Raw genomic sequence first — 72,089 nt, 5'->3', positions numbered from 1 at the left:
ATTTGAATGATGTTACATGGTAAAAAAAACCACAACCTTTGTGCTGACAGCCCAAAGTTCCCGTTGCACAAAGGAGTCCAAAAGGGCTCCCATAAGGGACCTTGTGGTTCCTTCCTGTGCCTGGAGAGAGTCCCCAAGTCCCACTCCTGGGGCTACCACTGCCCCTCAGCAGTGACTGACCTCCAGAAAGGCCTTGTGTCTTTGGCTTTGTGAAGTCCTGCTCTGAGTCATATTTTTAAGCAAGAGAGGTTTCTTGCTTAAGGCCTTCATGGTTTGGAGAGTTAAAAAAAAAGAAAAAAAAAAGAAAAAAAAAAAGAAAAACAAAGAAGAATTTCAATGTATGTCCCTCTGGTAAAGAATATTTACAGGCAAGAAATGCAATAGGACCTATAAGCTCCTGCCGTTCCTGTGGGAGATCAGAGAGCAGCGAAATATTGCGATGTTACGTGCAGACGGAGCCCCTCCCCTTCTACCGTTAAGCCGTTAACCCTTACTATAAATTACCCTGTTCTACCGTTATTAAACGCCTTTTACCGTCGACCACATTGGTGTTGCGAGTGATTGGCCCGAGAGGGCAAAGAGTGTTTGCCACCGTGCTGTTCCTGACCCGGGACGCCACGCCTCAAGCGGAGGTAACAAGTTCCATAGGTGACTCTGGGCCTCAAGAAACTACAAAGCTAGAATAAGTTCTCTGCTAGTTAGGAAAGACAATTTCAAGCCATTGGAGCTCTCACTACATATTTCTCCATCCCAAACAGAATCCTGAGGTAAAGCAGCAGCAGGCTCAGAGGGACTTGAGTGGCTCTCTTGGTCAGAACACAGCTGTTGCTGGACTTGTTTTGCTGAGGAACTACTTGAATAACACACAACAGCACAGCTTCCTTTCTGTTTTATTTTGCTTGTGAAAACTGTGGATACAATTGCCTTTTTTTTTTTTTTTTAAACCTGAACAGTGTTGTTCCAGCCGATACCAGCATTCAAATGTCTTGCTGTGGAGGTTTTTTTGTAAATCCTGTTTTCCTCTTCTTTCTGAACAGACTATAGGGGGTTTGCTTAGGCCTCTGGTGGGTGCTAGTCCATGTCAAAAAACACTGCTCATAAATCATCACAAGCAGTACCTTCTCCCTGCCTCCCTCTCAGGTGCACTGCACAATATGTTCTGTACAAAGAATAGCAGATGATGTTCTGGATTCTAGATAGTGATAAATGACATACTTATTTTCCCAAACTTTGCAAGCAACTTAATGTCAGATCACACTTAAATGTAAATATCAACAATCTTAAGGATCAGCCTTATCAATTCAGGCTAAATACAAATTCAATTCTTGTGGCTCTTTCATCCTGTTGATGTCTTTGGACACAGAATTTAATGAACAGCATTAGAAAATATGCTTTACTGGAATGTCTTATAATAGCTGCTCTTTAACTGCTTTGTAGAGAGGAACTGCAGTGTTTGTATCATCATTAGGTAATTTGAGTGCATCATCAAATTCTCAACTTTGGAGTCATGCATATATACAAAATAATAAATTGTGTGTTTATTTTCCATTGGTCAGCCTGACTATTCTTTTCCTCTCTTTGCTCTTTATTCACAAGCAAGTTTACCACTGAGTAGGACTGAGTAGACTGCAGGGAATTATTTGGGTAAGGAGGTATTCTGAAAAAAATGATGTAGAGATGGGCTGCATATTGAAGATATAAAATAAAAATAAAATTAGAGCCTTTGAAAGTAGCATCCTGCACAGTGTCACCTACACCTGGGCTCTTATAAAGGGACTCCTGGGACTCCAACTTATGAGCAACAAGTAATTAAACACTCTATCTTCCTCTGGTGATCTTTCTCTTCAGCACACACTGTGAACATCACAAGTTCTAAGATTTTAATGAATTAATCTGTTCTGTCAGATCAGATCATGTGACAGAAATTGCCATTTGGAAAAGACCTAGACTAGTTTGGCAAACATTTGAATGGGGAAAACTACTGCTCCCATGAAGCAATGTGGCACAGCAGGATAAATATAATTGAAATAAACTACATCTATTATGTAAATCAAAATACTTCAATTTGGTTCTAAAATATGTGACAGCACTAGCCTGTTCAAATTTTCACCGGGAAAGCCATTAAGAACCTCTGAAAATTGGAGTCCTGATACAATGAACCTACTGATTACTAATAAAACAGATAAATAAAATCAGCACCAACTTTCAGTTTACTGCAGTAAAGCCTCTGATGGTAGAAAGGGATTTTATGTTTATTCATACTGGGTAGGTGTAATGCAATGGACAGAGACAATACGAATTCTTAGCATAACCTTAGAAACAATTTGCCATTTAATTAAATATCATATGGACTAGTATCTGTTCATATAATTTTAAAATCCTACCACATCAAATGTTTCTATTGCATAAAAATGGAAATGCATGCTGTTCCTAGGAGCACTAGGCTTTCTGCTTTTACAGAGTAGTCATTACATTATGTAGTCTTTCTATTTCTCTTACACGTGTTAAGAAATTAACCTTTAGTTAATAAGTGCTTTCCTAAGAAAACACTGAAACAAAATCCATTAGAACAAAACCCTCTGGTTCACAAAGATGCAAATGGAGAAACTCATTTGCTTCTCAGTGACAAATGTGCCATACTCTTGGACCATACACGTGCTGGAATAATCCACTGCTATTGATTGCCTTCCTTTCCACATGAAAGGCACCCAGGCAGTTTTTCTTCATACCTCAAGAAATTGCAGATTGATAGACAATGCTTGGTGAAGGCAGCTGCACAAATACCACAAATGGAATAAAAAAAATCCAGCTAGCACTGCATACATGCTATCTGAAGTTTAAGGAAAACTTAAAGAAGTTTATAAATGGGAGCAAGTTTGGATTCTTGATGCTGTACCCTGCTTTCTGACCTGGGGAGCAGAGGACCTGAGTTACAAGAATTCCCACAGGGGAAAATCTGTGTCTGGCCAAAGGGAGGATTCCTGCCACACATTCCTGAGCCATACAGCTCCACCCTCCATGTCCTCACTCTGTATGAAAGCTCCTCTTTGGCAGAGCCTGCCCACTGCTCCCAACCCCTGATCTCACTCTGGTTTTGATGTGAGTGAAGACCAGAGAACTTCATTCCCCTCTGCAAAGAGTAGGTATTCCTGTATCTCTCAGGACAGAGGGGGAGAGTTTCTTGCACTCCTAAGTAACTCCTGATCAAGGGTTGGCTTCACATTGGCTTTTCCTCTTTAACAGAAAATGACCTGGTCAGACTGGAGGTATTGTAGGAGGAAGCAGAGCCTCATGTCCCCATCTGTGTTTGAAGTAGGTGCAGTCATGGGCATCATAAATTGTGATTCTCCCAAAACAACTTCCTTCCCAAGAACAATTAGTCATTAAATTATTTTGGTTTGTTGAATATTTTTGTCAAGAGGAGATGCTTTCCAATACTGGAAAGTCTGAACAGAAGCAAGGCTGAAATGATTTATCTTCTTGCAGCAGCCATGTGGGCCCCATTTCTCCAGTCCATCTTCATTCTACTTTAGTTGTAATTTCCATGGTTGCACAGCACAGGGTCCTGCCAGGAAAACTTCTGAGAGGTTTAGGGCTCCTGTGTCTGAAGCCAAATACTTGAGGTCAGCAAGCAGGATATTAATCCTCTTTACTTACATAATTGTGAATTTCCTGAACAATCTGCACAACCCACCCTCCTTGTGCTGCATGCCCACCAATGCTGCAACTTCTTCTTGTTGTGGTTTTTTTTTTTTTATTTTGTTTTAGTTGGTTTTTTCTTTATTTTTTTTTGTTTGTTTTGTGTTTGGTTTTGTTGTTGATGTTCAGGGGATTTTTTTGTTTTGTTTTGTTTTTTGTCTGTTCTTTTGATTTTCTTTTTATATTTTTCAAGTGTTCTGAGAGGCTTTGGAGTTATGGCATTTCAAAAAGTGGAGGAAAATGAAGGAAAATTTCACCTTGTTCCATTCAATCTCTGGGAATACAGAACACTGTCTACAATGCTCTTTGTGCTTTTAACAGTTTCTGGAGGTCTCAAAGCAAGGGCTGAAAGCAGGGTTTGAGTGACAATAGAAATATCAAGTATGACAGCTGCTGGTTACAGGAACAGAGACAAATATTCATGATGCAATATTTATGATACAAAATGTCCAAGGCGAGAGGTGGCAGGCTGGTGTCTGTACCAGCACAGGTCTCTGCAGAGCTGGGTGTGCCACCACTCACCCTGTCCCCCCAGAGCTGAGGCTGCCACTCACCCCAAGCTGCATGGTGGCTTTTTAATGGGGACACCTGTCCACAGGGGACCAGAGTAACTTTGCAAAACCCATTTGCCCTTGTGACTCAGAGCTAGAAATTTAGTCCAAGTCTGGGGAAGAAGAAGAGGGTGTGTTAACCCTTGCACTAATTAGCCCATCACCAGCTCTAAAGAATATCATTGCAGCTACAGGCTTTGATTTTTATTGATGCAATTATTTGCAAATGCTGTTATAAACTCCTGGATAGTAAAACATTGATGGATTTTTAGGAAGTGCTTAGTACAGTGTTTGCTTTCAGTCTTTAGCCATCTAAATGACATCCATCCCTTTAAAAATGTGTCATAAATGGAGACATGAAAATTATTTATAAAACAGTCCAAAATGGATGGCATTAAGCATTAAGTATTGCATGATCACATATCCAGCAAGTTTCCTGTATAGTTATAGTGTGCACTCTCAATGGATTTTAAATCCATACTTAAAGGAAGTCATATGAATCATCTGAGGTGAGAATAGTGAGGCAAAAAAAAACCACTTTAAAACACTGTAATGGTAATTTAGGATCATTGATCTACAAACACAAGAAATGGGAATGAAAACAATTCTCCATACTGAATTAGAGCAAAGATCTACCACCCCAGCATCCTGCACCTGCACCATTGAATAGCATGAGAGGCAAATATCTAGGTATGAGCGTCACAGTCCCTGAAAGCAACCCAAGTTTTATGATGAAAATTTTGACAGACTTTAACTACAGCAATGCAAATAATAAAAAGCAAGGTCGTATATCTGTCCTTTGTAAACAGTTAGTCTGTCTGTTCTAACAGGATATACATATAAAATAGGACCAGAAATAAGCTTCATTAGCACTGGGATGCCAAAGGAAAAAGAAAAAAAAAAATAGGTCTTCTGATGGAAGTTCAGCAATGTGCTTTTTAAAGAAAGCATGCATTTATATGAGAATTTAAAAGATGTAAATTTATTGGTATAAGAAGAAGCTCAGTGATTTTATCCAGTTGAGTGGTTTGCATCCAGCTTGTTATCATTTATTTTCTCCATGTCTCAGTATAATCAAAGATAACTAAATCTCAAGTTTGGAGAGAACTGTTAAGGATTTTTTTTTTAATGCATTAGATTTTGGATAGCAAGTAGGCTAAATGATACTTTACATAAATTGTTGTCCTAGAACATTTTGTAGTGGGAGATGCTAAAGTTCAACTGATAAATAATGAGCTCATTTAAGAAGCATAAAAAAAAACCAGAGGAGAATAATAAAAGGCAGGGGGAAAAGAGGCAAAATTGTTCCTGTTCTAGGTCATCATTTAAAGATGAAATGAAGGTTTTTTTTTTCAAGACTGAGATGGCAGGCAGCAGTTCCTTTGTGTCAAAGGCAGGTAATAGGATGACAAAGGGTGTTTGGTCCTGTATCTTTTCTATTTCATTTCAGCCAGTCTCTGAAATGAATACCTGTCCTGGTGAGTGTGAGGACAAAGCTAATTCAATAGGAGCAGCAATAACTTTTCAATGTCCTGCTCATTTTTCCCCCCTTATACTGCAATAAGGAATTCTTCTAAAAGCCATTTCCATCTTCAGTGTTTAGGTCAGTATTGTGTGGAAGAAGTAGCTGAGAAGCAGAAAATGATTGCTTTTCAGGTTAGGACCTGACCTTTTCAGGGGTATGTACATGGAAAGCTGGATGGTGGGAAGAAGGAACCTCAGAGATGGGCTACTGGCATCTACCCAGTGACAATGCAATAGCCTAAAACCAGGTTCCAAAGAAGGCTGAGCTGAAAGAGGAGGATTTTGCTGTTCCTCCTCAAAACAAATGCCCTCAACACTCCTGTTGTCCTGCTCCCACAGCCAAGCTGTCTCATCCCAACCCTCCTCCCCATCCCAAAGGTGTCCTGCAACCTCCAGTACCTCCCTGCCTGGAGACAACTCCAGGCCTTGATCTCCAGCACCCAGGACAGGCAAGAGGCAGCCTGAGCCCTGCTAACATGTAAATTCACCTTTCACCTCTGTCTTCACACATAAAATGAGGGAGTCTGGAACCTGCCAGATCTCTAACATAAGAGATCATTAAATATTATGAAATTACTTTGAGGCGTGATCATAAAAGATAACAAAGTCAACAAAATAAGAGACTGCAGGAGACGTGTGGGAGAACTGGCTGAGAACAGCCACTTTCCTCCATCCTTGAGAAAGATTCTTCCGCTGTAACTTTAGGAACGGCATTACTAACAAGAACTAGCTAAGAGCAGCAGTTTGCCATTCTGAATAAAATGAATCATTCCTAATATGATTAGCACATGTTACATATTAGAATGAATATGAAATTTAAGTTTGAAAAGAGCATTTGTCGAAAAGGCAGAAGAAAAAGGTTGACATGACATTTTCTTCATAAATGAAGACTTACAACAAAAAAAATCCCTCAGCTTTCTATGTTCATTGTAGAGGTATTTCTATTAAAAAGCTATTAGTTACTCAAATGTCACTTTTATGAATAAAAACTTGTCTTGGTGCCATAGGAGATGTTGCAGATGAGCTCTTGTTCATGTAAAGAACTGAAAACTCATAGGTTTTCACTAAGAAAGAAAAAAATGCTGAGCTACTAGCTCACCCTTTCACTAAGTGAGATCATGACAAGCTCCAATAGATTATTTAAAATTACAAAGGCAAATTGTTAAATAAGTTAGGAATGAAATAATCTTTGATGTGATTTTTTTACAGTTTTATTTATCAATTGCTCATAAATGAATAATTCATAGAGTGGACACACTGGGTTTGACAGAATTAATTTTCTGTGGCTTAGACAGTGGTATGAAAAGCAGAGATTTCCAGGAGACAGGATTTCTGATAAAAAAGATTTGCCATTTTATTTTATTGATTTTTTTCCCCTGTCTGCTAGTTTATTTAATTTGAATAGATCAGCACCTTAGAGCTGTTAGACCAGGATAGTCACAAAAGCAAGGCTGGCCTGCTAAACAAGATTGTGGGATCTCTCCCAGGACTTGCAGAATTTGTATTCAAGTGATGCAGCAAGAAGTTTGGACCTTGACCACCTATTTTCCCAGAGTTTTAAAATTCTTTTAAGGAAAGTAAATTACTTGGGTCTAGGCATCCCAAGGTGTTCCTGCTAGCAAGCTTCATGTCAATGATCTTGGAAAATCTTATTTGTCTTTCTGCCTGGAATCACAGTCCTTGAAAGTTCAGTTTGAGCTTCTCAAAGCTGTAGCTTGTAGATTGCCTTCTTGTTGACCACCTCAAGACCCAGGATGCACCAAGACCACGGGCACAGTGGTCATGTTGGACAGGAAGGCATCTTCCAAAGTGACGTTTGTAGCCCACAGGAAATTCTGACTTCCAGTTCTATTGGTCAGGCAGGAAACATCCCTCACAACTATCAGTATTCCAGACCAGGGCTTTGTAATCTTGGTGATCTTTACTGATTTGCCACGAATCTAAGATGTCTGATTTACCAAAATGCTGGGAAGTCCATTTTTTTCTGTCTGAGACTATCTTTTCCCAAAAATTACTGACCTTGACATTTAGGTATAGTTTCAGCTCTACTACATGTGTTCTGTAGGACTTTGGGATACTTTCTGTCACTTTCTGTTACAATTTACCTGCCACCAAGGCTCGGAGAAATTTGTTGTCTAATCCTCTGCTTAGTTTAATTCAACTACAAGGGCAGCACGTCGATGAGATTCCACAACACAGACCCTCAGGATCAGCTGAATGAATAGGCCTGAGTATGTCCCACAGTAAACCAATACTCAGAAAATAATAGCAAAATCCTGAAAGCAATACAGCTGTAAAATGCTGTATTGGATCATCTGCACTGCTTCTGTACCAGAGCTTATTTATTCTGGACCCCATTGGTGCTACAAGTGTAGCATGCATTGCTTGCTGTAGGTCTATGAACACTGTTTCTTCTGTGCAAATTGGATTTAAATTGCAATGGAACCTCCTTCTGGTGGAGGCCAGTAAATGTCACTGTGATAACAAGCACTGCTAGTTACATTTGTGATTGCTCATTTTTTCCTTCACTATTTCTTCATCTGTTCCTCAAAGAGGTCATTTGTTTTTGGCAGGCTACTTGAAGAAGTGTGAAGAAAGGAGAATATTTATTAATGCATTTACATAAAGGGTGTCAAGTTAAATTCGGCATAATCTGTAGGGCAATATTACTTTCAACTTATTAGGAAAATTATAAATAAAATCAGAATGGCTAGGCACTGGAAAGGGCTCTAAACAAATTGGTAGTGAAACCTTAGCAAAGCACCCTTGTTATCACTCTTGTCTAGGCTACACTTCTGCAATGAGGAAACTGCTTAACACTCTGTAAGCTCTGAGATGACTCATATGCTTCAAATTAAGCATTTACATAACCGTTTATAGGCTGGGGGCATTGCATCATAACCTCCATGGGGGAAGAGAATAATCTCTCCCATGTTCATTACACACCAAAAATTTAATTCTTTTTCTAGAAGTCTTCCTGCTTCTAGTAGGAATATCTTTGCAGTTTAAGTAATAGTATCCTAGCTGTCTCTTAAATTTTTTTTTTTTCACTATTGACTTGCAGTAAACATAGTGCTTTTGGGATACTTTTGTACCAGAAAGGCAGAGGTAAAATGAAAAAAAATGCAAAGTAGTAAAGATGAAAATCGGGGAAAACATTTTGCAAGGTAATTCATTGTATTAGGGAAGGAAATATATGTGGAATAAAAATGGGTGCTGGTCATTACTCTGTCTTATATTGATATTACATGTCATTAACCTACAATTTAGATGAAAAATATGATATAGAAATAGGTATATGTTCTTACATGGATGTTCATGTGCTGCTTAATGCCTCAGGTATTATTTGAATACATCTTTTAAAATACAACCTGTAAGCATAATTCATCTTGTGGGTGGAATTGTAATAGTGATAAATTTGGACCCTAACACTATAATCTGATGGGGTTTTATTGGTTAGAGAGAATATTTGCTAGAAGATGATGATGTGAAGGACTGGAAACATTAATCTCAAAGTTAGGACAAACACTTGTCCTGTTCACCTCTATTTAAAATCATTCTGACTTCCATGCTGCAAAGCTGGTGTGTCTCCCATATTTTATTAATTCATAGAATCATAGGACATTTTTTATTGGAAGGGCCCTCCCAAAACCATCAAGTCCAACCTCCCTAAAATGCTGAAGCGGAGTCCTATTTTTTTTCCTGTTTTTCCTATTTCTGCAGTCCACTGGGAAAACTTGGGTGCCCAAATTATATAAAAATGTATATATTTATGTTTACACAATGATTAGTTTTACATCTTATATGGATAGCATTTTGTATTTCCACTGCCTTTATATAGACCACCTAAATTATTCTGCAGTGTTGTTAAATAGTACAACAAATTTTCTGATACAAATGGCTGGGACTGTATTTTCTGTTCAGTTGAACACAATTAATACATTTCTATGGTGACTAATATTGTGAGAAACCAACTGCAGAAGAACTATCTGGGCTGCCAGCAGAACTCCCATCCTGGTCTGGGATTTCATCCACTGTCCTCCCAGTACCACAGCATTTTGCACAGTAATGCTCCATCTGTTTGTGGCTGGCAAAATAACCCTCATGATTAGCACTGCCCAGCTCAGCAGCTGTAATAGTGTAATGAAATATAAAACCATTTAAAGCTCCTATTGCTGTGAGATAAATGCAGGAGTTCAATCCATGTAACTTGTTCTATGCTAAGGTGCATCACTTTGGAGTCTTTTACAACGGGTGAATACTAGAGAAATGGAATTTGGGTGTTTTTGGGGACAAAGAATAAGGGAGTTTAGTCAATAACTCCTCCATGGGTCTCTGAATAATTTTCACTGCTCACAACAATTACTGATGTGCTTCTTGTATTCCTGGCTCATGCTACCGAGAAGAGTCCTGGCCAGTGCTGCCTGTCTTCCCCACCAAATGCCATTGTGATGACCACAGAGAAAAGAAGAGCATGGTGAACTGGGAAAAGAAATATGACATTAGCTCCTTTGGGAGTCAAGATGGATGATTAAGTCTTAGCCTATTATGAAGAGAGAGAAACAAAATCAAGTCATACCTTGCAAGAGAGGATTTTATTTCTGGTGTTAGAAGATGAACATTTCCTGCTAATTTGAAAGGAAGTCATAGAAACATGGTGGCTGCAGCAAAGACTTTTCAGATCACCGAGTCCACATCCTTCATGCAGGATATAGTTTTCATACTTCTAACATACTCAGTATATTTTACTGGAACCTTGCCAAAAGACCAGCAAGAAAGTTGTATAATTTGGAAAGAAGCCAAGACAAATGCTTTTTGATTAAATACTACATAATTAATTTTAATTCACTTTAACATTCTTTAGAATTTATCCCCTTTATTGGTAGATTGAAATATACTCCCTTTGAGAGAGTTTTAATAGGAATATTTGCCCTCATGAAGTAAATATGTATTCCCATTCTCTTTCCAGCTGCCTGATAAAACAGCAACTGTTCCTTTGCCAGTTTTGCCAGTAATCTCTGTGGCTTGCTTGGATACAATCTATATCTTCTTGTGGATATATGGGTAATAACTCAGTTTAAATAATAATTCTGTCTTCCTCTTCTGATTTCACGGAAAACATGAGGTTTCTACACACTAAGGATATATAAGAAAATCTTTTGCTTTTTTATGCATAAAATGGAGGACTAACCAGAGACTATAACATCATGGGAATTGACCCATTTAGTAATGCTTCATAACTAATTCTTATCCTCCTAAGAAAGGCATGTTAAGTCAATTAAAAGGTTCATGCATATAAATTGCTTGGAGCTATTCAAGGGTGATAAAAATATAGTGAAATTTGTAATCCTGTTGGTAAAGAGGGAAACTTCTTTACAAATGGAAGAAACTGGAGTGGGTAAAAGGCAGAAATACCCACTATAGACTCATTTGCAAACAGACACAGCCTAAACAGGGTTCATTTGCTCTCACTTAGAATTGTGATAGTCCCAGTTACTTAGGAGATGGCAAGGAACACAGTTCCCAGTAAAATGCTATATAGACCAAGACTGTGCCTGCTTCCTGAGATGTGCACAAAGCTTTTACACAATGCACTTTGCCTTGACAAAGATTTCTTTTTCAGTGAATATCTAGTTACAGAAAGGAAGAAAGATGCAAAATTATTTGTGAATTAAGATGAATTTTGGCTAAATAAGGGTAGAAAATATCAAGAGAGGTGTTTCTTATATTTAAAAAAAGTTTTTTAATATTTCTTACTTTAATTTATTATAATTTAGGAAATGACCTACCCTGACAAAGGAAGGATTTTTCAAAGGGGATTGAAAACTGGAAAGGAAATGCCACTTATTATTTAGTGCAGAAAGACATAGTTGGCTTCTCCAAAATGAGACACTGCATGACATCATTGTTACATCTAATATTCCTGAAAAGGTTATCTAATTTTAACCCTAAAAAGTGCACTCATTTCTTAGCCAAGTATTGATCCTTGGCAGATTCAAATCACAAGGGCTGAACTGTGCTAATTTTTGTGAGAACAGACTTCTTTAATGTTTTAAGTTCCCATGTCTAGATTGTCCTTTCCTACCCTCATGCAAAGGGCATTTTTTTACAGGGAGGAAGGGAGGGATGGGTGTTGCATCTCCAGATGAGATGAGTTCTGAGCTCTGTCAAGAGGTGAGATGTGTAAACACTACTTAACACTGTATGCTCCTTCAAGCCCCTTAGACTCAGGTTAAGCTATCTCCTGAAAGTTCAAATTTCCTTGGAGCTACACTATCTGAGTGGCAGTGACAGTTTGCATGTTTGTATGGTTACTGTCATCTTGTGTCAAGGAAAAGCAGTGTGGACATTGAATTACACAGAGCCTAAAATCATGGAGGAGCCTGCATTGACTTTATTTGATTTCTCAGTAATCTAAAAACAACAGAGTGAACCCAAGAACTTGGAAAGACCACATGTCAAGGAATTTTCTGTATATCCTGATTTTTTTTTTTTTTTTACAAAACATCTCCCCCGATGAAACAATTTTTACAGTAAACAGGAGTTTACTGTAAAAATTTTAACAGATAAACAGAAGTTTATCTGCTACCATCTATAACAAAAAATACTCCTTTTTTTTTTTTTTTTTGGTGGTGTATCAAGAGGAAAATGGAATATGAATCCTTTGGCTTGGAACAAAATATGCCATACCAGAACATTTCTATCCAGGTTACTGAGTTTTCAGCATCTTAAGATCATTTTGACCTTTGTTTTAGTACTTCTATATAAAGCCAGAAGAATTGCTTGTAAGTGTCACAAGAATAGACAAAAGGGGTTAAAATCTCCTGATCCATTGAGACAATGGTTTGTTTAGGGTTTGACTTGAATTCCAAATTAAAAATTATTTTCTGCCATATTCCATGCACCTCTGGCATTCAGATGTAACCATCTCAAACAGGGTACTAATTCTCATGAATGACTAATGCCTGCTGTACCCCCACTAGATGAGCTAGATTGAATTATACTTTATGGAAAGGTTTGTTTAGCTGGTTTGGTTTTACTGGTGTTTTGTGTTTTGTTTTGGTTGCTTTGTTTATTTGTGGCTTTTTTGTTGGGTGTATGTTTGTTTGTTTGGCTTTTTTTGTGTGTTTTTTTTTTTTTTTCTTTTGTGGTCTGTTTTTTTTGGGTTTTTTTAGTGTACCGAGCACTTTTGATTCATATTACAGAAGCTGGGTTGAAGAAATGTCCCAGGCACTTGGAGGGCCATGCTGGGAATTCTACCCTGTAATTCATCAGAAAAGTCTTAACCAGAAAGCAAATTTACAAAGAAGCTGTCAGTGTACACAGGTACAGGTATACAGGTAACCAAGGACATATCACAACTTTCACATATTCTCACATAAACAGAGGTAATTTACTGAAACAAACGGGCAGCTGATACTTCCCCTTTCCAAGGTGTTGTGAGGATAACCCCAGGGTCTGGTGAAACTCTCTCAAACAGCCACAATTAACCTCAGATGTAGGACAAGACTCTTTCACATTGGCCAAGTCTAAATACTCTGGAGATGAACTCTTGTTTTATATCTGATTGTGGTTTCGATTCAGCACTGTGGTGAAGAGCATGGATTAACTTTAGACATTACACTCCTCTCTGTGCTGCACTCACACAAAATAAATTAGGTAAAAATCACAGGTTACAACAGAAAGTGAATAATTAAGAGCTAAATTGAACTAACATCAAACTGCCTAAAGGGAAAAGATAATTTCCATCCACATCTCAGTGATGGTGTAATAAACACTGTAACAATACCACAGAATTACTGAAAACCCACAGCACATTTTTAGCTTTTCTTGTAATGGTCGTTATTACAGGCATTAAACGCATTCATCAAAAGGTTTGACATAAATTATAGAAACAGATTAAAGATGTATACAGGTGTTTGTGTTTGCTTACACAATTTAAATTTAAACTGCTCTTACTGCCTTATTAAGATTTTTTAGGTTGAACAAAGTTTTGGTTTAGGTTGAATTTTGTTTGTTTGATTGTTTGTTTGTTTTTGTTTGTTTTTTTTTTTTCTTGGACAAGTATCAGACAGTGTTGAATTTTTAACTTCTGGAAGAATAATTTCCAGAAAAAAAATTGTTTCTAAAATTTTTCCAAGAGCAGTCTCAGTGTCACTCACGACCATTACCATTGCCTAATGAAGAATAAATTAACTTTATACACAAAACCAAAAAAAGTTAATCCAACAGAATAGTATACTTGTGAAAAAAAAAACTACAGGCTATTTACAGCACTGTGACAAAAAAAAATAAAATAAAGCCCCTATTTTTAAATCCAACTCAAAAGTTTTTATTCATGAGCATTTTCATAATTTTCCATTATAGTTTGAATTCCTATAGTGGGAACATATTTGTGGAAAAAAAATTAATCATAATTTACCATGTTAGACATACCATATATCTGACTATTGAAAAGTAGCACAATTTTTCCAAAAAGGATGAATTATAAATATTTGATAAAAGTTCATTTTTATGATAAGATTAATTAAAAGAATTTCAGGTAATAAAAATATATAGAATTAAATATGTAATCTAAAGTAGACCACACTGTTCTTTCATTAACCATATTTAAGTTGTGCAAGTCAAGAAAATAGTGAGAAATACAGTTTCATATTTTAAGCATGGGCTTACTTAATACAGATTTTCATAATAAAAGGGGACTGTCCTTGCTAATCACCAAGTCCCTCCAAACCTGTAAGTTAATCTTTTTTCTTGATTGCAGAGAAATTATCAGCAAAAGAATGAATTACATAATACAGTGTCTTCTTTAAAAATCTTTTGCTTAGATGTGCCCACAAATGGAAATTGTGCATGCAAAGAGAAAGACAATCTGCTTACATGCAGTTTACTCTGAAATATTTAATTTGTACAGTTTTGGCTTTCAGTTACTACAGGATAAATCATAGATTATAAGTATGTCTGCATTTAATGTGCCCTTTATTAAAATGTGAAACATTTCAAATGACTGACAAAAATGTTATAAAAAACCTATTTAATCCTCCTCTATCTTCCCATCCCACCCTGAAAGATAAGAGTCTATTAAAATGCTATTCACATATGACAAAATTTCTGAAAACAGGCACCATTAGTCTTGAGACCTACTGTCATTAATAAAATTCAAAGCAGAATGTGATGTCTATCCTACAAAAAGGGGATTTGAGAGAAATCTAAAAAATTTCTGTTCCTTGAAAGTTATTACCTTCGTTTTTGTCCTTTAAAAAAAACCAATTCTTTATAATCACAATCTGGATCTTATTTTGGTTTTCTATTATTATGACAGGAAGTTTGAAATAGATTGACATAATATGATAAATAGCTACCACAATCTCTCTGGGTCTAAACACTTGCAGAAATGTTCCTGTACATGCCGCAATTTCGTCTGAACACCAGGTACATTTTAAGCAGGCACAACTCACGGGTCCCTCCTCTTTGGGCACTGCATCTCTTGGCTCCTTCCCTGCTGTTTCTGAGCAACTTTGTAATAGAGTGTTCCATGGAAGAAAGACTTCAGGCAGAAGTCCAGAGAAAGAGGAAAGAAAAATGTGACTGCTATCTCTCAGCAGGCTCTGGAGTGTGAAATGACAGTGACTAACTACTGTGGCCATATCGCTCATGGGGAGAAACAAAAATGAAATCTCCTGGTATGGAAAAGGGTTTTATTCAAAGTAAATTCTACATGGTCACAGCTTCAACAGTCTTCGTTAAACCCATGCTACTGAAACCCCTAAACACAGAGTAAAACCCCATGGATTTAGAGCACACTAACTCTTTTTCAAAGCAGTCTGCACAATCACTGTCAACTGAAGAGAGACTCCACAGTAATCTGAAATCAATTTACATTACAAGAGTCATTGGACATCAGTGTCTCATCATTTGTCACTATATGAAACAATCTAATATTCTGCCTTAGCAGGTGCTCCACTCCAATTATTGAACATAAATTGCAAATCCTTTCCTATTTCTGAACTTCCTTTGAAGTACAAATTCAGGAAAATAGTGATCTCTAGTATTCCAGGATCCAATCCCTTTGATTTAAAATGTTGTAAACACACTGCTCATAAAAAATGAAAAATAAAAAGAAAAAAAAGACTCCACAGAATTTAGATGAGGGGGAGAGTAAAAGGGGCAATTACATTAAAGAAATCAAAAGAAAATTGCTTTACATCTTCAAAGATTTGGCTGTTTAGACACTTTTAAAAATGAAGAAATCAGAAATAGAAGAAATAGAGGAAAATACCGCTTGTTTTCTGCACCCACACATGGGAAAAAACACTTTGACTGATGAAAATTGTTTTTGTGTGAAAGAAAGAAAGCAACTCTGAACATATCCAGATCTTGCTCTTCCTCATGCCATGAATGTGCCTAAATCTTGTTATTGTCTTCAATAGCATTTGTGATATCTGCCCTTTCTGGACATCCCTAACCTCTGAAGAGCCACATCTCATGTAATTTCTACATCAGCCTTCTCTCTAGCAGTCCTGTAATATTTTCGCACCCATTGCCATAAAACTTGATTACTAAGATCTGCTTCTTTTAAAGCAGTTTTAACTATCAAAAATCCTTCATATCTCTACCTTCAAGGCCATCCAAAATAATTTTATTCTTTAATTTTTCAATATTTTTTGTTTGTTGGTTTGTTTATCTAAACATTTTCCACTCCTGAATAACTCCAAATAAAAAAGTCCAACACAAAATTTTAAAAGTGAAACTTTTGCTGGAAAAATAAATGGAAGTTTTGTTTAAAAAAGGAAACAAAACTTTAAAAAAATGCACTCAGAAACTATGGTGAAAAGTTTTGATTGATCTGATTTACCTTCAGGTTTTAGTTCTTGGAAGCTTTTATGATTTTGATGTTTTCTAATTCCAATTGAATAATATGGGGGAAAAGTCATTGTAGGACATGAAAACTGCCTCTCAATAGTTTTAGCTCCTTGTACAGATATTTGATTCTAAGTGGGTATGTACATTGCCACTAGACAGAAAGTGCTTTTACGACTTTCCTTTAATCTTAATCCTTTCTATTGACCAAGTTAGGAGGGGTTTCAGTGGCAGAACAGAAATGATTGATGTATTGCCATGGTTTCAATAGATCCAGGATAAAAGCATAAATATCTAGTTCATAGCTTTAACTTCCTCCCTCCTGCCTCATGCTGCCAATCTAAGGATTTGGAGTGTCAAGTAACTTGTATTTCAGGATAGAAAATTTTTTAGAGTTTAGCTGTGATAAATAAAGTTTAAAAAGGTTCAAGTTTTCAGTGAAGGAAATTCTTAACCAGAGATTTGGAAAAAAAAAATAGAAGCATAATTTCATTGCCTACTACTGGGCTTTAGTGTTCATCAGCAAATGGATGAATGGGTACAATTTTCACCTATTCATTTACCTATGCAGAAGATGTATTTCATGACCTTTGTACTAGCTTTGAAATTCGGGATGTGTTGGGAAGGATGAAAGTTTGACAAGAAAGTCTCACAGATATGTATGTTAGCAGAAAGATTTTTGAATGTAGAATCTGAAGAAGCAATAGAGATGGAAGCAAGTTTTGATATAGAAGAAAAGAATTGCTGAGCCAGTCTTACTGGCTAACCAAGAAGGCAAAGGGTGTGTTAGTTAGAAGGGGTTTTTATGGCTTAGAGCAAAGGATAAACCCACCTCAAACAAGAAGATGTTTTTACCAAGCAGAAAGATAGCACAGGCAAACAAGTCAGCAAATGGTGCAAGTCGAAAAAAGGTCTGAGAATTTTCCACTGGAAGAAAACTGAAAAACAATTTCTAGCTTAAACTGTAATGTACTAACTGTTAGAGATTGGAGAATAGTAACATGAATATGGTAATTCTAGTAGTTATGACAGGCTATAGATAAAAGTTAAGGTGTAGACTGGTTCTACTGTATTAAGATGCTCAGCAAAGAAAAGTATATAATGCATTGTAACCAATATTAAAGGGTCTCCAGGCCTGCCTGCAGCTGGAGCTGACAGCTGTAGGCACAGGCTCTGTCACCCACAACTCTGAACTGCTGTAAGGGCTTGGATGGAATAAACTACATTTTGAACAGCCACCTGGAGTCCCACATCTCTCATTTCAGCTCTTACAGGATGTTTGCAACAGCTATTCTATAACTAACACAATCCTTTCTGCAAAGGTGCACACAAGGATATAGATGTGTGATAGGCAGAGCTGACCCAGGAACAGACAGAAGGTGGGATATTTGGGGCAGCACTCAGAGCCAGCCAAGACAAATCATTCATCTCCATCCTGGATTATCAGTAGAGTGTTGCTCAGCTATTGGTACCATAGGAGAAACCAGACACCAGATCCTTGTTAATTAGGGAAGGATTTGTAGTCATTAGGCCACCATGTGGTTGTTTGCAGAACTCATCTACATCTAAGCCTTTGACAGAGAAGAGGTCGTAACCCATGATTTAAGATAACATGACCATGTTGAAAACAACCCAAGGAAAAGTGGCATAACCTGATTAGCTCTGATGAGTGGAAGTGCCTTTTGTCTCAGACTGTGCTCTTGTAAGATGGCAAGCTTATTGTGCCTTCCACTGTTTAGGTCACACTTACTTGGAAAACAAAGACATGGATTTTACCTGAGCTCCTGGTCCTCCAAACTCACAGTGACATTCCCTGCACTGTTTTCACATGCTCACCATTCAAAATGGAACAGTATTATGAAGGTTGTCTCATGAACTTAAAAACTGATATGTTAGGAAAACTTCAGCATAAGCCCCCAGCTGGATGGTGTTTATCTCTGTCACACCAAATAAATATGTGATATCTCAGTATCCAACTTCATGCCTGCAACTCTTCACCCACCACTGCTCTCTTAAATGAGAATTAGTATTTGAACTACTTAACTGCATTGGTACATGTGCAGAAATAGATGACATTTTCATTTTTTCCTTCAAAGGATAGCTGTATTGGCTCACTGTGGAGTTTATCTCACACAAGTTTATCAAACATAAGATGAAATGTGAATCACAGACCAGGAGTTTTTAAACTGCACTGCTTTAGTTATGCTGAAGTATTGATTTTCCTTCATATCAAAACTCATTCAAGGGATATTGCCAACTTTTTTAAAACATGAACTTGCAGTTTGAATAAGATGCAAATAGCTACCTCCCTTAGAAATGAAGAAAACTAAGCTACCCACATATTTTGCAGCACAAAGTTGAAACTAAACATGCCATTTTCCACCAAAATATTGTTTCCCATTACTGAAGAGAAGTGTTGGGCCTGAGGGCCTCATGCATTACAAATCTCATGTGCTATAAATTGCTAGTAAATCACTTGCAGTTTTGCCTTTAGTAGTTTCTGCCGAGCTCAGCATTTATTGCTTACAGCTGAATACAGCCACCTAAATCATCCATCACAATTTTATAACCTACTGTCACTTTCCATTTCATACACCAAAGAACTGGCACATCTTCAGAATGGCAATGGGTGAGCTCACTCTAGACACAGTGAATAGTTCTGTGCGTGCAGCTTGATGCAGTGTTTTTAGCAGCACAGGGGGAAACACCCATGAGTTTCTGCCATCAGCCTTTGACCTCACTTGAGGGGACAGAGATCCAGAGCAGAGCCTTGCCCACAGGATGGAGTTCAGAGCTCTTGCTGCCATCATGTTGCTTACAGTGACATGAACATTTCTGCTCTTTGACTCCACACAAGAAATGAGGTGAAACTTCACCCAGAGGTGCCAGACACACCGATGGCCATGGAGTAAACGTGCCTCGACCTGGTTCACATGACAGACCATGATTTTGCCATGTTTAAGCTTCTGATTCCCTAGGCAGAACTCAAATATGAGCCAAAGTCTCTCCCTAGATGTAAAGTATGTATAGCTGGAGATAGCGAGATTTCTGGTTTTGGCATTTAAGTCCCTAAGGAGAAAATACCCAAATGACTAAATTTAGAAAGGGGTCAAAATTCAAATCTGTGATCCAGGCTGGCACCTCTTTATTCATCTGGGGGTACTGAACAGATCATGGTCACAGAGGAGTTGAGAGGTTCAGTGGTCTGGGTTTCTGGAGGCTGATGGAGTGGTAAATAGGAAAAATTCAAAAGTTTCAGTGAAGTCAGTGTTGAACCAGGTCCAAATTTGATGTCACTGTGTAGTACTTGTAATTCAGCCTCACCACTTGTTGTTGAAGGCTTTCTTGCCATATACATATTTTCTTGGTGTCCAGCCATATTGACTCTAAACCATCTATTTTATGTGTTTATTTCAAAAGGATCTAATCCAAATTCCTAAAACGGATTTTTTTTCCTCCTCAAATTTCACATTGTCCTTGCATATCAGCAGCTGAGTTCAAAACTCTGAAGTTACACCTTATTACTCCAACTCTGGGTTTTGTGATGAACAACTCAATCTGTAGAATTTTTCCTGAAAAAATACTACAAGCTTCATTTTACTGTCTCATCTGTTACCCTGTTAATAGCTGTCGTTTCATACTGTGTTGAATTGCCTTTTTTTCCTTGAATGGCAAACTAAATGCATAACATAAAGGACATTTCCACATGTCTGTTATAAAGTAGCATTTTAGATTATTACAAGCACATTACCTCAACAGCAGAGTCATGTCCTGTTGGCATAGGGTTGGTAAAAAAAATACAACAGGAACTATAGAGATTGTATCCAAATGGATATTAGAGAAAAACTAAAGGCTCCATCCATTAATCCAACAGTTGTAAAGTCACTTATGTACATTCTTAAACAGAACAAGGAACACATTTCCCTGTAATGCGATTGATCTGCACTTTAGATGCTGTGGGGATGGATGCTTAGGGAAAGGGATGAATAATTTTACTGCAGAAACACAAGAAGTTAAATTTATAATTACAATCAATAATAATGATCACCATTAATCATTAGTCAGTCAATAATTATTTAGTAACTAATCACATTCACCTAAATATTAATTATTCATTAACTGATCAGTTTTAATCAACTAATGGTTTATGACTTATTATTATTAATTACCTAAAGACAATAAACTTCACAAAGGGATGCTTTTCATATTTTTCAAAGCTTCTTTCATATTTATTTTCTTCCTTATACTTTTAAAGAAGGAACCCTTGCTCCAAATGATATGTCCTTGGAGCCTCTCATTTGGGCCAGTACCAGACTGACACAAATTAGACCCTTATCCTTAATTTGTCTTGGCTAATTAACTTGTTCCAATGGAAGAAAATGCATTTAAAAGAAGTAAAAATTAAAGGTAAAAAAAAAAGGCCTGTCACAGAAGTTGTACTTCAGTATTTGAATACAGCTTTTGGCTGTTCGAAAGAACTGAGCATCACTTCAGGAAATTTCAAATCACCTTCAATCAAAGCCTTTCAGAAACCTTCTTTTTTCAATGTTCTGATGTACACTTTTAGCTTTCTTATTTCTGAGTACCAAAGAATGGGATGTGTCACCCAGAAATTAGGAGCCCCTTTTCATCATGCTGAGGGTCTATCCAGGCAGAGGCAGCCTGATGCATAACAGATCTCACAGATTAATTTGTGGAGAAGCCAAGAATAGAGCTGCTGTTCCAAGTATATCTACAGCTTTGAAGGTATATGTCAGAGTGCAGAGAGTATATCAGGAAATGCTATCTTATTTTCTCTGGGCATAATACACAAATCTTAAATTTGAGTGAGTCACGCTGAACATTCAGGCTGTAAAGTGCATTCATAAGTCCAGGAGTCCTCATCATAAAGGCTTTACTGAGGAAAAATAATACTGAGTTTTTGTTAGGTAAAAATAATAACAAAATTCATTTCCATTTCTTAGTTTAAGATGACCTTTTTCACTAAATGAATATGAAACAGGATACAAACAAAAGGAGAGTGGATGTAATAAAACTGGGAACTCTGATTTCAGAAGCCAATATGTATCACCCAAGGTTAGACTGTGTTCATAAATGGATGCTATACACATTTTAATATGACTAACTATAAATCTGTGACCTTGAGTTTCAAAAATCAACACAGAAATTCAGAAAGCTATATGATGACTCATTGATTTAGGAAAAAAACCCCAACAAAACAAAAAAAACCAAACCAAAACCACAAAACCAAACATGCAAGAACTAAATGTGCTCAGAACAAATTCACATTTTTATTTGGTTTTCTACAAATAAAATGAAGTTTTAAATGCATGTGCCTGTAAGTATGGTAGGTAATTAGTAAGGGAGGGAGGTCTCTGAATGTCCAATTAACTGACTTTCAGTTGTAGTTTGGGTCTTCCCTTTTTATTCAAACAATGGAAATGTTATAGCCATGCTGGATATCCTTCCAGCTATGTTTATTCATCTGCTGTTTAGACCATAGTAGCTTTTCTGGCTACACCTTCATTCAAATAGTGGGAAAAAATAGAAGGAATAAACATGCCTGGTCCACAGCTGGTATAAATCAGTGCAGCTTCTCTGTCTTCAGTGGAATGACACCAATTTATAGCAGCTGAGGATCTGGCTCTTGAAGCCAAGTTATGAGCCAGATGAGCACAATGGGATGCAAAAAGAAGGCATAATGTGGCCATAAATTTGCTCAAAGGCTCTTCACATTTCAATGATAGTCTCTTTGTAGAATTCAATTAGCATTGCTGTTTCTACTCATAAAATATATGCTCTTCCTGAATGATTTTTTTCTTCTTTTACACTGTCCAGAGGCCAAATCTTACAGCTGCTGCTGAGGCTAAATTCTATTGATTTCACAACATGCCTTCAGTATGTAAGCTGGACTATTTCACAGAATTTCTGAGTTAAATAATTTGAACTTGGAGAGCAGTCTGGAAATATTCTTTGGAGTGCAGAATGTAATATTTTTCAGATGTCTCAGTCCCTCAAAGGTTCAACCCACAGTGCTGCCTCTTCTGTCATTTAATTTTTGCAATTTATCAATTATGTTTTATGTCATGTTAGGTTTTGTGTTCTGATATATTGAAAAAGGGTATTTGTGTGTGTGAAGCATAGGCTATAAATCAACAAATAATAAAGAGTCAGAAACAAGTGTCTTATTTACTGTGTGGTAATAGTGCAAAGAAAAAAAAGAGAAAATTACAGGAATAGCTTTTTCAATCTTTGGTGTAAAGCAAGGGAGAAAATAATTTAAAAGAAAACAATATAAAAGAACTCCTGTAATAGTATGCCATTTGCCTTTAAAGGTTTATTAGAATTTTTAGTATGTGTAAAGTTCAAAACTAAGGAAAACCGATGCAAACCCCAGCAATAGATCACCATTGTATTCATGCATTTTCCTGCCAATTTAATCCTAATAGCTAGTTTGAGCCTTTTTACTGAGTCAACAGCTTAGGAGGAGCAGCAGTTGTGACAATCCCTTTTCTGTTCTTCCTGGGCTGAAAAGTCATGGCAAGCACAAAGGTCAGATCGTTATTTTCCTTACACTCTGCTGCCACTACTGCTTTATTTAGGTGCTAAAGCACGACTCCTTGTTCTCTCTACCAGAATAGTATCTGCATCCCAAGAGCAGCTGACTTTCTCTAGCCTCTTCTATGTACCATCCAAAAAGTTTTTCAAAAACATACTGCAGGAAAAGGAGAAAACCACAACTCCTTGCACCACCCTAATATTCCATTGAGGACTTATGTTTGGCATTTTTCCAATTTACATCTCAAATTTAACCTTTCACTCTGCCTGTCCAACTTTCTCTTTCAGTTCGGTTTTTTTCCACACAGATGTTAATGCAACATGTGCCCCATCTCTTCCCCTTCCTTTTAGATTTCTCCTTGATATCCCTCCTTAGAGAACATCCACAAACTCTAACTAGATGTATTAATAGTATTACAAAGGAAGTGACAGGAACTTTAAAAATAGAAGACTAGCATATTCTTCTGGATATAAACCTTTTTAAGAGCATCAGAAAAGAAAAATTATTATAATTTTGTGTCTAACATGTTTGTTCAGTCAATGCCGATCTATTTTGTCTTTAAATTTTTGGGCAAGACCTTTCACATTCTATGGCATGTGGAGCTGGATGTGAGTGCTACTCAAAGATGGATCATCAAAATAAACGACAAACAGTGGTCAGAGTCCTCAGCAGTTCTTGAGCTGGGAACACAAAAAACTTCAGAACATTCCAAAAGAAACTGCAAGATCTGGAGGATGTGATTACACTGCTACAACACAGGCCACTGAATTGCTGAAGAGAAAACAGATCATAAGGTGTAACATTTAGGAAAAGCAAATCTTTTAAAATAAAAATCTGTAGTGTGTTGGGAAACACTTGCTCAACATAGAAAGCTTCAAAAAGCTAATTTTATAATCAAAACTAAAAAATATGAAAACTTTCTTAGAAACAAAGCCAACTATTTAACTATAACAGAATTTAAAATATTCCAACAGGAAATATAATGAAAAAATTAATAGTGCAAAAATTCTTTATTAAAGTCATAGCGAGTTATGAGATGATCTGTACAAGATTTTCTGTTTTATTTTATATGAGCACTAAAACTTTCTCAGAAAAATTTTAATCAATGAATATAAATTTCCCTTTAAAACACTTCCTCTGATTTGAAGTAGTAAGTCTGTCATTTGCTTTTGTGGTTTGCAATTTTTCATTATGACTGACTTTATTTTTCTCATCCAGTCTTATAATTGTGCAAAACCAGAAAGAAGACTTACAAATTTTGCATGTTAATTTAGGCTAAACCAGTATCCAAAGTGAACTGCTGTTTTTGTTTGCTGTCATTGACTTTGGATGTGGCCACACAGCTCAAAATGAATTGCAGGAAATTTTGGATGATTTTATGTGGTCAGATAAATTTCCATCTGATTCCTTTTCCATACATAAGAAATGGGATTTTTTTTCTCCTCTCACAATGTCTGTTACATACATGAACAAATACCTATTTTAGCAAACAAAACTGGTTACACACACATGATCTTACTCTGGTCTTCGTTCTTTGTTATCTGAGGCCATTAATGTCTTTACAAAATTAGCATAATGAATCTGTTTCATTTTGGTAGGACTCTGTTCCTCAGTAAGAAGTCTGTCTGTGAGAAACTAAGGTTCAAGAAAATTCCTTCCTCTCAACCCTTCTGTGCAGCTAGTTTGCTAACCTAAGGATTTTTCCTCTTCAACAAACATAAAGACAATACCTTTAAAAAAACTTCCAAAACTGTGAAAATAAAGATGAAAATTTAGTTTCCAGTTATTTTTATTTTATTTTCAGTGACAACTGTTAGGCTTAGGAAATCCAAACAAAAAAATGCTTTAGTTCAGTTTCCCAGTTTAAGAAAAAGCTTTAATCCTGTTCCAGTTTCCAAGTGACTTTGTTCTAATGTACTGCCTAGATGCCTAAAAGAAATCATAGGAGAAACAAAATATCTTCTCTTCATCAGGCAGAAAAAGAGAAATTATCTTCTTTCCTCTCATCATAACATGAACTTCCTCAACTTCAATGCTTGCCAAAGACTGTCCTCTAATCCCATTTGATTTTTTAAATCTGATTTTCCTAGGTAATAGTTTGAAGACACTAAAAGCAGAAAAATTATTCACTTAAAACATCAAAGTCAGATTTTTCTTCTATATGTCACTGGAGGCTAACAAAGTCTGCAAATAAGATACAGTTAAAAAACTTTGAAATGACCATAGTAAATCTTTGGGATTCAATACTAATATGTTCTTATGGCAGTTTTCTATGGGTTTGGATTTTGATCATATGGCAATTTAAAAACAGAAATTTATATTACTTTACCAATTAACTTCCCATAGCAAAGTTATAAATTATTTTGAATTAAGACTTCAAGTGAAGCTGTCAGTTTTTATGTCCAAATTATTAATATTTTATTAAAAGGAAATTTCAATATGTAGTTGTGGCTGCGTAGTTACATAGTTGTGTTCACGGCTTGTTCCTTTTTTTCATTTGAGTGATATTATTCCATAATTTTCAAAATCGTTATATGTCTAATATAATTAATTTCTTCTTATTTGTGAAGGGAAGTTCCTTTGAGCAAGAAGTGCCTTGCTCATGAGGGATACAACATATTGTATTTTGTGAGGTATGAATGCTGTATGTTATGTAAATTCTTAATTGAGATGCTCTGCTAAATGGCATCTGAAATTCCTATGGCTATAGTAGCATGGTATTAACATATGTAGAGGGATAGCTAAAGAATATTGGCAAATATTTTGTCTTTAGAGAGTTTCAAACTTTCAAACAAGAATGAAGGAGGAATGCAACACTGAATTTGTACGGCGACATTTCAGATCATTAGAATATTTAAAGTATTACTTTCATGTAAATATAGATAATGATTAAGGAATAGTTGGCTAAACTAAAAGTTCGATGACCTTACTAGATTAATAACTGCTTTAGGGAATTTTGTTAATTTTTTACTTTGGAATCTTATATTTTCATAGTTTTTGTATCCAATTTTCATAAAACAATGTTAATGTCATAAGCCAGCAGCTAAGAATTTAAGTGTTTTTTTCATCAGAGCTCTTCATATACTGTTACAATCACACAACCTTGTACTTTCTGTGCTTCTTTTGTGCCTTTTTCTTTTCTGTTTTTACTCTCAGATCTGTGATGCACCCTTAGAACTACAGTTGGAAAGAGACAGTTCAGTGACAAAGCTCCCTGTGTGTGCTTCTTGTTTTCTATTACAATCCAAGCTTTCCTGGCAAATGGCAATATCTCTATAATGTACTTGCCTGTTACCTAGTGCAATTATTCCTGGGCACTAACACAATACAAAGAAATACATAAATAAATAAACAGGAAATCCAGCACTGCAAGTCTGTTCAGATGTTTTAATATGCCTCATGTTTTGAAACCTTGTAGGAAGTTTGGATTAATAATCTGTTACTAAAGTTTTGGTTTAGAAATTCAGAGAAATATTCTTGTCCACTGAATTATGTATAAATATGATTTATTATTCTTGGGTTTGAGTCATGTTGCTTATGTCATCCTGTCTTTGCTCCTCAGACAGCTTGCAAGGATGGGAACACTGCTTCTGCATGTGCCAGTACGATTGTTGCCCGTCACTGAGTGCCACACAAATGGTGTCATCTTGGTGCATTGGACTCTCCAAATCTTTAGGAATCCTCCGTTGAAAATCTGCCTCATAACAGCTGGATTCTATCCACAGGCCACTGATTTAAAACAGGTGTCAGAAAAATTCTTTGTTTTTCCATAATTTGTCTTTTTGTGACACTTATCCGCATGAAACACTAGGGACTTCTCTGTACAAGCTATTTCATAACTTTGTCTACTTTAAGTATGAATGATGTTCTAGCACTGGTTTTTAGCTATAAAAGCAGCCTAATTAACAGACATATGAATTTTTTCTCTTAATAATTGAAATTTTAAGAGGCAATTTAAGGTAAAAGGATATTCTCTGATGATTAGGAACAGCTTGATATCATCTTGGTTTCTTTCATTTTCTTACCTAAATTATTCTATTATTCTGTTATGCTGCTAAAATTTTTAATTTCAGGGAATTGAAAATTTGAAACCATACTATTATTGATATGGGAATGATGGGTGAGCTTTTGTCTATAACAAGCCAAGAAGTTTTTAAGGAGGTATAGGGTAGTAATACAGACATTTCTTTGAGAAATGTTTATAATTCTCATGCATAAAGCTGTTGATGTATTCTCAAGTGATGTGAGCTGTCTGATCTTTATGGGAGGGACCATTTGGTGAAGATAGGACAAGACTGAGCAATCTCCAATGGCAAGGGCAGAAAAAAAAAAGTTAATAATTTTTTAATGTTAATAAAATGCTGGTGTTCCATGAATAATGCTTAAGAGTCTCTGTCTTTTATTATGATTTTGTTTGTTTGTTTATTTCATTGTTAGTTTTGGTAATTTTATAAGAGATACTGTGTTTCACTCCCAACCTTATCAGTGCTTGATCAGGGCACTCTGAACACTCTCACAAGGGGTCCTGTATTCTGGAGGATTCTGCATTCTAACTTACTGAAAATAACAAAAAATCTACTTTGGAGCCTGAATGGTGGGATAGTGTAGAAGGATGATATTGAACTCCTCTTGCCTAAGCAGAAAACTTCTGCCTGGCTTTTCCTGGACAGCTGGGGAGCTGTGGTAACCAACTTGATATAGCTAAGTAAAGTTAACGCTGCTGCAAGAAAGAAACTCATCCATATCCCAGAACAAATTAATCCAAATTATTGTGGAACTTTGTTGAAGGTAAAAATCTGTAATTCTTATTGCAGCTGTCTCTGTAGCCTGTCCTGGGAGGTGCTGTTGGCAGCATGCTTGTTTGTCTTCCATGTTGGCTGGGAAACATCTCTTGTCTGCTTCGCAAATGTCTCATCATGGAAATATTCGAGTTCATCTTTTAAGGCCATTATCATAACACACAAACAACTTGAGGTAGTCATTAAAGGTGCAGTTTTGCACCTTTTCTGCAGGGAGGAAGGAACAGGTTGGTATTTTACCTCCACTATTTCAAAACTGTCAGTTGTCTTTTGGAAGATGTCTTCACTTCACTCTATAAAATCTCTGGGTTGATAATAGAGGCTTTAAATGCAACACTCACTGTGGATGATTGATAAATGGAATGAGTATGCAGAACAGAAGGATTATGGAGAAAAATACTGAAACATATAAGAGGTCTGAAGGGATTGACATACAAGAATAGATTAAAATTTTAATATGTGTAGAGTAGCTAAACAAAAACTGAGAGGGGATTGATAGTCATGCAGGGAGTAAACACAATAACTTGAGGCAACTGAAGGAAATTAATCAGAAGAAAAATTAGTCTGAAAAAAATTAGGAAAAGTAGAATCGATTAATTTCCCAGAACAAAAGGGGAAATCCCAGCACTTCAAGTCTTAAATCCAATATAGAGGAAAAACATAAGAGGGTGTTCTCTTGGGAGAATTCCCTCATTGCAAAGAAATATTACTTTCTGACCCACTAGGTCCTTTTTATCACCAATTTCTCTGTATATGTAATTAACAGCAACAACACTGCAGCAAATCCTTAGAATATTGTTTTACATGAGCAAAGGTGGTAAGTATTAACCATGTCATAATACAGGAAGAATTCCTAATTCTGTGTTTTCTAAGAAAAATACGCTAGACTGTAAACTAGGCTGGAAGCTTCATGAATATTAAGTTATCTTTTTTTCCTTATTGTCCCTCATTTGCCACCTGTACATTGTTGTATATATTACTCAAGAGGTTATCCAGAAACAGGTTTTGAGAATATATTGTCCCTTGAAAAATGTAATTAATTACTATTGTTTCTGCTAACAGATTTCAATTTCAGGTCATTTATTTTCTAGAGTCACTGATGAGCTGACTGGGAAAATGAAACACTTGAGTTTAATTACCAGTCAAAATTACAGCTTTCTAAGCAGGTACTTCATCTCATACCCGTTTTCTAATTGTCTCTTCTTATGATATAATATGTATTTATATCTGCTGCCTTTCACATTGTTAACATCTTACTACTGCTTTCAAACCAAAAAGAATATAAGATGATTGTAAGATGACTTAAGTGTGGCTTTAGAGCGCACTAAACAGCACAATTTAATCTCTCACAGATGCTTACTTATTTTCCCATGACCATTGCAGAAATGAAAAAAGGAAATTGCTTAAATATAACACACTGACATTAAAACTTTTAAGTATTTTCAAGCATAAGTTTATAAAATATAATGCAAGTGAGACAATGGATATAAACTACGTTATTAATGTCAGTGATACACTGCCATGACTGCTGAAAGTAGAACTTGAAGCCAGATTCCCAGTGGAGAGACCATGCCCTCAGGGACCCGAGCTCTGCTCCAGTGTGAGCATCTTCAAGGTAGGGACACTTATAACAAAACACATATCAACACTGTCAGCCTCAAAATACTAAAAATATAGAGAAGTAATATTTTAATCACCACCAGCTTTATAAAACCAGATTCTATTCCTGAAAAAGAATAGCTTTCTTCTTCCTCACTGGCTTGCCCAATTATTTATAGATATTTTATTCTTTATATTACTTATTCTGCATAATTAAATGGATTTGCATCTGCTTAATTAGCTGAACTAATAATTCTTCATATTCAACCTCCATCTTCTCTGTTTCTACTCTCAAATTCTCTGGTTTGATCTTTATAGCCTTATTCTTTCTCCTAGGAGATGGGAGAGGTGAATTCAGTGTAAATGAAAAGGTGAAAATCAAATTTAGGAATTGACTACATCACAAGTCCAGCTCAAAATGCAATATTTGGTCTATTCCATGTAGAAAAATGTTTATTTTTATGATCTATACCTTATAAATCATCATTAATTCTCATACATATCTAAACATATGTCAGGAGTCTTTACCAGCAATTTTATTTTTTTCAGTTATGAATTACAATTACTGGAGCTAAGCAAGCTGGTAATGGGATTGAGGATTCATAAAGCTAATAACTGCATATCTTTAAAGATGATCAATATTTTCTTTTTTGGAATGGACTCAATTTATTCTTATTAATTGCAGATGTGAATCAATAAGACAAATACTATGATTTGAAACCATGTTGTATTTCCATTTGTGTTATGTGTTGCCTAGTAAGAGTGACAGAGAGAAGATGTAAGACCAGACAAGTATCAGGTCAATTCATAGGATGTTGACAAATCATTTCATTATGTACAGTTTACTGAGTTCTAACAAATGCATGCATAATTTAGAACCAAAGATCTTCAGTACTGTTGCTGTTCATCTAACTATAAACAACACTCATTTCAAATTATTGTAATAAGAAAAATCTGATGCTCAGTTGTTTCCTTATGTGTCACTGGCCACACATCACTTTACTCTTGTCTCCAACAAGAAAATTTTCTGTGCTTTGATTCATTTAGAATTCTCTCTCATCCACCAAAAAAAATCACTAACATAAATCCACCAAAGGCAAAAATGTCTCTCCACACACTGTCCATAAATTGTTGCACCTTTCTTATTTTCTACTTCTGGTTAATATATGTAGCCACAAAACCACATATAGACAAAAATTGTCTCAGTTATCTCTTGGGTTTTACTTTTATTGGTTTTGGACCAGTAGGAAAAAACTCCACAAAATGACAACCCAAAAAAAGGGCAAAAAAAATTGCTGAAATCAGCTTTAGAGATGAGCCATAGGAAAAGTAACACATAAACACACACACACACCCACACCCACACCCACACCCACACCCACACCCACTTATATCCTCTGTCTCCATGTTTCTGGGATGCTTATTCCTTTTATTTTGGTGGAGATTAGCAGGGGTTTCTTTCAGTTCTGTTTGTTTTGGATTTAAGTAGGTCTTTTTTTGGGGGGGGGGTGTGTCATACACAAGACATTTTTTTAAGTTTTCCTCATATAACATTTAGGTTCTTGTACTTATTTACTTGACTTTCTAGATTTGAGACTGGGTACAGGTGTTTCAAGTGAACAAATGTTCAGAATAGGAAATTTCTCATGATGAATCAGGGATGTTCTGGGTAGTTTCGTTCTCATCTCTTCCTGCCTCCCTGGTCTTCCTTTTGGTCTTTATTACCTTATGCTTTCAAGTTTCTGAAGTTTTATATATCCTGGCTGCTAATATTTTTGAAGGCAAAAGTAACTTTTTCATTAGCATTTATATAATTTTATTTTTAGAAGATGGAAGAGATAACATTATCCTAGTACTCAAGAAGGATAATAAAATCTTAAAAATACAGGAATTCAAATTAAGATGACAAGAAGAAGCACATTACATGTGAATGCATTGAATTAAACAGAATCCTCTGAAACATAAGGTCACAGCATATAATATGTCTTATAAAATATTTTGCACAAAGAATGGATTATGTGTCTATCCTTCAAGATCTTTATAGATTTCAGATGCAACAGTGAGGACTTTAGGACTGAAAGCACTGGAGAGAAAACTTCTTAAGATTTTAATCAGGAGTAATTCATGAAAAGAAAAGAAATGGCTTAGGTAATCAGATTTAATTCTCTCACATTGTCAGCAAGTAGAGACAACAGCCATAATGCAGCACCCTTTCCTTAGGATGTGCAACACCTGTACCTTCAGGTTAAGATTAAAAGTTTCACTAAACAACAGAGACTCAAGAATTCACAGTAAATTTTAACTAAGAGATGGAAATGAAAGAACTGGAAATGTGTTTTCTATGTGTTTCCAGTCATACCAAAAAACTGATTTGTCTCAATAGAGGTTTACTGATCTTTGCAAAGTGGCGTATTCCTCCTTCAGAAGGCAAGATTTCTATACAACATTTAGAAAACAAAAATTTCCAAAGCAACTTCTCCCTTTTTCCCACTTCCATTTCATCTACAGTGGATTAGTACTAATCTTTAGAATAAGTTAAAAATTTAAAAAACAAAACAAAAACCAAACAGTTCTGGTCATTGCAGACACAGAAAGTTGGGAAATTTGTCATCCATTTTTGTATTATGATGCACCAATGTCAACTGTTGGGCAAGCTAGAATTAGATAGCTCACATTAAAAAAATTGTGAGGATTTTTACCTGCCTCAGGCATTTTCCAGTGTTTGCTTAAAACTCTGTGTAATTTTTCTTAATAAAATAGGCCATATAGGAATTCAGCCATTTATATATTAAGAAAATGTAAAATATGTTTTTTTCTCATCTTCCCAACATAACAAGGGAAAACAGGGTAGCACCAATTTTATCATTATTATTTTTACTGTGTTAGCTAGGCAGGATGATGGCCACATTTCTGTTGGCAATGCATAAGAACTGGGATAGCATATTCTCTACCCTTCAACATCAAAAGTCACAAGTTACTAGGCAGGAATCATATCCAGCAGCTTCCCATATCACCAGAATTTCAAATCTGAGGTAAGAGATTTTTTGGCAAAGCTTAGACCTAAAAAGCTTTCCTTAGCCTCCTATTTAATGAAGGAAAACTTACCTGCTCCAATGTATTTCTGACCTAACTCTTTTCCTGCATGGCTTACAAAGAGATGAATTTTCTTTATCACAACCTACTTCACTTGAATGTGCTGTTGGTGTGATAATATGCCATTTTCATTAATTATAAATGAGGTGCATGAGTGTGCTGGTTTTGACTTGGGTAGAGTTAACTTTCTTCCCAGTGGCTGGGAAGGGGGTGTGTTTTGGATTTGTGCTGAACACAGGGTTGATCACACAGAGATGTTTTTGTTACTGCTGAGCAGGGCTTACACAGAGCCAAGGCTTTTTCTGCTTCTCCTACTGCCACACTGGTGAGGAGACTGGGGGTGCCTGGGAGGCTGGGAGGAGACACAGCCAGGACAGGTGACCCCAACTGACCACAGGGATATTCCACACCACATGGTGCTCAGCATATAAAGCTGAGGGAAGGAGGAGCAAGGGGAGGATGTTTGGAGTGACGGGGTTTGTCTTCCCAAGTCACCATTACCTGTGATGGGGCCCTGCCCTCGTGGTATGGTTGAACACCTGCCCAGCCATGGGAAGCACTGAATTAATTCCTTGTTTTGCTTTGCTTGCACATGCAGCTTTTGTTTTCCATTTTAAACTGTCTTTATCTCAACCCATGAGTTTTCCAGCTTTTACACTTCTGGTTCTTTCCCCAGTCTCTCTGGTGGAGAGTGAGCCAGCAGCTGCCTAGGGCTTAGCTGCTGGCTGAGGTTAAACCATGGCAGTGAGTCAGCAGCTTTTCTGTCCTTTTCCAGCTCAGATCCTGCCCTGCAGAGGCAGCTATTGAGCCATCAAAGGCAGGAAGATGTTACGAGACCTGTAATGCCCCATAACTTTGATATGCAGCTCACCCAGACACCTCATTCAAGCAATAAATATTTCAGAAGGGCAGCAGACAGATAAGTGAGTAAGTGAATTAATTCATGCGTTCTTATTTATGAAATGCTTGCTCCTAGGTTCTGTTAAAATTTTACGCATCGGAGAAATGGAAATTTACTTTCATGAAATGACCATCAGCTTCTCTCTACTGCAGAACTGGCACTGCAAGCAGCACATAGGCAAGGGCATGACCTCCTTTAAAAGATCAAAAGCCCTGACAAAATTGTCACACCATTTCTGTGAGCAAGATATGCCTATCATTTAAGAACAAAAAAAAAGTAATTTATTCCATTTATGGCTCATTTTCCTTGAACTTAATTAACTTATAGAGGGTCAGAAATCCTGTTTATGCTTCAAACAAAGCTGCTTTTCCCCTTTGAGGTATTTGGTCTCTTTCAACTTTTTCCCTCATAAAAATATGGTTGTGTTGAGGCCACACTGATATGAAATTCTTTCTTCTTTCTCTGTCAATCAGAGACTTCTGTTACTTGAAATATATATTTAACATATATTTTTTTCTGCAAAATATTTATCTATCACTTCATTATTGGTTTTGATCTGTTATAGAAACTGAATATATTTTCATTTTTCAATATATTTACTGGTGAGGCCTAATAAAAGATCCTTAATAGAAGCCAAAATAATGCATTTTACACCATTCTGTTACATTAACTGAGAAGAGCAGGCTGACTAGGAGAAGCCTTCCCCTGCCCCCAAAGCAACAGGTATGCCTGCACCATGCAATCCAGGAATTTAGCGTCACTTCCCAACAGGAGGAGGTATCAGTGTGACACAGCTGTGTAGGGATGGCAGCTCTTTTCCAAACGTGTCATAGGCATGTTAGCAGTCTGTATTTGAGGTCTTCAACCCTGAATGCAGTTAGTAATGCTGACACCAGTTCTTGGGCTGGTCCAGGTCAGTTCACGCAGATCTTGTAACACATTCTTTAACATGTGCACTTGTGCTCTGAGAAATGCCCTTCCTCCCAGCCAAGGCCATTGCCTGAGTGAGAAGTGGTGATACCACAAGCATTGTGTATCAATCACTTTTGATTGATTGTGGTAGGCTGACCCTGGCTGGGCTCCAGATGCCCACCAAAGTCACTCTGTCACTCCCCACCTCAGCTGGACAGGAAAGAGAAAATATAACTAAAGGTTCATGGGTTGAGATAAGGGTGGTAAGATCACTCACCAGTTACCATCATGGGCAAAACAGAATTGGCTTGGAGAAATTAACTCATCAACAATAAAATCAGAGTAGAGTAAGTAGAAATAAAGCCAAACTATATAACGCATTCCCTCCTTCTTCCCAGGCTCAACTTCACTCCAGAATTCTCTGCCTCTTCTTCGTAGCAGTGCAGGGGGACTGCACAAGGGTGCTATGGTCAGTTCATCACGTTTCTGCCACTCTGTCCCCCTCAGGGAAGGATTCCTCACTCCTCATTCTGCTCTCTAGCATTGTTCAGTATGTTTTGCCTGTTACCTCTCCCAGTTACTATCTTTTTCTCAAATTCCTCATGCCCCATGTTGGGCACCAAAAGGGACTCTGGTGGGTTAACCTTGGACGAACATCAGGTGCCCACCAAGCCCTTATTTTCCCCATCAGCCAGACAGCAAGGGAAGAAAATAAGGTGGTAAAAGCTTGTGTGTCAAGGCAGCTAAAAAAAGCAAAAGCAAAGACATATGTGGTAGCAAAAAGAACCAGATTTTTTCTTTACTCTCAATCATGGGCTGGTGGTATCCAGCCTTTTAACATTTTACAGCAGCATTATGTTTAAGTAGAAACAGATGCATTATTTCTGTAAGCATAAATCTCAAATTAGAATTTGCTCAACAAGACATCTGGTCCTACAAGGTATAGGATGTTAAGTCCATGACACATCTAATGTAGCAAATCTTCATAACAGAATAACTCTGAACAAAGATCCTGGAGCTGAAAAATCATAAATTCTGAAAAGAATAGGATTTGGGGTTTGGCACATTCTTCAAGTGGGTATTTCAACTTTGCTTTTGGTAAAGGAGTTGACAAATTTCATAATAGTTATTAGTTTTCAGTCCTTTTTAGTAAGTCAGTAACACTGAGAAATGCTGGGTTCATTTTAGCCATCAGTCCTTGGTCAGTCGAAACTTTTTATACTTTGTCTGTAACCTTTATTCTTCTTAGATTCCTTTCAATTCCCAGCATGGGAAACAAACTCACATCTTATATCTGAATTCTGTGGTCGAGAATTTCTTTTTCTGAACTCATTCAGGAACTCTCATAATGATACAGTGAAGATTTATGATATTTCCTCCATCATGCTCAAGGTGTTTTTTTAATATCCCATGGGGTATAAACCAATATTGTAATTTAGGAAGAAAATAGCATCTCAGATTAAAATCTGGCAGCAGGAAGAAGAAGAAAGCACTGCATGTTTTTAAAGTTTGGGCAGGACAGGGATCTTTGCTTCAATGATATGTAAAGTCTCAGCTAGACCTATATTTTAAGAGAGAATAAATAAAAGAATTCTTAGCCAGCTGAAATTATCTGATTTAATTTGAAAAGCAAAGTATTGGATTTATAGCTACTATGATCAAAAGAGAAGAAAATTGAGGTGTTTTTTTTGGGAATAAGTTCTTATTCTTTTTAGCAATATGTTGTGCATATTTAGGCATATGACAGTCAAATTAGATAGGCACTATCCTGGGTTGACTGAATCTGGGGACAAGAAATGTTCTCCATCAAGAGCTGAGCTTTTGAGCTTCCCCTTCCCTTTCTCTATCTTTGTAAGTCTCCATCAGAAATAGTAACAATCGCACCACACTTTTTGCATAAAATAAATAAATAAATAAGTTATGCAGATCCAAATATATAATGTATAGGTACTCCAAAATCTTGCACACCAGCTGAATTTTTAGTGCAAACACTCTATACTTGTAAAATAAATCTTATGAAAAAAGCTATGCTTCCCTTTTACTGTAATACTGCAAAGAAAAATAGGCAAGACGTTGTAAAATGCCAAAAAAGAGAAGTGTCACCCAAGAGCATATTAAAGGCAGCAAATAAATTGTTGTGAATTCACAGCAATATTTCATTTCAAACAAGTTTCCATTCTTGAGTGCTAGAAGTGACCCATTGTTGAAAAGCAATGTGATTTGTGACAGTGGTGGCGTGAGAGTTCAATGCAGGAATCTGTAAATACACTTTGGCTCTATTTCAGCAATTGCAGAAGCAGGCATAAAAGACTGCTTTTTAAAGATCTTAAAGATCTTAAAGATTTCGATTTTAATATTTTTTTATGCTTCTTAAATCTGTATTTAAGTGGGCCACAACCCCCCCTTACCCTCATATTGAACTCCTTATAAATGACACAACACTTCAGGAGAGAATGATATTGACAACTAAAGCTTCCTAAAGGTAAACATGCTGCAATTTATTCTGGGATACAAGCATGTCTCACCTTGACAGCTTTCAGACTGTTGAGCTGAGAAAAAATAGGTGCAACTTTCCATTAAAGGTCTGCTTTAAGCCTGGTAGCTAAGAACATAAAAATGATACCTTTAAGAAGATTCCTAAATTCTAGCTGTGAACCACTTAAAGCATTGATTTTCTAAAGTGCTGAGCACTCTGCAGCTCAGGACAAGTGGTGTCTGTGTTCACTTTTAGGTGTCCTTATATTTGGGTGCTTTGGGTATTCAGGCTACATGCATAAGTGCTTAAATAGATTTTACTTAAACTGCTCTACAGGGATTTGTGAGCTAAACACTGGCTTTACCCAGATTTCAAGGTGTCAGATGCTGTGGTCTGCTAAAATGCCCCGTTAAAAATTTTCAGATGTGAATTCTGGGAGTGTAATCAAGATGAAAAAGGAGATAGAAGCATGATGGAGAATGACTGCAATTTGTTTCTCTTGTTTACTTTATGATCTTGAGTCTTGACTTGATATTCACATCAGACCAAGCTGTTTATATGCACTTATTCTGAGGTGAAATAGCTCTGTACTGTGCTTGCTTGGTTACACAATGTTTTACAAATGTATTCCAAGGCATTTTATTAAAGAACTTCCAGTGACAGCCAACTCCAGGCACTAGACAGTACTGGATGGGATGGTTATTCATGACAGCAAGAAATGGCTGGCTGAAGGAAGCTTGGGAGTGGTCTGTCAATGATGGAAAAGAGCAGCAGAAAAAGGATGATTGATTTTTCTGGATGGGATGAGAATGTGATAGGAAGCTAAGTCAAAAGAAGAAGAAATAAAAGGGAAAAGAAGAAATAAAATATGTGCAGATGAAAAGAAACTGGAAATAGAGATATTAGTGTGATTGCACAGGATTTTGTCATCAATAATTAATAGTTTTACCATGACAGAAAGGAGAAAAACAGTCAATAGTGGGATTGAGAGCAAGTGATGTGATCAGAGCAAGAGATAGGAGAGGAAGTTTTCTTTGGTAAGGACACTCAAATTAAAATGGAACGAAGTAGTAGGCAGTAGGGGTACATAATTTCAAGAAATCAAATCAAGATATGCTTAACTCATAAACATACTTGGATTTCAGCAATGTAGTACTCTGAAACCAGTGACCCCCAGAAACATTAATGGGAAAACAATTGCATATTCTGTCTGACTATATTTTTGTTTTAAAAACACTGTAAAAACATACCACAAGTGTGTCTGTACCTCACTGGAAGACACATTCACAGTGTAAAATTACATTTCTTCCAAGAATCCTGAATGAAGGACATACTTCAGGCCATTGTCTTGAACTCTAGCCCTCATTACCTTAATGGATTTAACTTAAACTCTTGATCACATGTAATATTGTCCATTGGCGCAATGATATTCTTCAGTCATAGAAGGAGGCCAGGTAGCTGGCAGCCTGCTCACAGCACCACTGGCCACAACAGGCTGCTTTGGCTGCTGCTGTCTTTGCCATGAGGTCAGGGGGACAGGGCCACCGGCCACAAGTCCTGATATTCAGCAGGGACGGTCACAAGGAAGCTGCACTCTTTTTGGTGGGCTGGTACCTCATTTTACTATCTGTTAATTACAACTGAATTAGGGAAGATGTGCAAGAATTGCAGCTCTTTTCTGCAGGAGGTGCTGCTGCTACTGCTTTGTGTTCCTGAGGTCTTTACACCGAAGATACCTGCAGCCTTGTATTGATACCACAGTGAGACTTTCCAAAAGGGAAAAAGGCGTCAGAGAGGTTGATTAGGCAAAGAATTCTAAACACTGAAGCAAGTGCCAAAATGAAAGCCAATCTAATGAGGAAGTGGGGTGGACTTTGACACAGTGACCACATCAGGCAGGTAAAACTAACTTGCTTGCCTTGATAAATTGTAAAATTTTTTTTAACTAACAAAAGTCTTAGCTCAATAGAAACCTTCACAGGCAGAGATAAAAAGTTGCTGCTTTCCTTTTTATCACTTTATAAAACTGTCTTTTCTTGTGCTCTGAGAAAATGATCCACAGGTGAAAGGAGGATTGTCATTGACTCACAAGCATGAGTCACCTGGAAAAAGACTTGGCTGTTAGAGCTGGGGTACAGATCTTTCTCTTTAGGCGTCTATATAAGACATCTCAGTGAAATTCTAACATGTAACTTAGCTGTATTTTTGATTTCAGAGACTCTTTTCCTTCACAGAAACATCACAGTTCCCCTACAATGAATGTTACTATTCAAGTACTCAAAAAAAATTCAGTGAATTGTGTAAGTATGTTATTATTTATTTTGTTAAAACACACCCTCTAGCTTTTGAGAGCAAAACTGAGAGCAGAAACAACCGAATTCCATCCCCTTTTCAAAACAAATTAAAGGAGTCATTTTAGTGGAAAAGTAAAGAGTGGGAAAAAAACCCTATCTTAAATACCTGAGGGAACTGGCCATAAAATCAGCTACAACAAAAGAATCAAACCAAAGTCTCAGAAGAATCTGGCCTTCACATGTCTAAGTCAATTCAAAACATCACAGAACTTGCAGTGACAAAGCACTCATAGGACATGACAGCTTCATATCTGAAACCCAGTCAGGTTTCAAGGTTAAAGCCATATTTATGTTTTCAGAGTTTTTCTTCCCAATTTTTAAGGTTATATCTATGGATATTATAACATCTAATCTGAAAATTTCTAATAGGTTAAAAGGCAATCTATCATCATCTTTGAAATGTGATGTTAACAGCTTTATAGTTAAATTAGGCCATGAAAAATGGCTAAAGGTTGTCTATGAAAAAGCTCTTTTTTATGACAGAGATAATTGAACCCATAGAGGGGAAAGTATAAGCTGAAAATGATTTAGAAAATTCATCATGAAAGTGTGTCATTATATTAATTTAGAGAGAAAATATCTTTTTTTTTATTATTTACCTGTGTCTAATGAATTCATCTTTCTCTGAACAGACAGGCTAAGTGAATGTCAAAATGTTAATGATGAGCAAGTTGAAAGTTAGACTTTAACCTCAGCATGATGCTGAGCAGTTAAAAGAGTATTTCTGATGTCCTTGTAATGCAACGTGAGATAGATCTTTGTGAGCCTTTTTTTTTTCATTGAAGGATAAAAAGAAAGATGTTGGGGAAAAATTTAATTAAATCAATTTGTTGGCATTTTTTTTCTCTTCTCATATCAGTGTATTATGCAAAGAAAGTGTCCTAAGAGAAGTGAAAATTTCACTTCAGCCTGCATATAAAATGATTTACATTATTCTCAAAACCTCATTCTTTATCACCTCAAGATAATGAAGGTGACAGAATGAAATATGAAGAAGGAAATATAAAGTCCTGTTACTAATTTTTAGCTCTGCATATTAGCTGGAGTGCACACTGACTCAAAATTTTCCCATTTTATCATTGTTTATCGAGTAATTTATAGTCAGTACCATTAATTGCCAAAGTAATGAAACCAATGAGAGCACCTCTGTAGTGAACAATGAGGAAGAACATCCAAAGTACTGGGTGATAACTAAGCTGTGTCAGACCCCACAATATGTAACTTCTTTTTAAAATGAGTGTTCAAATCAATATAATTTAATTGTTGATTTAGACATTTTTCATAATGAAGCTTTATTGTAGATCTTATTTTCTTAGTGTCCTAATTAAAAAAACAAAACAATTAACATCTCTATTGAGTGTTAGGACTCCCCATAATTTTGTGAATTCTCATAAGGAAAATGCATTTTCTTTTAGTGAGTTTTAAGTATGATAAATATTTAAGACAGAATGAAATGAAAAATTTTGTTGAACCTACTTAATAATTTAGTAGTGTTCACCATTCCTTAAATAAATATTTTGCTATTATTTCTATTTTACTGAAGTACAGATTCAGGGAGGAAAGAAGTTCTTGTAAAAAAGGAATTGAAAGATTTCTCTGGACAGATTTTATAAAAAAGGGTCATGTATCGGGATATTTAAGTTTGAACTTGTGTGTCTTGAAAATCTCCTAAGTGTTGCAACAAATTATGGGGAACTAATGACATCTAACAGTAGAAAATTGGGGCTGTTTCTGCTCCCATTTACAAGGGTTTCATATGGGTATATGCTGTTTACTTCTGTTAAGTCCATTTTAATTTACATAAGTGTATTGGAATGGAAAAAAAGGTGTCCATTTGGGTTATTTATTTGCCCATTATGTGCATATTTCTATACATTTCATTATAACCACATCACAGCTGAAGAGCTGTTACAATGGTCTTGGTCAAAGTTCAGGACTGTTGCTCTGCACCCTTCTCCCCAGTTTGCTAAATAGAACAGAACAAAAAATATCTGCTCAAAAAAGGACAGGAAAATACAATATGTTGTTCTGCCTATGCCTCTCTGTCAGTAGCTGAATACAGTGTAAAGGAATAACTGTGGTGATTCTGTAGCAAGTTAGTGTTCCCTCACAGAGAGAAAATCAATATTTCGATCAAACCAGCTATTAGAATAGCAGAGAACAAGCTCCCAAGATACAAGGAGGAAATTTTTTACAATGAGGGTGGTGAAACACAAGGGCAGATTGCCCAGAAAGGTGAAAGATGGTCCAGCCCTGGAAGCACTAAAAGCCAGCTTGTGCAAAGCTCTGAGCAGCCTGACCGAGCTGGGGATGTCTTTGCTCACTGCAGGGGGGTTTGACTAAATGACCTTTAAAGGTCCCTCCAAACCCAAAGTATTCCATGACTCTGTGATTCCTGAAAAGAAATTGGTCTGAAAAAATGGCTGCACTTCTGCATTGCATCATTTTGGTATGGATGGCATTACAGAGGGACAAAAATAAAAGTACACGTCTTCCATGCACAGTGGATTTAAACCCAGGCCTTGTCACTGAGGTACACAATCAAAAATAAGTTTTTAATCAATGTAAGCAGAAAGTATATAGAAAAACACATGGAAATCTCAAAATCTCCTTTATATGAGAATATAAAATGTGGGCATTTGCTTACAGGAAATAAGAAATAGATAAAAGGTACAATAAAAATATTACAATACAATAAATACAATAAAAGATTCATTAACTTTTTTCATAGATGATATTTTGCAAAAAATGGAGGGTCAAATGAGCAAAATATATTATAATGACTATAATTTGGAAACACCTGTGACTTATTTCCATAACAAAGGACTGTGTATTAAAGACAAATGAGATGTTTATGCTACCTGTAAAGGAGAGCTAGCTGCAGATACTGAATCAATAACTCACTGCTTTATGAAGCTGAATTTTAAGTTAATACATTTATTCAGATACCTATTTTCAGATCTCTACATAAACACAAGAGAACACAGTTCAATATTGTAACCAAAATGCTTGTCATTATCAGATAAAAACAAAAATATTACTATTAAAACATACTACATGTGAAGTACTAGTAACAAAAAGGGACACATCCCCCATGTATGTAAATCCATGAGAAATGGTATAATACAAGAGAAAAGAAAATCCAGGAGTTTACAATAATTCTCTTGAATATGTTATCCTTTTTAACCTTATCAGAAAAATGTTCTTCAATCATTCAAACTAGTTTTGTACAAGAAACAAAATTACTAAATTCTCTGCATGAGTTACTGTCACAGTTCCACCAATGAAGAAGAAAAGGAAAGGTTGTCTTTTATGTTTCATATTAGGCATGCTTTTCAGTGCTGTTAAGTTACATTTCTGTGGATTAGATTCCTATTAACTGATTGATCTTTGCCAGTCATTACCGCAGAACATTACTGATGCCATGATAAGCACCAGTGAAATAGAGGGTTTTTTATCAATATATTGTCTTGTGATGCTCAGATATATCTTTTCCTTGGTAATTAATGTCTCTTTCTGTCTAAAATAAGTAAGCCTTAGATGAAAAATAGATAAAAAAATATGAACATGCTCAAATAATTGGAATGTATCCATTATATCTATGCCTTCTTTTATAAAGATCAATAGGAAAGTTGTATCTTCATCTGTCCTCGAGAGAGGAGAGAGGGTGCACAACCTCTCCTCCCTGGGTACAATTTTGCTGCTAACAGGGAATGTACTTCAGTCTGCAAGTGATTTTTCCAAAGATGTTTTTAAGTGGGTAAAATACATGTTTTGGAGTGTGAAGAAACCATACGGGTCATCATGACTCAGATGGTCAGTCCAACAAGTCTTTGTGTGTATTTTGGGTATCTGAAAGGGAACATTGAACCAGATCTACATTGACAGTCTCATATGAGATTTAGTCTTGTTAGCATAACTACAAGGAGTGATCCCATATCTAAGTAAATTTTTTAAGATTTTTTCAAACCATTCAGCCATGAAACATGTCTTTTTAGTTTTCTTTACATCTGAGTGTAATTACCAAAGGCCTCACTGAAATCCCAGAAGAATGTATGGATGGAAAAATGGCTAAAAATGCTTAGCATGAAATGTGCCATTGTGAGTAAGCTTCTAGTGAGCCCTCAAAATGGCAGCGCAGAATAAGGGTCCTCTCATTACACATATCACCTTTCAGAGAAAAAGGAACACTGATCAACTAATTTTCTTTTCTGACCCATGAAAAAGGCAGTAGGTATGACTAGTTTGTCCTGGTGTCTAATTAACAATGAGATTAAAAATGCATTGGAGTCTACTGTGTTGTCTGCACCTGCATTGACAACAATAGCAAGAGGCCTGGCTCATGTCTAGACATGCACAGGTAGATATCTTAATTTGTAGATTCAATATCAGTAACAAAATTGCAATATGTGAGGAAATATAAGGAGAGATTTTACAATTTATGAGGAGACACTGAGCAAAATTATCAAGCTGTGGAAATGTTTAGAAAATGAGATAATGGGTGCAGCATCAGAACTTGAGCAGAATATTAATTTCTGAACCTCTTATATACCAGGTATCTTGTCACAAAAATCAGGGAAATGCAGTACTTGTACATCCTCCTTTTTTACCTGCTTTTATCCAAACAAACTCTCTGTGTATTGTATATTGTTTGATTTTCCCAGGAAGACAAACTAGGCTCATGACCAGAGTAGTCTGAAGAAACTTATGGAAGAAATCACAGTGTGCAGCATTTTGAGAAGCCTATTGAGAAGCACTGCATGTTTATCACAACCTAAGCATTGACAGAAAAAAATAATAGCAATAGCTAACTCATGTTTTGTCTAATAATTGCATGCATCCAGTGCACTTTTAAATCAAATCTGCTTTTCAGAGGAAGTGTTTGGACATTTTCCTTATGAAGGTACCTAGAAACTCCCAGATTCTGAAGAGAGGTAATGGCAAGATATGTTTCCAAAAGCAAGGTAGCTTCACAAAAGCAAAGTGTTCCTTTTTTTTACTCCATTCTCCCCTGAATTCTTCAGTATCCAGAAAAAATGCAGAGAAGTTGATGATGACGTCCAGTGCAATGATCAGTTTTTCTCAAACAACTTATTATTTTAACTTTTGGTATCACATTTGAAATTCTAAATATTGAAATTCTTCACAGTGCCCTGCTTTTTTGTCTTCTTTTATTAAGATTTTATTGTTACGTTATAGATAGAGGAAACATTTTGGAGCATTCATTTGAGATTTTTCTTCTATTTATCTCCTGCTGCTCAAAGGGCAGCTTTACTATTCCTCTGCATCACAAATGAGAATGTTTTTCCTGGATTTAGTAGTCTTTCTATTTATTTGAGATTCCTCTTTCCTGATCTTACTAAGTCTTAGAATGTACCATTTTATTGGCTGCATTTCAAATTTCAGACCCGTGGTTCTGCTGTTTCAATCCAAGATCAGTCACAAAGGTTCCTATACAAACAAATCACAAAATGCAAATACTGCTAATTGGGATAAATTAACAGGAATTGGAGTGAAGTACTGTAGATCTAGGCCAAAGTGGCTTTTGTTTTCCATTTGAGATTTTAAAAAACCAATTGTCCTTTTCAGTTCTCCATGACTATATCAGCAAAAACTTTAACTGTTACATACAAAATTTTTAGGATAAGAATATTTAAGCTAAAATATATCTTAATATAAGGGATTATTGCAACAGTTTTTCTGTTATTTTGTTCACATGATTCATGCTTAGAAACAGTTGAGAGCCCTAGGCATAACCTTGTGCCTGCTTAAATGAAATTATCTTTCTTGAATCACTAGCTAAACCACTTCCGTGACTTAAGTGACACTTTGCTCTTTTTCACATTCATGTCTTACATTTCTGCTGCATGATCAGCACTTGACCTTAGTTCATTTGCTGCCTGACTGCAGAAGAGTGTTAAATCAAATAGAGAAGGATCTGGGTATTACTTGCTGATGAAAGTATCTGTGCACAACAATTTGTACTTGGCTCTTTTCAGCATTTGACCACTCCACGATGGCAGGACGTGGTGCCTGTGGCTCAGTCCAGAGAGCACTGCATCTGCATCCAGTGCCATTCCAGTTCCACAAGGTGATTTGTGGGATGGGTTTGGGAGACCTGTGCCCTTGCAATTGCAGAAAGAATGGTCATAAAGGCTAGTGAGTCCTTCCCTATCTATTTTACAGGTTCAATTAAAAATCCACAATTTCTTCCTAGTCAGGAGTTGGAATTTGAAGATAATTCTTCTGTTTGCATTGCAGCAATACTTACCCCCTCATAAAAATATGACTGTTGCTGACATTCTCTTTTAGTAAGACTTCAAAACTCACCATCATCTCTCTATGGAGCAGGTTCTGCACAATTAACTAGAAAGGTTTTTTGGTTGGTTGGTTGGTTGGTTGGTTGGTTGGTTTTTTGTTTTCTTTCCTAAGACACATGAACTTAAATATGTTGGAAAAGAAATCAGTCAGTTCTGGAACTTTAGTCAAAACACAAGCACTAAGAAAACAGTTTGACTGTCTTCACAGTAGAGAGCTACTCAGTTGGTACAGAGTTCAGGATGCCAAATATATACATATAAATAAATATACATATGTATATGTACTCTTGCAAATTTTGGCTCTTCTGATAAGTTCCAGACTGACAAAAAACTGCAATAATAGTGAGTCTTTCAGTGGTAACTGGCACTCTCCATACACATTTTAAAAACTTCTGTTTTAAAGGTTAACATGATTGACTGGGGCTGAGACTGCTCATACTAGGTCAGTTCAAAGCTCTCTCTAGCCCAATACCCAGGCTTCATGGTGGACAAATAGAGGGCTACAGAGGTTAAAACTGGAGCAGAAACCATGCTTGTTCTGCAATTAAGAAAATATTGTGGTGTATGTTAGGGCATGTGGATTCTTTCTTGTCCATGGTCTCAAAGCTTGTGAAAGTCCCCTCTTCCCATAGCACTTAAATCTGCTTGTTCTCATTTATTTTCTGTAGAATGAATAAATACAATCAGGACTGTATTGAGAAACCATGAATCTACAGCCCATTAAGAAGTTCTTCCTGTGCATTTCATTCAAGCTGTTCAGAGCTGCCATGCAGCTCTACAGGCTATTTTCTCTATTTACCATGTACAGACAAAGTTTACAGTGAAGGCTTGAACTACACTCCTTCCAAAGAGAGCCCCATGTGTGCCCCAGATCTGCTCCCTGTGGGCAGCTGTGAGCCACACACATGGAGGTGACATGCAGTCACAGGGATGGGCCTGAATCTATTCTGAAGTAAAACTCCAAAATATAAAAAGATGCAAAATTCAGGCCTTCACACAAACCAGCTCAGTCTATTTGACTGCTGATATTGCACCAAATTATTTGTTAAGGTAGAGATACTCACTGCCTCCAAGCTTCTGATTTCAGTTTATAAACTCCAGTATGAAAGTGATTTTCGGCTTCTTAAATCTCAGAATTCCCCACACTGGAAGGAAAACATTAGGATTGTGTATGTTGTATCTATCTTTCAACTGTCAGTATTATTAAACTATTCAGGGGCACAAATACAGCTTTTCATTTTAGATCAAAAGCCAAAGCAGATAAGTGGGACTCTTGACAGCAAGTTGTATGCTAATAGGAAACCAAAAGATGTTTATGAGTTGAAGTCTTTCCCAATCCTCTTTCTGATTATTGAATTCACTTTCCATTATTCAGCTTTGATTTGAGCATAAAACACAGTATAATTGTATGGAGGCTGGTAAATTTGTACTTGAACAGAACATTAACTGCAGATATAGCATCTCTTATGGAAACCAGTTCAAGGTGAAACTGATACATAGGAGACACAAGGGCACTTCATAAAAGCAGGAAAGCCATCAATTTAAAAGGCTACACAAGAACACATAAGTGTTGAAAGAAAAAAAGAAATTACCATTTCTTCAGGGATGGGCAATATTCTGCTTGGGAAAGGATGGAAAATGTAGTAATGTAAAAGTATAGCAGACTTCAGATATTTAGAAAACATCCAAAAACATTGGCAAGAATGGTGGGTTACAGGAGGTAATTATTCTTTGCTTTTTAAAATTTTCTAATTCTTACAAGAAGAATGGAAGGTATGGATAGTTATGGATACATTGGTTGCCAGCTTGCCAAGTGGCATGGTGTATTCCAGTAATGTCTATGGAATATTATCTTTCATGAAATTAATTAAGACTTCTTAAACCTAAACCAATTCAGGAAAAGGCACGTGGTATTCTTCTGAAACGAATCCATGCAGATACTGGAGGAACTGCAATTGTGAACAATTATAAACATTATTTTAAAATAGACAGTCAGTATCCTGTGGGTACTCTCAGATAGCATGAAGAGGTTTGCATTCCCACTGTTTTGGCTGGTGTTACTTCACAGGGCAATAAAGCAAGAGACGTTGCAAGAGAAACTTCACACTCCAGGAGGAAAAGGTCGCCAAGCAGTGAGAGTTATACAATAGCTTTTGAATCAAAAATAGGAGAGAAAAACAGGTTGTTGCAGTCCTCAGACTCAAATTCCTCCAGTAACAGAGTAAAAGAGAATGTTCGTAAACCTGAAAAAATGAACAGTAGTTTTCTTGGCATCATTGAAATGAACTAAAATGGTATCGAAGCAAAGCTATCTGCTGTTTTTGGTTTTTTTGTGCTTTGGAGAAGCAACTCATCCTCCTATTAAAAAATTGAAATTAATATTAATTGTGTAATAACAAGTGATAAACTAGTTTATCTATATCTTGAACATGAGAAAGCTTAGAAACATTTTTCAGGCACTTTTTCCTCAGACGAACTCATTATTTTTTTCTCTACCCTTCCTTTTGCTTTATGCTTTAGGCTAGGTCTCATATTGTATTTGGAAAAAAAGAGCATGTTATAAAGTTCTTCAGAGGCAAAAGTTGGAGTCAGTTGTCATAAATGTGGCCATCAGTTCAGAGGCACTAATCTACAATCACATCTGGTCTCAGTCATGAGTTCATAATGGAAAAAGTATGAACTTCCTTTATTTGTATAAATGAAGTTCGCAATGATAATAACTGTTGTTTTATATCATTTGACAAAGTATAACATTTGATAAATGGAAATAAATGCAAATTTAAAATATCTGTATTGGTGTACTAGGTAAGAAAGAACATTTTACTCAGAGGTTAATGACTTGCTGGTTTGAGGAAGAGGGAGATGTCTGCACTGATCCTGTCCAAACTACATTAGCATTTAAAGAGAACTAAGAGCCATTGGTGGTCCAGGAAAGAAACTTCTCCAAGGTAAGCTGTCTGTCATTGTGTTCAATGACAAGAAAAGATTTTTGAAGTTAAATAAAAATGGCATAAACAGGCAAGTTAGCACTCTCTCCAAAACATCTTATGAACAATCTGAAGATACATAGCTGGCAGGAGATATAAATTCCTGAAATTCAGAGTAAGAATGTGTCAAATTGCTACAATTTCTAGAGAGATCTTCATCCAGCTTTAAAGGGATTTGATTTTGAAATAATCTAAATTTTTCTTTTCTGACGCTTCTGTCTTTAAAACTTTGCTCATTTTTTTGGTTTTGTAAATTAATTTGTTTTCAAAATGGCAGGACATTTATTTAGAATGATTTAAAGATATATGGATCACACACACTTCAGGGATATACTTCCAAGATATTCTTACAGCACACCAAATTTCAGCAGATAATCCACAGCATGCTTCTGCACAGACGAGTTTGAGAGACACCATTGTGATGTCTAAATGGGTCAGACATGAACTGGCAACTGTTCTCAGCTGAGAAATTCCTCTTTTCTAAAGGAAGTTACACTTAAGGAGTACACTTAAATCTTGATAGGTCTCATGGAGTTTATGATATGAGAACACAAAAAGAAACTTAGATGAATGAATATCATAAAGACTATATATTTCAAATGTGTTAGTTATTCTCCAGCTAAGTCAGAGGACAAAGATGTCATGATTCTGAAATTACATATTGCTAGAGAGGACGTAACAGCTACTTTTCAGCTATGTAAAATAATGAATCTACAATACTAATATGAGTGGTTTTTTCCTGCAAGGATTTTGTGGTGCTTTTTTTTTGGATCGTGGTGTTAAAGATGACATAGTAAAACTTATAGTTCTGGGGAAAATTATTAGAGATAAAAGTTATCTCACTTTTTTATATTTCATATGAGCTAAATATGGGCAAAGTACAGTTTTGGCATTCAAAAGCTATAAATTAAGCTGTATTGCAGAGCTATCTCTGATGGTCTAGTGCATGGAATGTGAGTGGGTTTGTAAAAATTGCTTTCAGAAAAATGACTAAGGATGAAATCACTTTTAGTTAGGAAAACCTGTGCATTGTCTCCCTAGATATTTTTAGGCTTTTGCTCTTTCATACAAAGGGAAGTACTGAATGTATATGGGATGAGGCAGATCCATTATCAGAAACACTGATACTTAAAAGCACTGAATAGTTTGAGTGCCTTCACATTTGCACACTCAACTTGCTATCGCTTTTCCTAAAGTGCACCTTGTCAAGACTTTCTATAAGCAGCCCTACCATTCCCTTAAGGTACCTTTGTAACCCCTCAGTGCAGACAAAGAACACATAAGTAGATGATTTTAAACATCCAGGTCATAATTTATATGAAAACTGAAGCATGGTGTGAATAGGGATGATAGCTCTAAATGTACCAATCTAATTCTATGAAATCACATGTCCTTTTCTTTCTTTCTTTTTTCTCAAGAACTGCCAGTCTCTCACTCGGAGAGACAATGGAAAATAATAGATCACTTCTAATCCCAATGGACGGGGATGAACACAGTCAAAATTTCATGTAATAAAATATTTTTTTAAAAAATCAGTAATACTAAATTAGTAGTAGCTTCCAATTGTATACTGTTGCTTTCAGTCTCAGCAAAACTGCTACTGGGCAAAGTGACCACAAAAGAATGAGAAAATATGAGAATGGGGAGATAAAATTGTACCGGTCCTAGACCAAAAACTAACACTGTATGTGAGGATCAACAGCTCAAACAACAGAAATAAGCACTATTATTTGCCACAGGTTTCCCAGCAGCATCAGACTCTAAAGCAGATGAATTTGGAACAATGACAGTAGTAAATGTCCTGCAAAAATGCTAGTGACAGGAGGCCTTCAAGGGTGGTATCATGAGGTTAGCTGATGCTACATCAAAATAAAACATATCCAACAGTAATTCTATCTGAGCACTCCCACCTCAGAAAGCAAATCAAATCCAGGTCTGCATCGCAAGCAGCATAGGCAGCATGTCAAAGGAAGGGATTCTGTCCCTCTGCTGTTATGAGACCCCCACCTGTGAGACCCACATAGTCTTGGTGTCCCCAATCTAAGAAAGACATGGAACTGTTCAAGTAAATTCAGAGAAGGCCATAACATTGATAAGAGGATAGAATCACCTCCCTTATGAAGCAGGTGGAGAAATTTGGGGTTGTTCAGCCTGGAGAAGAGATGGTTGTATGGAGATCATTGAACTGGGATTAAATCACAATGGAACTGTACTCTAACCCATAGAACAAGGAGTACAAGCCCAACAAATCAGGAACAAATGTTAAGTTGTCAATGTTGATGCATGTGTTGCATGGGAAAAACAAGGATTTATTTGTGAAAGCAATACCATCAGGGCCTGAGACATTTGTCTTTGACACTGAAAAAATGCCATTTTGAAATACATCCTGAAAAAACTACTGAAACTGTACTTGCATATGTTGGAAATAGATGTGTCTATATGAGAACTATTTGTGGCACTAACCTTACAGACAACACCACTGTAGAGATGAGCAATCACTCAAATACCTGTAATTTTACCAGAATTGTGGGAAGTTACTTTAGTTATTCAGCTCAGGTCACAACCAACTGACTGTTGTAATCTAACTGCACATCATATAAAGATTTTCTGTCTACCCTCCACTGGAATGAATCTTACATTGGTAAAGAAACTACTGCAACATGATGGCCTGTGCCAACTGGTAGAACATACTGGAGACGATGGACAGAAAGCTCTAATCCATGTTCACCATGACACAGAGAAGATATACTATGTCCTGTAAAGAGTGAAGAATGAAGTCAGTGCTGGTGGGGCACCTTGTTCATATGGTTACCAACAGTAACAGAAACTCTAAATCAGATGCTGCACCCCATAATCACTTTGTTAATTTCCATTATATTATACTTGTTAATGAATACTATTTTGTATGTTAAAATATGGAGAAAAGCTAGGGGGTGATGCTGTTCTAAAGACCACCTTACATATATAATAATACTTATTCACATTTATACTCACATTTAACAAAACCTGCATAATTAGGTAATCTAACAAAAAAAAATCCAATTCCCAAATTACAATCATATAGGGCATTAATCTGTTTAAAGCCACAGAGGCAAGAGCCAATCACACTGCCACTCTGTGGAACAGGATGGACTGGGGAGTTTTTTACAGGTATGCCTTTATGCATTTAAATGTATAAAGGTCTGTGTCCATGTGTAAGTATATATGGATTTAAATACCCTCTAGCTAGTACAGTATGAACGTTGCTGCCCAGATCTATAATTAAATCACTGTTGCAATTGTAGTAAACTCTATCAAAACACTTTGTAAATGTTGAATTAGTCAATGATTGAGTGCTGTTAAACCCTTTTGCACTTTTACCCTTTCGCAACCCTAGTTTCCATGTAAGTCATTCTAAATTGCTTCTAACTTGATTTTCCTTTGCATATTTCACTATGAGTAAGTAATAGAGTGAACCTTGCCATTGACTCTGTTAAAGTCACAAATTTATTGTAAGATCTACTTTGACCAGTACCTTTGACAATGATTCTTTAAGTGACCTAGAACACTCCTTCATGACAAGAGAGATCATTGATGGAGCCCAGCATTAGTCACACTTGTGATTCCTTAATGAGAAATGTGAGAAGAGCCAGGGAATTTAAATTCCTTTTGTAGAAAAGGAATAACTAGGACTGGATCTTTAACTTTTGCAAATTCTACATTTGCACAGTCTACCTCAAAGCTAACTGACCCTGGTCGATGGAATTAAATTAGCACTTGTAAGATGCAATACATCTGGCATGTTTTGGACACTAATTGTGTTTATTCCAAAGGACATCCAGGTCAATAGATCAGAAGAAAATACCTACATTGAAGATTACTTAATTTTTAAGATGACTTTCACTCCTTTCTTTGGATTGTGTAGAACTTGACTTCACTGTATGGCAGTGAAGAATTCTGGGCACTGGTGTGTAGCCACAGATGTGTCTGGTAATGAAGACAAATAATTGCTCTCAAATAAAGCTGAGGCTTCCTGCTAGAGGTGGCAATGAAGTGCTACTTCAAATATTACAATTCTTCCTATAGAAGGCCTGAAGATGCCCTAAACCTTTCAGTGCCTAACTTCTTATAACACACCCTATTTTAGGAGGAAGAACAAGATTTTTAAGATGATTCTTAAATTTTTTTTTGGTTGGTTTTGTTTTGTTTTGATTTACAGCGCCCTATTTTCAATCTGGTATCATGAATACTCAGAGGTTAATGAATTGGCCATCCCAAATTGTCTTCTGATAAAATTCTACAAGCATGGGTTTTGTTACTTAACACACATCTAAAAATTATATTTTTTAGTTTTAAGAGGTGAGCTGAAGAAGAACTGTAAAAAATCTTCAGCCACCTGTGTATTTCCTGCTATTATGAAAAATTCTATTTTTTATTGTTTTAATTTTAATATGTAATAAAGATTAGGAAATCATATTCCCACAGAAATGAATGTACTCTGAAATTTGCACATACAGGGTTTGCTGTAGATTCTAAAGAAGACAGAGCTGACTCATTTGGTTTTAAAATGGACACATTGAATATAGCACATATAGAGAAGAATTAACTAACTGTAGCAAAATGTTTTTCACAACTGCTTCTCTCTGCTGGAAATCCCACAATCATACTTAAAATCTAAGATAATGAGAAAGCCTCTAAGCTGAAAAAGCACTCCCTTTAATAATTTAAATTCCAGTTTAAGATATAATTTTCCAAACAGAATAGAAATTCCTAAATTTTTAAACCCAGAAATTTTCTAAAATATCTTTTTCCTAAATTTAAATTGAAATTCTTTTCACTTACTAAGATATTATTTCGCTGCAGTTCCTTATAACTCACTGCTACCTGCACTGCATCTGAGTAAGGGCAAAGAGTCTCTTGCTCCACTTGGGACAACAGTATTGACCCCAAAGGTACAACAGCTCACTAAAACATCTGGAGGGGTAGGATGTGGAGTGCTCACTGAGGTGGGACTACAAAGAGCACACCATTCCAGCAACAGTCAGGGAAGAGACCACAGGGATGGACACAGCAGCAGGATCTAATCTGAGATAGCTATAGTAAGAAATATGGCCAGCTCCCACAAGAGCTCTACTGAGTTGGGAGGAATTTCATTCAGACGCAAGCACCTGGTACCCCAGTACTGAAGTTGTGGTGAGCTTCCTCTTCTGCTTATTTCAGCATGGGGCACTATGGACAAATACAGATGGCATTTTTAGGACTATTTGTAGCACAGGACGTTCCATGTGCTTCTCATAGTGCCTGACAGACATTTGAAAATTGTGTATCTGGTTCAAAACAATTCTGGTTTCTTTCTTGTATTATTAGTAAACATCTGCTTTTAGATCCAGACTGTTTTCCAGGTAGATTAAAATGGTACAAGCCAGACATGCTGTCCTTCATTAATGGACTCAAAGGATATAGCTTTCATTTCTTGATGGCATAATTAAAAAAAAAATCAAATTTTTTTGTCACCAAAGGGTCAGTGTCTCTAAAAGTCAGGTTTGACACTGTATTTTCAGAATTTGCATTACTAAACTTAATTATTGTAAACTTGGGCACGACTATATTTTCTCATTGTTTTGGTTGGGATACAGTTGACTTTCTTTTTAGCAACCCATAAGTTGCTGTGGTTTCGAATGGTGCTGAAATCAGGGTTGATAACACAGGGTTGTTTTAGTTGTTTAGTTTCTGAGCTGAGCTCACAGTGCCAGGACCTTCTCTGTCTCTTGCACCTTTCCCCTGGGAGCAGGCCTGTACTGCAGAAGAAACTCTGAGGAGACACAGCTGAGACACAAATGACCCAAATGACCACAGGGGTATCCCAGACCATTCGGAGCTCATGGCCAGCAACAAAATCTGGGGAGTCAAGAAGGAAGGGGAGCACTCAGAGCTATGGTATTTGTTTCTCTGAGCCACCATTGTGTTGATGGAGCCCAGGTTTCCTGCAGATGGCTGAACCCCTGCCTGCCCATGGGAAGTGGTGAATGACTCCTTGTTTTGCTTTGCTTGTGTGTGGCTTTTGTTTTACCTGTCAAACTGCATTTACCTCAGTCCATGAGATCTCTCACTTCTGTCCTTCCACCCCACTGCAGAAGTGACTGAGGTGCTGTGCGCTGCTTTTCTGCCCAAAGGGCTTTAACCACAACACTACTGACCATCTCAGGACCACCTTTACAAAGGCAGAAATTTTTAATCCAAAGATTCCTTATGGAGGGCAATTTATACTATGAAGGTATGCAAGATTTTGGTGGGTAAAATGAAACATTTTAACATGAGTTCATATAATTTCAAATAATTATGTAATAATACCCAAATCTGAGGGTATTATTGTTGAATTGTACAATAAATGTTTAATAGGATTGGATCTTTATTCAATAATTATGCTTTTTGCCTTCAGAAAATAAAATTAGGAAATATTAAGTAAACATAAAATTTAAAATAATTTCTTAAATTAAGAATAAAATATACAATCTGAATGCCTGAATATATTCTACGTATATGATTTGGGCCATGTACTGGTTTTTGCATAACATGCTTTAGATAGAGCAGCATTATCATGCAAATATAAAACAGAGAGGCAAGTTAATAACATTTGTGCAGTACATTTTTTTACAACAAAGTATATGAGCTATTTCAAAAGCATGTTGTCAGTTTGCTAGTTATGCCTTCAGAAAATAGTCCCATAAAATGAGTGCAAGCTGCCCTCTAAATTACAATGCAATTTTCTTATTTTAGTGGAAGGTAAGCATTTGGAATACCATCTTGTTTATCACAAATAGTGAACACCACATTTGCTCAATGGAAAATTTTAATCAGTTAAGTGACAGTTGTGGATTCAATTTTACCTTTTTTAGGAGTCCGTTTTAAATACTTAACTACAGAATATGCTGCAGTTTAGGTAATGAAAATGACCTGTCCGTAGAATTACCATTATTGCACATGTAAAGTTATGTACTGGAAGAGAATTTTTGTACACTGCAATATCAACTGGATTTATTTTAGCCAGTTAAAAGAGGACATACCACAGCATAAAAAAACTGACTCTCATAAAGGATAAATATTGTCCTCTGACCCAACTCCACCTAGTTTGGGTTATTTTACCTGGGTTGGGGGTGAATCAGGGTTTCATGTATCCATTTCTTCAGTTAGTGTACATTTGAGTACTTCGTTAAGAAGTGTCTATTTGGCCTACTCTACTTATATAACACTGATCAATTATTGTGAATAATTTTTCAGTTGCAGTTGCTAATATATTTACCAAGCAAAACTTCATGAGTGTGCTAAAATCACTTTCTTTGAGCATGCTGTAAATCACACGAGGTAGTCAGAGCCCTCTTCACTATAGAGTCCTCTTTATTTTATGCATGTTTTATATGTAAGAAGTAGGTCTTTTGTGTCCTAGCAAAAAAAGCTCATTATATATGTGCAATTCTATTTATATATATATGATCAAGGCAGAAATGCGGCGTTCCTGGCTGGAGAAGATGAATCACTGCTCTGGAAGTCATGTTCAGGTCCATTGTAAATGGACCAGAAAAAGTGTCACTAGCCAGTTCTTGTGGCACTGAAGTGCAGAGTGTAGAAAAGGTTATCCTGTAAAAAGGAGGTTCCAGTGGCTTCACTGAGTAGAACTCAGGATGCTTCCAGGGATTGAGGAATCCTGGGTAATCAGGCTTAAAAATTCTCCAAGGGCTTTCGTCTCAGGGAGCAGAGGTCACTCATGAACAAAGACCCTGAACAAAGACGTGCCAGGGTGGAATGGAGGTGGGTAAATAATGAACTAACACTGCACAATGATTTCTGTCACAATCATAATAAACATAAGGACTACATGTCTTACAAATTCAAATGTTATTTTTCTTACTGGTGCTGAAACAGAATGAAGTTGCAGAGCAGAATTCCTGAGAGTCAGATTCTGTTACACATATTGGACATGAAGTGCCAATGGCTTCAAAAGAGGTTAATTGCAAAGGAAAATAATGTTCACTAAGAGAAAGGGCAACAGAATATAAGCCTCAGAAGTTCCATAGGATTTTATCCAGAGGGAACCATTATGATCATCCAAATCTGATTTCCTGCAAAACAGCTCCAAAAACTTCAACTACTGATTTCTTCACTTTGCCCACCATGCTTGAGCACGTCTTTTAAAATGATAGCTAATCTTAATTTACAGAGTTTAAATGCTGGAAGATGCACTACAAGCTCCAGCATGTTTTGCACAGTTTAATTAAATTTTATTGCTGAAAAGTCTGCCTCATTTTGACTTTGAATTTATTAAGCTTCTGATTCTAGCCACTGGGTCTCATTCTCCATTCATCTGCAAGATTAAAGAGCTTTCTACCAGCAGAATACTTTCCTCATGTGGGCAGCTGCAGACTACAAACAATTCACCTCTTAACCTTCTTTTTGTTTAGTTAAATAGATTAACTTTTTTTTAGTCTTTTGTAGTTGAGACAGATTTTTCAACCTTATATTATTTTTTTTTATAAATCATTTCCAAAGTGCTGACATTCTTTTTATACTCTTTAAATGAAAACTGTACAAAGAATTTCAGTAAGTTCTTGCTATCATGGATAGCACTAACCACCTCCCTGTTAGTCTCACTTTTATTAAAGGTGAGACACAAAGCCCATGCGTGGCTTCAGAGCCACAAAATCACTTTGTAACCTCAGGTTCAGATGGGTGTGCCCTGTGACCTCCAACTGCTTCATGGGAACTGGTAAATGTTCTTTTGAAATCTTTTATTTTAGCTAGAGATTCCTTTAAGCTATACTTCTAAATAACTTTCAAACAGAACCAGGTTAAGGAATTCTTTTATATACGGAAAAAGCCAAAAAACCATCTGCTATTATGCATCTATTATTCTGAAAATAGAACAATTCATTCTGAATAGACAATAATTTAGTCCTAGATAGAATTAATATTTTTATTGATTATAAAATCTTAATTAATTAATCAGAAAAAGATAACGTGATTATAAATAATTGCTTAATTGCTTAAAAACAAATTTCCCCTTGGGTAAATCAGGGGATTTAACTATCAGCCATTAAATGCATAAACAACTCTATGCTTACTAAGCTGGACATTGAAGGATATGCTGAATAGCTCTGACAAAAAGAGTTTTTAAATTAAAAATGCCAGTCCAAGAAATCAGTTTGAAGTATTAAATATCTTCTCTGTATCTAAAACCTTTCTGTTTGCAGTCAAACTGAAAGGAAAGCATTTCTTTTCCTCCAAGTAGGTAGGCAAGCCAAAAAGAAAATAGATATTTTCAGATTTACTACCACCTCTGTTTTGATACCCAAGAAGCAGAAAGATACTAGTTATGGTGGTTACTCCTGTCAGGGCTTTTTTAGAGAATAATTTCTGTCTTCAGAGAATATTGATGTATTATGCTACACGACAACTGCTTAAACATGAATTAAAGTTTGAATCAGTGGCTGAACTAGTTTTGTTTTAAATCAATTTTAAACATGATTTTACAATTCACAGTCTAGTGATAAAGAAACATTGTTCTTGGCATCTGCTGTAATGATTGTCCATTTTCCTGAGAGCCAGACTGATCCTCTCCTCAGCACAATAAAGGTTTCCTTTTTCTGTATGAGGAATCTGGGGAGCATATTTTCCTTTGTACCATACTTCTTCCTACCTCCTTCTCACTTTGCTGCTCGATGTATTTTGTGGAATGGACAAAGGACAGTAGCTAGTTCCTTGCACAGGTTTGTAGTCTACATATTCTGCTTCTGTGGGACTTTAAACCTGTCAAGACCTTGGACAGAGAGCCATCTCCCTTTCTTCAGATTCCCTATGAACATACAGCCACACAAAAGAGCTGCTGAGAATGAACATTATCCCTTTCCTATTTCTACTTTCTCTCTTATATTAGACGTCTAAGGAGAATCAGGCTTGTCCTGATCCATCCTCCACATGTTCAGATTGCTCCTTAGAAAGAAGTGATTGTTCAGCACCTGGTGTTTCTCCAATATAACTGCTGCCTTTTTGATATTCTGAAATAACCTCTAATTTTCACACAGGTAAGAGAAGTTGCTGCACATCTATGAACTAGTGACATTTGGTAGGTGAACTGTACGTTTTATATTCTGCTTCTAAAGAAATTACTAGAAATTGCTTCAGTGATGCAAAACTGGGGGTATTTTCCTTACTTTCCTCATGATGTTTGGCAATTATTTATAAAAAATGATTAGCTGCTTTCTCTTTAGTAAAGCAGTGTGAAACTGAAATCCTCACTTGCTGGAAAGTGTGCATTAATTTCTTGTTTCTTTGACTTTTTCTCATTCGTGTTCTGCTTGTGCATGCTGAGGAGCTTCTGTGAGAGTCAGATTATGACAGATTGGCAAATTTTGGTTCACTTTTACGTATGAAACTATGCAAAGCCATGAACTCCTTACAGAACTGCAAACAGCATCTTAGTACATGACTCACATGCTTTTTAGAGCAGAGTCAAACCTGGATGAATTCCCAGGGGCTGTACAGCCCTCCAGCTCCTCTGTTCTCTTACACTGGGTTTAAAGTTTTGCATGGTGCTAACATATAATCATTTTCATAGACAAAGGTAAATTTGACGCCCTGCAGAGTTTTAAGGTGCTCCATGTGGGGTCTGTTTTGGAAGTATTGATTGCAGTAAATGATGTAAATCATGCTTATAAGCATTGCTGTAGTTAGGTATCTTGATCTTGGGTCTAGCCATAGAAAACAAAACATTTCTGCTAGAAAACCTACAAAATCACACAATGAATTCCAAGTACAAATATTTGCTGCTATTTGTAGGGATTTCTTATCCAAACATCACAGGATGCTCATCTGTTTCATTTTCCCAGAGAGGTATTCTAGACTGAATGCAAGTTCTGCACTGCTCCATGCTGAGATATAAATAATTCCTGTCAGGCTCAGAATAAAGTTTTGTAAGCCTTCTGAGCACCTATATTACATGGAAGGTTGGCTTCACCTGCTGTCCATCATTATGGCCCCTGGAATATATTTTAGGATGTTGCTAGACCTTGCTACACGTCTTGAACTGAAAATGTGTTATTTTGCTGGAAGTGTATTTGTTCACATTTTATTTTTCAAGCTGATATTTTTAGGCTAAATTTCTAATCTTCCCATAAATACTATATCTCATTATAAATTTTATTATTTCTTTCTAGCAATATTACCACATATTAATTCTCTCTCCTGTTTTATGTATCATCAGTAAAAAGCATTCATGTGAGAATAATTCCAGCTTCCACAGCAAAAATTAAGATATTAATCAAGATGGATAATAAAGTCATGTCCTGTGGAAAGCCACTAGATACTTGTAGTCAACAAAATGCTATTTATTATCATTATTAACTTAGGATAAATTAAGCTATAATAAAGGTTAATTATATAAATAAATCAGCTTGGACTTCTGAATAACGTAAAGCAATTTGTTAATATTTCCTGCACAGACTCTTGCCCTCCATAAAATAACCAGCATCCATTGTTAGGAAAGAAAAAGGCAAAAGTATCTGTAAGAGTACTACAATTAGCTATTTATAGTTACTATGGAAACAAAGTGGAATCAAATAAGCATCAGAGCTTGTGTGATTATACTTTTGTTCATTTGATAGGCTATTGAATGATACATTTGCTCTTAATAGCATTTTCTTTCAAATAATAATAAAATTTGGTGTTGTGGATTTCACATTCAGGTGTACCCTATTTGATGACAATAAGTGAAGACATTGGAAAGCTTAAATTTTACTAACCTATAAGCATAAACAATGGGCAATGTAGGAAGTTTTGTTTGTCTAAAAGAACAATTTTCAAAGTAGGCTGTAGAACAGAAAATGTTGCTACTTATTGTCAGATGTTCTTTGCTGCAAAAAATCACGAAACTTCATGCTTTAACTTTCAGTTATGGTACAGGTGAAAATATGGGCTTGTGTGTAGGATTACACACCCAGTCCTACCAAATAGCTAAAGATGAAGCAACAAGCAGATCAAAGGGAAGAGGTACTAAATGACATTTATGAAACTTTAAAAAAATGTACCGAACAGTTTATTATGTATGAAGGTACTTATGGAGTTTTACACAGCCTTTAGATGCAAGTAATTAAAATATATGAATTAATTTGGAAATAATCTCAATTTAAGTTTATTCAAATGTAAAAAATGCATTATGATCAGCTTACTGCATTTCATGTCCAGGCAGGTACAGGACACCTGTCCCTGACATTCAGCACAGGTTCACATTTATCCCATGGGTTTGCTGCTCTGACTGTTGCTACTGCTCATGGGCAACCAGGAACTTTGCTGTCTCACACACAAGAGATCTATCAGCCTGCCTTCCTGAGACTCATTCTGTGATCATCAGTGGCTTCTGATTTATCTTTTCTCCCTTTCTTGGAGTGGGATGGATTTCATCTTCACACCACTGACAGAACCACAAGGTTGATGCCACCCCACTGCTGCAATGCTCCTTCCACAGAAGCTCAAGGAATAAAAGGCTCCAATGGAAAGACCAAGCTATGGGTGAAACTTGATGCTCCCACATACAGAGGTCACAAGTTGTAATTGTAATGGTAGCTTTATGGAAGGAAGAAACAAAATCTCTTTGGTTACTAGAGTCCCACTTGCTTTCACAACCAGAAAGATTCTGACTAAAATCTGCGTTGTGTTTCAATTAATCACAAGTCCAAAGATCCATTTCAGATATGGAAAGATAATCACAATCATGGCAGCACCTAATTTTTCTAATGGCAAAGGAGTCACAGGTACTAAGACTGCCATCAAATTTCTATAAACATTTTGACAGCATACACAGTGCGCACATTACTGTGGTACGGGATAATCAGCTTTCACTGGTACCACTTTGGAGAGCATCCTGTTTCCCTTGCTTCCCTGCATGCTGATAAAAACATCAAAACTCAGATTGTTTTTCCTTCACCTGGCTCTTGACTCTAGTTCTTCTACTGGACTTGTTGTAAGTTCCATATTTAAATCAGATTTTCTGCTAAGGAGGAAATTACTTTATAGATGACATCCTGGTCCAATTTACATCAGTAGCAATATTTCTGTGGAGACACAATTTCATAACACAAGCTCAAATTATTTTAAAAATTATTACTGTAGGAAATGCAGCTTCCAGAGGCAGAATTTCTCTTGTTTCCTGATGCTTTTAATAACATAATACTGAACAATTTTTCACACTTTCCTACAAGTAAAGTGTCTTTATCCAGAAGAAAAAAGGCAATGAAAGTAAAAAACAAAAAAAACCAAAAAAAAAACCCCCTATGGTGATACAAACAAAAGGGGAAAAATAATTTAAAGAATAAATTAAGTATAATTGTGTACTACAATGCTATACACCAATCCACCTGATCTTTTTTTCCAATGCTATTTCAGAAGAATGATATTCTTTAAGGCTATTTTTAAAGAATGTTTTAATTTGTGACATATTTCTATGTGTCCTGCTTTCTATATTTGAAAATATTGGCTTCATTTTCAGTACAATGAGAACTGCTGAATTTTCTCACTTTAGACGTATCAAAAAGTCCTTGTGATGTACTTAGATAGGTTTCCAAAGAACAACAGCTTCTTGAATCTGTAATTTTAATTTGGACTTGAAACAAATATGTTATTATGCTGCTAATTGTTGTCATCAGTCAAATCCCTTCTTGAAAAATATGTCTATCATTTTGGTGATTAAGTTGCTTTGGGAGTATTGTTAATACCTTAATAAATAAGTCAATATCAGATTTTTTTTCTGAACTAAAACAGACACTTACATAAAGGTCTTTAAAGACTTGAAATTTAATAAAGATTGATGCATTTTTAGCATCTCTTTCAGGTCTTTTTCACATTTGATTTTCATTTTGCTGCCATCTTTCACTATTTCTGACAATATCATGTTGGATGAAATACAGTGAGTCAGTAAGAGAGAATGTGTTGCAGACTTCTGTTTATAACCTAACATCTGACTGATTCATATTAGAACATCTTGTCAGCCACACAAGAGAGTACAATGTGTTTGTTAGCTGGATTCTTCATTTAGGATGTTTCTGGGTTTGTTGATACAAATTCTGTATCATCAGAGAAAGAGGAATCTTTCCTCTTCCTATTACAATTAAAGGATGCCTTCTGCTGCCAACAAAGGCACTTGTGTTGGCTTCTAAAGACACAATCCTCGTGAAAGAATTGCAATAAATACATTTTGGTTGGGTTAAACAACAGATGGCTGACATCTTCTACAGTTTCATTTCTCCAGTGGTATTTTGCCACCCTCTGAAAAGCTTGAATTGTAGCACTTCTTGCGTTATTGTTGATTTTGCAATAGGAACCAATCTGGAAAGCAGTAATGACATCTCCAAGAAGGGTAAATGTTTTTCTGCAGTTTTCTGCTCATAAAGTCTGAGACAGTGAAAAAGAATAGGTAATCTGAAGGGTTCACCTTTAGTTATGTAGCTCATCTGATGAGAGATTGGAGCAAACAAAAACTATGCTGGCAATAAATGTCTATAAACGGCAGTATACCTATTTCCTCCTTATTGAAAAATGTGAGAAATTGTTGTAAACTTCCAGTTCTTATTTTTATGCCAAGACTTTTGACTTTCAGAATAATTGACATTGTAAAAGCTTCTTTTTTCTTCTCAAAGCAATTTGGGAATTGGAAGATGCAATGGAAAGTTGAATATGGCTGGTAACACTGGAAGGTTTCTAGATGAAACAGAAACATTTGGTCTGAACTCAGAAACACCTTAGGCATGGATTCCCCAGTGAAAACATTCAGAGCAGCCAGTAGAAGTAAAAATCTAAAACTTTCTCTTTGCAAACAAATACTACGATGACCGACCTTCCTGTGAAAGGAAGAGGGTCATGCTGCACACAGCTCCTTTCATCTCCTGCTCGGGGTCAAGCAGTGCTGTCCTCAGCAAGCAAAGCTCTCCTGTCACCCTCACACATGAGCAGCAGAAACTCGCTGGGACAGGCACTGTCTTCATGTCCTCCCACCCCTTACCATCCCTGTGCTCTGCACCACACCCAAAATACCTTCTACACTTCTGTAAGATTTCATCTGTCATGATTAATTCAAATGGATCCTTGGGAGCCTTATACAGACCAGGTAATTTGCAAGACGAGAATAAGTTGCTTTAAAGTTAGGCAAATATCAAAATGTATTTTTGTAAAGATGAAAAACTGCCAAGAGATATGTCAGTTTAGATAAACTTTTTAAAATAAGAAGTGTGTGAAGAGAGAGAGAGAGAGAAAGAATTTAGGGTACAGGCATAAAGATACCCACATTCTCATCCAAAATGCTCAGCCAGCATAATCCTGATATTCAAAAATGTATTAGGGTTTTGTTCACCTTCCAAAAACAAATTAAAAAAAAAAAACCACAAAAAAAACCCCAAAAAACCAACAAACCCTAATAAAACTGAAAGCCCCAACACCTTCATATTAGCTTCCTTTCCTTTCCTTTCCTTTCCTTTCCTTTCCTTTCCTTCCCCTTCTTTCCCACATTTCTTGAGCAGCAGTCCTTATCAAAGTATATCATGTCATCTGAGTTAAAGAACAAACTGAAAAAGAGCTACAGATTTATCATACCCTGTATAAGTTTTCTTTGGGGGAAAGAAAACAAGATCAAAGCACACTTCAGTATCCAACACATCCATATTGATTCAATGTAAAGATGTGCTGTGCTAGGAACTATGTTATATGAATTTTCAACTTGGTCAGCAAAGGAAGAAGCATCTTGGAGTCTAAAACTTCCAGTGCTCATTTTTTCCACTGCTCTCAGATGATAGTGCCATTTTTAAATGAAAACCATTTGGCTTTAAGGACATGGGATAAAGGAGAGCAATACAGCACAGTGAGATAGAAAGCATTTTGAAAAAGCTTTCAGGAAAAGCAGTCAGTCATATTGATTTGGAAGGCAAAGAAAGGAACTTATGGATCAGAGAAAAGGCTAAAAAACTTGTACCTGGCTCTTAATGACCAGAGCAGAATGTTGGCTAGCCTCTGTTTGTTTTTTTTTTTAAATACTGTTTTTCAGGGGCAATTCAAGGTAGATCCTAATGTTTAGTTAAAATAAAGATACTCTTTCAGCATTTGGGTTTGGGCTATTTTGTGTAAAGCTGACTTGCCTCCCTTTTTGACAGAAATTAAGAGAATGAAACAGAATTGGTTCTTGAAGTCCCCTAGAGGGCATCCTGAGTGACAGTCGGCAGAGTAGGACTTGGAGAGCTACAAGATCACCAGGAAATTCCCTGTACCAGTGGGAATTGGCCATCACAGTGATGGAGAAATGAAATGCAATGGGACACAGCCTCTCTCTTTCCACGGCATACAGAACACAGGCCACTTTGGGAGGCCCTGCCCGGAGCCCCAGAGCACTCTCCCTCTCCCTCTTTTCCTCAGCACTTGGATACTACTCCAGATGCACTCACTGATGTCCAGTGAAGGGAAAGGATCATTTCCACAGACATGCTGGCTCCACCAGTGCCAACACAGCCCAGGGTGCTGGGGCTGCCTTTGCCACAGGCCCCACTGCTGGCTCGTGTTAAACTGGGTTCTCTGGACCTCTCCTGCAGAGCTTTCCCCAGCAGTTCTCTCCCACCTTGGGTTGCTTCGTTGTCCTAGGGTGACGTTATGATGCTTGTATCCCCAGTTGTTGTTTATGCTGGATATTATGTTCTGTGCCTTCAAGAACATTGGCTCTGAAAAGCAAAGTTTTGTTTTGTTATCAGCTGCTCACTCCCCCACAGTCAGCAGGACAGAGATGGGGCAGTACATAGTGCTGCTTTTGGCTTTTTGCTCTTGCTCCTGTTTTGCTCTTGCTTTTTGCTTTTGCTTGTTAGTTAGTTTAGCTAGTAGTCCAAATTTTCCCTGGACTGTTTTTCCTTTCCCTTTTTTGGAACCGCTCGAGCCTGCTCTGGACAGGGTCCTGGGAACACCGAGAGTTTGCACCTTGTGGCTGCAGCAGCTGCCCCAGCGTCGGAGGGACTGATAACAGAGCAACTTTCTGAATTTGTCATCATTTTCAGAGTGGTGAAGAAGTGGTGTCATCTGGTATTGTTCATTTTCTGTGCTGGGGGGTGCTGTGCCTGTTAAATAAGCAGGTTCTTTCCACTTCTCTCTGAGGAATCCTTCCTGAACCAGTTGGGGGGACGGCAGTGTGGGTTTGCTTTCTGGAGGTTTTCTGCCCCTTTTGGAGGTTTTCTCCCAAATTTTCCCTAAACCAGGACATTCATGACATTCCAAAGCCAAAGGATTCACCCCTTGCCCACACAGAGCGTCTTTCAGCGCAACACCTTCAGCTTTTCCTTATCATCTTGAGAAGGGCTCACAGGTCACGTGAAGAGAGGATATGAGACAAAGCAGTAAGAAATGTTACACCAGCCCCTTTCTGAAGATAGAATTGATTTTATTTTTTAAACACTGATAAATTAAAGAGATCAGTATGTTAGGCATATGGCCTCATTATTACACAGAGCAGAGAGGGGATTTAGTGAATAGACGAAGGGCTGGCTGCTGGTATTTCTCACCTTATATCTTTCTACATGGCTGTGAAAATGGTTTGTCCTGAAAAACAGAACTTGCAGCACAGAGATGAACTCGTCTCCACAGCCACAGACTCAAACTTTTCATCCCTGGGGTCAGTGAGCAGTAAACAAGGGTTTGAATTCACTGCATTGCTACCTGGGCATGAAACTGTGCGTAGGCGAGAGAATGAGAATAAAAAATGTATTTTCCTTCCTTCCTGTTTAAGCTCAGAACTATTTCTGTCTCTCATAAAAAGACACTGGATAGAAATTCATAATGCAAATGCTCTCTCTTGGTAGAATAAATGAGTCATAAAGATACAGCCATTCTATAGCCACTTTTTCATATTAGGACAGTATTCTTATAAATATTTGGTTTTAAGTATGAGAAGCAATGGAAAACTTTTTTAATTAAGTGGCTGGAGTTATTAATTAAAAATACATGAACTAATAATATAACCAAGAAACAATACTTGAATATAATGCAAAGAAATATTTTGATTTAGGACTTAAAAAATGAACTAAATCTAGTGTACAGAATTTATTAAAAAAGATTAATAATGACATGGAATTGCTATTTTAATTGCTTTGCTAATCATAGGGACATTATTCAAAGTTCTTTAAGATGAACAACTTCATTTGCATGTGTGCTGTTCCTAATTAGTTTGATGCTTTGTGCTAATAGAATGGTCCCACAGCAAGAACATATCTTTAGAGTATTTGTAACAAGTAATTTATTAAAGCATAGTCTTCTACATTTGGTTATGGGGAAAGAGTTGGTGACCTTGTTGAACACTGAATGGTGTTACTGCCTTTTCATGACTATGATAAAGAGGGAAATGCATTGTCCTCAGAGATGGATGCAAAGAGGTGACAAGAGCCATTTATGTAGTTAGGAGAAAATAACCAGTAGCACTCTGTGAAAATGACATTTAGCAAAAAAATATTTAAAACAATGACAGCTACAGGCTGTTTAAATTGATATCAATAACACCCTTGTTTTCCCCTAGCAACTAAGAATAAATGAAGAAACACAGGAAGTTGGATTACACAAAAAGTCCTTTTAGAGCTTTGGTTCCAGGGATGAATAACCAGGAGGGTGAAGCTGAGCTGGTAAATTCAAGGCCAGGGTGGATGGGGCTCTGGGCTACACAGTGAAGTTGAAATCATCCCTGCCAGGGGGGCTTGAACTGGATGATCTTCAAGGCCTCATTCTAACCCAAACCATTCTATGATTCTATTTTATGAGGACACTCCTCCAGAGGAGTATTTGAAAACATTAAGAAGATAAACAAAAACACCATGGTGCCATTAAAGAGTTTTCAATCTACTTTCAATTTAACAGAAAGCAAGTTAACATTGAATTAAATATATATGCCTATTATTACTTTGAATAAGGATTTTATTGCTATTGCGTTGAATATTTTAATAAACTTCATGCAGTAAACACTGAAAAGAACAATATTAAAAATTCATTCATTTTAATTAGTCCTGTTATAAATTATACAAATGACACTGCTCAGCTGCCTAGCAGTAACTAAAATGCCTTTTCTGAATTCAGATGTAAATAACTGTGAGTGACAAGAATAGGTTGATAAAGGAGTATATAATTACTGCTATTAACATCATACCTAAAAAACAATTGAGGAATGAGTTATACCTGTTAAAATAGAAAGCTCTTTTGAAAAGAAACCCCAAAATATTTTTTCACATGCTCATATCAATCCAGTTTATTATATGTTTAATGAATGTACAACACAAATCAGTATAGAAAACAACGCAATAAGAAAGAAAGAAAAATATAATAATTTTTCTGATGATTACATGCAATGAACTTTAACTTATGGTGATACAGATTTTAATTAGTCTGTGTTTGATGAAAGATGAGAATGAGAGGCAACAGTTATTATTTAAGTTTTGCTTTTTTGTTGATGTATTTCATTTGGTAATTGTTGGAGTTTGTGAGTAAATATGGACCAAAATTCTGTAAATATGAAATAATTTCTTAATTAATTTTGCAACTGAAAGCTTTAAAAATGCATGTGCTTAAAAAGTAAAAATATTTTAAAACATTTTAAACTAGTATAATTTGGATTGATTTGCAGTTTCTTCAAATCTTATTTAAATAAATGTAAACAGAATTTATTAAAATAGTATAATTGTCATACAGCTATATTGTTTTTTGGTTAATTTGATCCAAAAGTAGTAGTTTTCAGTTTTCAGCAAATTGAAGGATGTTGTCAGCTAATTGAAGAAAGTTATACATACTAATTTATGTATTAAGAGCTCCAAACTTTTACTGCTGTTTATGTAAAGACATGGGACTGCCTGTGTCACTGTCATACAATTGTTATTTTTTTAAATGTCATCACATGTGTTAATGATATATTAACAAAGTTAAAAAGTATTAAATAATTATTTGCTTCATGTACTGCCCAGGAAACAAATACCAGTAATGGTGTCAACCAGTTTTAGTTTGATTGTTTTTTTTTTTCAATTGTGACATAAGTTAATTTTCATTGGTCACATTTCTGACATGTTATTTTTTTTGTAGATAATGGGAGGAATTAACCCAATTTGCTCAGGAGTGTAAAATAAATAGATATACAATGCTATCAGGTTCTGCCTATAGTGGCCTCCTCTGGTCATTTCTGTAGTGTATCCATGGAAGACATATGTGTTCTACTGATTTTCCTCTCCTTTCCCTCCCCTAAGAAGTCAAAATAGCATGAAGCCATTGTCCTTTCCAAAGTGCTCTAAGCCCTTCTGCATTAGGGAGGTCCTAATTGCTTCTCACCACACCAGAAATACCATCATGACTCACAGGTTATTTATACTGCAACACTTCTGCCCCTAAATTCTGCCAATTTTCACCATCACATCAGGTCACAAAAATACAAATACAAAAATATTTGTCTGGATGTGCAGCAAGGATAGATTCAGCTGGGTTGTACATGGAGCACTGTGTGCCAATAATGCCCTTCACTCATCTCTGAGCCCATTATATGCTGAGCCAGCTTTGTTAGTGTGCATCCACTCTCACTTATGGGTCATAAAGCCATGCCCAGTCACCACATTAAACCTGATCTATAACTGTTCCCGACTACCTAGGGTGTTCTGTCTGAAAAAATTTTAGAAACAGAGTAATTCAGTCATTTTCAAATTGCTCTATGCTGATTTACTTGTCCTTAAAACCTGACATCAAATCACCATTGCTGATAAAAGTGGAGAGGAAGAAAATCTGTGCATAGCAGTTCCAAATGGAAGCACTTCAAGTAAAAAGATATGAATGCTGCTGGGAGCACTTGCAGCAGTGACTGATCTGGCTGTAGATTGATCTCTTTTGTTCAAGCCAAGCCTGCTGTCAGCAATAGCTTGTCTCTCTTTCAGCTGATTTTAAAAGCATCACCCAGAAAATTAGCAAAATGAAAAGGGATGCTCTTCTCCTTTCTGAATCCCACATCATGCATATACAGAACTTTGTATGGTCTGGCAAAAGAATGCAAAGCAATGAACTCGCAGGTAAAATTTAAGAATACACAATGACTTCCAGCTGGGGAGTACTGTTAAAATTTAAAGTGTTTGTGGAGATAAAACATGGTTACCTATCGCTCCTGGAAATAGGGGGGGAAGCAGTTCAGGAAGAGCTACAGTTGCTGCTGGTGAGATGAATGATTACCAAGTAAAAATAAATGCAGGAAAGACAGTCATATATTCACTTTTGAGGACAGAGTGGCAATGACACTGTCCCTGTGCATCATTAAGCTCCCAATCCGAATACTGATGGCAGTGGCAGAAGAATTTTGTTCTTTTGCTTTTTGACACATAAAAGCCAAGTTTGATGGAAGATTTTGTCTGAAAATTATTTATCTTAGCTGTTCCATCAGATTCCTTCATTTTGGTAGAATTCAAAGCTTTTGGGAGTGGGCATGAATTACAAGTAAACAAGGAATTTAGTTGGTAATGCTCGTTTGCCTTTTTCTCTCTTAGGTAACAAATGGTACAAACAGTAACACCAAGATATATACTGCTGCAGTATGCTATCAAATTTCATTGTGGATTCAAATGAAAGGGAAAAGAAAATCAGAATATATTCTACTTGCAAACTTTCTGTAAAAAACAGATGAGATGCCATCCTAAGAACTATAATTTCCATGTTCTTTCTTTTCTATGGAGATGGAAAGGGATCATTAGAAATATATATAGCCCAGCAAGCAAGGGACTGTTGGATATCTCTGCAAATAATGCATAATAAATCAGTGAACAAAAGCCATGAAGATTCCACTGTTCAAAATTTTGTTTTTAAAGCCCTATTATGGGTGGTCTAGCTTAAAGAGAAAAAAATTCCCCCAAAATAGAAAAGGTTTCTTCCCAGCAGCAGAGCCCTCTCATTATTTCAAATCTCAGGTTTAAGGCTTGAAGAAGCAGCAGTAGGGTTATTATCCTCTGTAAGATTCAGTCTCCTGTGACAATTTTTTGACACACTCTAACAGGATAACAAGGCATGGAAGGCTGACACAGGAGGATAATAATGCACTTGAGATTGCCTTTTGAGTAATTATGTGATCCCAATTAAATTAGTTTAGAATGTCTTAAAAGGCAGGTTAAAATTCAGTATTCATTGTCCATCTTTCTCTATGAGTTGAAGTCCTGCTCAGTACACTGCATAATTGCCATGAAAGCAATGATCAGAGCCCCATTGCCAGGATTCATTACTGAGCTTCCTTTGCAGTGCTCACAGCTAAGGTTGCTCCCCTGTTTTTCTTGCATTTGAACGCATGAGATTCTGGTAATAAATGTCATTTAAGATATATGTAAAGGTACAGCCACCCCAGCGACAACTTCAATCCTAATTAAGCATTTGAAGTATTTCTAGAAAAGAAAAGGTTACTTATGCTTGTTCTTTTAATGACATATGGATCTGGACTCTCCGCAGTCAAACACACCTTCTGATCACAACCAGAATATGGGTGTACTTTGGGAAAAGCTATCTTTTGGTTAAAAATGAACTGCTTTACCAAATTTGTCTCAGAATAGTATTCCAAAAGTACTTTTTCAAGGAAGAATTATGCAGGCATTTTTCATTATTTTTTCTGCATGAAGTACACGATTATTTGTCCTAAAGGATGGCAACTGACAGCAACGAGACTGTTTAATTTAAAGAAAAGCATTAACACATAGCTGGTCTCCCTTTTTGTTGAGACAGTAAATGATTTGTGTTTGAATATATGCATAACTGCAATTTAATTATTTTGATCAGAGACAAATAACTAACTCAGGCAGGTTAGCAAGATATGTAGGCCATAATCAGTCAGTTAATTTTTCTTTGTAATTAACTGTACCCTCGTATGGTTATCACTTCTTGTTTCTATAACCACAAAGTACCTTTGTAGTTAGCATCAGTAATATAGTTTCTCATTCAAGTAGAAGCAATTGGCCCATTGGTCCAGCAGTGCATTTTCAGCCCAGGTATAGAGGATGAGATGGCACCCAGCTATTCAACAGCAGATTAGATGCAACTCCCTCTAGGCATGCAGGGTCAAATTGGTCAAGGCCCACAATTATTACTTAAATTATATCTTTCTATGGTTTGAATAAAAGAATATCAAAGCTCCATCAGCCTGCCTGTACACATGAGGGTGAACAAGCCTTTAGAAAACCCTCAAACCATGCCCAAGCTAGTGAGACCACTTCACTTCATGGGTGTTTCTGCCCAGTTCATTGAATCTCAACCACCAGAGATGGAAATGTGAAAAGATCAATGACAAAAAAAAAAAAAAAAGGCATGAGTATTCAGTAAAGTTTCAGTACTTATTTACATTTGCATTAAATAACAAATTCATGAGACTTGATTTTGATTCTTTCTTAAATGTAAATTGCTGCAAAATTATTTGGTCGATGAAAGAAGC

Source organism: Geospiza fortis, unplaced genomic scaffold (assembly GCF_000277835.1).
Source record: "Geospiza fortis unplaced genomic scaffold, GeoFor_1.0 scaffold386, whole genome shotgun sequence".
NCBI classification, from domain to species: domain Eukaryota; kingdom Metazoa; phylum Chordata; class Aves; order Passeriformes; family Thraupidae; genus Geospiza; species Geospiza fortis.
The sequence above is the reverse complement of the archived record's forward strand: the minus strand, read 5'-3'. Positions refer to the sequence as shown.